General features: G+C 44.2%; 1 protein-coding gene across 7 annotated transcripts; it reads left to right on the forward strand.

Annotated features, from left to right (window-relative positions):
* The first annotated feature begins 15,236 nt into the window (after positions 1-15,236).
* On the forward strand, positions 15,237-48,840 carry cysltr1 (cysteinyl leukotriene receptor 1). 7 transcript variants are annotated; one of them, XM_055643938.1, is made up of 3 exons: positions 15,241-15,634; positions 41,090-41,218; positions 44,363-48,840. In XM_055643938.1, the coding sequence occupies exon 3, from the start codon at positions 44,384-44,386 to the stop codon at positions 45,458-45,460; it is 1,077 nt and encodes a 358-aa protein (XP_055499913.1). In that variant the 5' UTR covers positions 15,241-15,634; positions 41,090-41,218; positions 44,363-44,383; the 3' UTR covers positions 45,461-48,840. The 7 variants fall into 7 exon arrangements, with proteins under 7 accessions (XP_055499912.1, XP_055499913.1, XP_055499914.1 ...); XM_055643937.1 differs by lacking the exon at positions 41,090-41,218 and having other exon boundaries at positions 15,237-15,634; XM_055643939.1 differs by lacking the exon at positions 41,090-41,218 and having other exon boundaries at positions 15,524-15,639.
* Positions 48,841-72,089: the final 23,249 nt, after the last annotated feature.

A 72,089-nucleotide genomic window follows, 5' to 3' on the forward strand; every position in this document is an offset into this window, starting at 1 on the left:
TATGAGGTGCTGTTCCTCCAACATACGGTGGGCCTCACTCTGGCCATGGAGGAGGCCCAGGACAGAAAAGTCGGATTCGGAATGGAAGGGGGAGTTGAAGTGCTGAGCCACCGGAGATCAGGATGGTTATTGAGAACCGAGTGGAGGTATTGGGCAAAGCGATCACCAAGCCTATGCTTGGTCTCACCGATGTAGAGCAGCTTACACCTAGAGTAGCAGATGCAATAGATGAGGTTAGAGGAGGTGCACGTGAACCTCTGCCGCACCTGGAAAGATGGCTTGGGTCCTTGAATGGAGTCAAGGGGGGAGGTAAAACGACAAGTGTAGAATTTCCTGCGATTGCAAGGGAAAGTGCCAGGAGAAGGGGTGGTTTGGGTGGGAAGAGAGGAATTGACCAGGGAGTTACAAAGGGAGCGGTCTCTGCGGAAAGCCAACAGGGGAGGTGATGGGAAGATGTGGCCAGTGGTGGGATCCCATTGGTAGACATAGCTGGAGAAAATCAGCGGGTGAGGCAGCATCTATGGAGCGAAGGAATAGGTGACGTTTCGGGTCGAGACCCTTCGTCAGACTGATGTCGGGAGGGGAAAGAAATGAAGAGGCGGAGACAGTAGGCTGAGGGAGAGCTGGGAATGGGGGGGGAAGGAGGGAGAAAGCAAGGACAACCTGAAATTGGAGAAGCCAATGTTCATACCGCTGGGGTGTAAACTACCCAAGCAAAATATGATGTGCTGCTCCTCCAATTTGCGGTGGGCCTTACTCTGGCCATGGAGGAGGCCCAGTATAGAAAGGCCAGATTCGGAATGGGGGTAGTTGAAGTGCTGAGCCACCGGGAGATCAGGTTGGTTATTGCGAACTGAGAGGAGGTGTTGTGCGAAGCGATCGCCAATCCTGCACTTGATCTCACCGAGGCTGATCATACGCTGAATAATCCAACCAGAATTTTGTTTGGCAGTGGAAAGAAATAATAGAAATTCGATTCATTGCAACGTGTAAAAGGAGATGAGATACTGTATTATAATTTTGCTGCATGTCATTGTGGTATATATCATGTCTTGATTGGTGAATATGTTTAGCTTGTGACTTTATTTGAAGCAGAAATAATACGTGAATGCTTCATTGACCATAATTCTGACTGGTAACTACGCACTTTGTCCGAGCACATTATCGCCGCATAATGCAAGCCGTCTTGCATGACGCGTGCGATAATGTGCTCAGACGAAGTGCGCAGTGAAAAGGCACTGCCTGCAAATGTTTGCTTGGGGGGTTTGGGTTGAAGAAAGAAGGCCCTCCTTCCATTTATATCTCACCCTCTGACTTTATATTTCACTCCCCCTCTCTCCTTATCTGACACCCTGGGTCCCATTTTCACCTCCAGCCTTTGTTACATACGTCACCCCTCTGCAATCAACTCCTTCTTCACCTATATCCACCTATCTCTTGCCAGGCTTTTACCCAACTTTTCCACCTTTCATCCTCCTAGTCCTATCAGTCTGAAGACGAGTCCGTACCCAATATGTCCATTTCCTCCGCAGATGTTGCCTGACCTGCATTTGTGTTTTTCTCCCACATGGTTGGCCAATCCATAAAAACAAAATGCAAGGGATACACAGTAACTTGATAGATTCAATTTAAAATTGGTTTGGCCACAGAACAAATAGAGAAAAGTGGTGTAGAGCTATTTATTTGACTGAATGTCTGTGACCATTGATGTTCTAAGGGATTAGTGGCGGGATCTCTGTTGTTTGTATATATAAATAATAGGCCTGTCCCACGGTACGAGTTCATTCCAAGAGTTCCCCCGAGTTTGACCAGAATCAAACTCGGAGATTTACGGTAATGGCCACTCGTCGGTACTCGGGGCTCTCGTGGACATTTTTCAACACGTTGAAAAATCTTCACGAGTCTTCCCCTGCGTACCTGCCATTAGCGAGTCTTCCCGAGTACCTGCCGTTAGCGTTTCGAGCCGATAAGAGATGTCCCCGAGCTCCGACGTACCCGCTACGTTCATTCTCCGTGCTTACCACGAGTTTGATTTTTTTTTAAACTCGGGAGAGCTCTTGGAATGAACTCGTACCGTGGGACAGGGCTTTAAATGACTCGGCCCAAAATATAGAAGGGCTGATTAAATGTGATGTGCTGCACTTCAAAAAGTAAGAGGAAAGTAAAGGGCCTGTCCGACTATGGCGACCTTAAGGGCCTGTCTCACTGTACGAGGTAATTTAAGAGTTCTCCCGAGTTTCCCCTGATTTGAACTCGGAGTATTACAGTATTAGCCGTTCGTAGGTACTCGGGGCTCTCGTGGACATTTTTCACACTGTTGAAAAAATTTCTCGAGCTTACCGCCTTTCCCGAGTACCTGCCATTAGCATTACGAGCCGCTAAGATACGCCCCGAGCTCCGACGTACCCGCTATGTACATTCTTCGTACTTACCACGAGTTTGATTTTTTTTAAACTCGGGAGAGCTTTTGGGTAAACTCGTGTAGTGGGACAGGCCCATAATTTGTGAGTTTAGAAGAGTTTGTGCTCACCACAAACTTGTAACATGGTCGACACGTGGTCATAGGAGGTCACTGTAACTCTCCTTCATGCTCGAGAGAAGTTCCCGCATACTCACGGCCTCAGTTTGGTCGAGGATTTGGCCTGAGATTGATTGGTTTACTGGTCTCTCCAATGAACTGGAGAATTTTACAAGATGGCTTTGGTGGTTTCCTTTCAGTGCCTTATGTGTATGCTATAGATATCACAGGGCTCAAAAGCAGGCTGGGTACCTCCCACAAGTAAAATTTAACATTAACAAATGTAATAAATACAAAACTTGATAAAAGGTAATTACAGTATAGACCAGAGGACAAAAACAATCTTCAGCCAATTCAGGTGATACTACGAAACAGTTGAGAGCATTGGTTAGAGATAACATCTCAGGGGTACTACTTAAGACCTTTGTTCCAGAGATAATCACACCTCCATCGAGTTGTTTCAGTACTGGTTATGAACTGACAATGTTGGAAAATGCACAGGTATGTCTTGGCCAGGAAAAACAGGATTGCAATGAAATAATGATTTGTTACCAAAATTTCGATGTAAAAATTGCCAAACACCTACAAAATATCGGATTTCAGTTCCAGTTGTTTTATGCAGCAATGTATTGGAATTTGATCACCACAAGCAGAGTTAAGGGAGGTTTTTAAGGTATTTGAAGTATTTGTAGCATATGTACAATCTGACCTGGAACTCCAGATGAGATGGGAATAGAATCAAAATAAGTTAAAAGTGAAACATAACAAATTTGAAATTCGAGGACTTCATTAAACAAGGAAACTAGGGAAATAAATATAGAAAATCCTGTGCACATTAAATGCATTTTTGGAATGATACAATTTTTTTTTGTGCTTTTAATATTTTTTTATTTTACATCAGTAAAAGATGAAATAATTTATTTTCTATGACCTCAGTTTCTGATCTCAGGGTAAATTGATAACTGAATGGAATGTACGGGAAGTAATTCATTGCAAAACCTAAAGTGGTTGTTAAGACAACCTAGCAGTGAATATGAGGAACTGCAATGGCTGGGATTAGTTATCGTTGCTAGTGAGATAAACAGATTCAATAGTACATAGAACAGTACAGCATAAGAATAGGCCCTTCAGCTCACAATGTATGTGCTGAATATGATGCAAAGACATACTTTTAAGAAAGAACTGCGGATGCTGGAAAAAATTGTCTACTAATGATGCCAAGACCATCACTTTTGACCTGCACATTACCCATTATCCACAATTCTCTGCATTTAGTTTATTTTAGTATATTTTGGTCACATCTACCGAGATTCAGTGAAAAGCTTCTGTTTATGTATATTCGGTCAAAGAAAAGACTATACATAAACACAATCAAGCTGTCCACAGTGCACAGATAATGGATACATGTTACAACATTTAGTACAAGATATAACATTGAAATTCAATAAAGACTGATTAAAGAGTTCATTAGTCTGCAATTAGATAGATGGGATGTCTGGACCACACTCTAGCTGATGAGAGGACCATTCAGTTGCCTGAGTACAGTTGGGAAGAAACTGCCCCTGAATTTGGAGGTGTGCGTTTTCAAACTTCTGTACCTCTTGTCTGATGGAAGTGGGGAGAAGAGGGAGTGTCTGAGGTGAGACTGGTCCTTGATTATACTGGTGGCCTTGCTGTGGCTGCTATATTTATTCCTAGGAACTTGAAGCTTTTGACCATCTCTAATACCTGCCATAAATGTATCCTGGGATGTGCGTACTGCTTCGCTTCCTGAAGTCAATCAAGTTCCTTTATCTTGCTGACATTGAGGGAGAAGTTGTTGCCTTGTCACCAAGTTTCAAGGTTCTCTATCTCCTTTCTGTATCCATCTCAGATAGCCATTTGCCTATCCAAAAGTATTTTAAATGCCATTAACGTACTAATGTATCTACTTCAGCCACCACCACGGAAATGTGTTCCAGGTACTCAACACACTCTGTGTAAAATAAGACTTGTCCCGCACATCTCCTTTAAACTTTGCCCCTCTCACCATAAAGCTGTACCCCCAAATATTTGATTTTTCCATCCTGGAAAAAAAGATTTTACCCAATCTGTGTCTCTAATAATTTTATATATTTCTATCAGGTCTCATTGCAACCTCTGGTGTCTCAGAGAAAACAATCAAAGTGAGTCCAACCTCCCCCAGTAGCTAATATCCCCTAATCCAGACATCATTCTAGTAAACCTCCTCTACACTTTTTCCAAAGCCTCCACATCCTTCCTGTAATGGGGCAACCAAAACTGCAGAGAATACAGCCAAACCAAATACAGCCAAACCAAATACGGCCTAACCAAACTCCGATAAAGCTGCATGCCCCAATCTATGAAAGCTCGCACACTATATGCCTTCTATCTCACCATATCTATTCATCTTATTTCTGAGCTCCACCCATACCACTTCAGTGGACAAACCCTCCAGTCTGTCCTTTCTGAGTGCTGCCCGGACAGTCTTCCTGAACAAGAGCGGAAATACTCCATCTCATTTGCCTCCCTCTCTATCAGGTCTGAAACATCGAAACCCAGGAGCATTGAGCTGCCAGTCATGTCCCTCCCACAATCATGTTTCCACAATGGCCAAGCCACCGTAATCGCAAGCATCAATCCAGAAGAATGGTCTCTACCCAAAACATCACCTACCTATGTCCTCTAGAGATGCTGCCTGACCTGCTGAGTAACTCCAGCGCTTTGTGACCTTTTGTGAATCCAGGCTACAAGCTCATTTGCTTTCTCCACAATACTCCAAGCATTGAAATAAACATAATTCAGCCCATCAGTGTCACCACATTCCTTCACCTCTCCCGGCCTGTCCTTCCTTTGAAATACTCAGCCAGTCAGGCAGCATCTCTGGAGAACATGGATAGGTGATGGTTCTTACTAGTCCTGACATTCTCATCACACTTATGAATTTCTGACATACTACACTGAAACATAGAAGAAAGGTGCAGGAGTAGGCCATTTGGCTCTTCGACCCAGCACCACCATTCAATATGACCATGGCTGATCATCACAAATCAGTACCTTGCTCCTGCTTTTTCCCCATATCCCTTGATTCTGTTATCCCTGAGAGCTAAATCTAACTCTCTCTTGAAAACATCCAGTGAATTGGCCTCCACTGCCTTTTGTGGCAGAGAATTCCACAGATTCACAACTCTCTGGGTGAAAACGTTTTTCCTCACCTCAGTCCTAAATGACCTACCCCTTATTCTTAAACTGTGACCCCTGCTTCTGGACTACCCCAACATCGAGAAAGCTTTGCATGTACAATCTAGCCTGTCCAATCCCTTAAGAATTTTATATGTTTCTATAAGATCCCCTCTCATCCTAAATTCCAGTGAATACAAGCCCAGTTTAACACAATCATTCTTTCATCATAGGATAGTCCCGCCATCCCGGGAATTAACCTGGTGAACCTACGCTGCACTCCCTCTATAGCAAGAATATCCTTCCTCAAATTAGGAGATCAAAACTGCACACAATACTCCAGGTGTGGTCTCACCAGGGCCCTGTACAACTGTAGTAGGACCTTCTTGCTCCTAAACTCAAATTCTCTTGCAATGAAGGCCAACATGCCATTAGCTTTCTTCACTGCCTGCTATACCTGCATGATTACTTTCAGTGACTGATGTACAAGGCCACCCTCGCCCATCTCATTGCACCTCTCCTTTTCCTAATCTGACACCATTTAGATAATAAACTGCCTTCTTGTTCTTGCCACCAAATCAATCAATCAATCAATCAATCAATCAACCTTTATTGTCATCTTGCAAGCAACAGTTGTACAGTGCAAAATGAAAAGACGTTTCCCAGTGAATAGCGGAGCATCGCACATGAAATTTAAAAACATTTCACACATAATAACACTAAAAACAATCCAGTCCCTGATGGAACAGTATAAATAGTTAAAAGCAGGTAAAACACAATGTTAAAATACAATAAACCGATTATAAAAATGTCCGGGGCAGCTGATTTGAGTGGCCAGTGCCAGTTATTAAAGTGTCCGTGCCAGCTGCAGAATCAAGTGACTGTGAGTACAGAGTGACTGTTTAGCAGCCTCACAGCCTGTGATAGGAAGCTGTTTAGCAGTCTTGTAGTCCGGGCTTTGATGCTTCGATATCTCTTGCCTGATGGCAGGAGATCCAGGTGTATGTGGAGGGGGTGCAGTTTGTCCTTAGCAATTCTCTGAGCTTTTTTCAGACAGCGGCTCTGGAACAGTTCTTGTACCGAGGGTAGGGAGACGCCAATGATCCTCTCTGCTCCCCTCTCTACCCTCTGCAGAGCCTTCCTGTCCGAGCAGTTGCAGGTGGAGTACCACGTATTTATGCAGTACGTGAGTACAGACTCCATCGTGCCCCTGTAGAAAGTCCTGATAACCTCACATTTATCCACATAATGCTGCATATGCCATGCACCTGCCCACTCACCTATCCAGGTCACCTTGCAGTCTCATAGAATCCTCCTCACAGCTCACACTGCCACCAGCTTTGTGTCATCCGCATACTTGGAGATGTTCTCTCGTCTACATTGTTAATATATATTGTCAATAACTGGAGGCCCAGCACTGAGCCTTGCAGCACCCCACTAGGCCATTCTGAAAAGGACCTGTTAATTCCCACTCTTTGCTTCCTGTCTGCCAACGAGTTCTCTATCCATGTCAATACCCTACCCCCAACACCATGAGCTCTGATTTTGCACACTAATCTGTTATGTGGGGCCTTGTCAAAGGCTTTTTGAAAGTCCAGAAACACCACATCCACTGGCTCCCACTTATCCATCCTACTTGTTACATCCTCAAAAAATCCCAGAAGATTAGTCGATCATGATTTCCCCTTCTTAAATCCATGCTGACTTTGACTGATCCTGTCACTGCTTTCCAAATGCGCTGTTATTACATCTTTAATAATCGACTCAAGCATCTGGTTTATAATTCCATGTTTTCTCTCTCCCTCTTTTCTTAAAAAGTGTGGTTACATTAGTTACCCTCCAGTCCACAGGAACTGATCCAGAGTCTATAGAACATTGAAAAATTATCACCAATGCACCCAGGATTTCTAGGGCCACCTCCTTGAGTACTCTGGGATGCAGACCATCAGGACCTGGGGATTTATCTGCCTTCAGTCCCAACAGTTTACCTAACACAATTTTCTGACTAATGTGCATTCCCTTCAGTTCCTCCCTCCCACTATATCCTTGATCCCCTAGTATTTCTGGGAGATTGTTTGTGTCTTCCTTAGTGAAGACAGGACCAAAGTACTTGTTTAATTGGTCTGCCATTTCCTTGTTTCCCATTATAAATTCACCCATTTCTGACTGTGTGTTCTGGTTCCCATTCCCTGCCTTTCTAGTTTAAACAGTCCCGAGTAGTAGGACTAGCCAATATCCCTGCATGAAACTGGTCCCCTTCCAGTTCTTATCCAACCCTTCACAGGTCACCTCTGCCGTGGAAGAGACCCTAATGGTATAAAAATCTGAATCCCTGCCCCCTAAACCAATCATCCATCCTATCTTCCTGTTTCTACTCTCACTAGCACATGGCACTAGGAGTAATCCAGAGACTCCTACCCTCGGTCTTGCTTTTAATCTTCTGCCCAACTCCCTATACTCACTTCACAAGAGTTCATTCCTTTTCCAACCCATGTCTTTTGTGCCAAGGACTTCTCCCCTTGAAAATGGTCTGCAACCATCCGGAGACTTACTGGACCCAAGCACCAGGAGGGGCAACGCATCATCCTTGAGTCTCGCTTGCTGCTACAGAATCTTCCGCTGTGCCCCTAACTAATGAGTCTGTATGACGTTTTCATTCCGTGTTGTGCCTCAGAACCAGGGCCGACAAGTATACCTCTTCAAGCATTTGCTTTGACTAAAATGTTCTCAATCTGGAGGTTGTAAATACGACATGGCTCGAAGGGCTGAATAGACTACTCCTGCACCTATTGTCTATTGTCTAGTGACATTCACACACTAACAAGAAAATAAAGCTGTATGACTCAATTTTATGAATACCCAGACAGTTCGATAACACAAAAATCACCTCAAATTTATCTGCGAGAAAGGCCACAGGATGTGATAAGAGGAACAACACCACAATGTGTTTCTCATTATGCAAAGAGAGCTGAAGAAATGTCACCATTCATCTAAATTAATTGGAAATATCTCACATTGAAAATAGGCACCCGAGGTGTAAAAAATGCAGTTTTTTGAAAATAAAATTGCTCATTTATGTAGAATTCTCCAAAGTCTCAAAACACCCAAAAGCAATTTTAACCATTCTTTAGAGGAACCAATATTGAAATACAAAACACACATCTTCAAAAATCTGATCTAAGAGATTAAGCTTCTTGCCCAACATCCTCTGTCGTGACTAAAGGAAAATAGGCCAATTCCACCTAAAGATCAGTTTCTATATTAACTATATTGTTGATGATTTAAGTCTTGATATTCCAAGGGGTTTTTGTTTTAAAAGTGTGCTATCACCTGCCCTTTCTTGAGCAATTTGCAGACTACTTCATCAGGAGCAGAATGGCTACCTACTCTTCACAAGTTAATATTCTGAAACGAGGATTGTTGGATTGTAGTATGTTGTGAGTGAAGTTGCTGCAATGTGAAATATGCCTCTCAAGGAGGAACTGAAATGGTAGAAATCCACAAGGAACCGAATGAAAATAGCTGGTATTTACGAGAAACCAAGAACCATACCTGACCAATTATCCTAACTTACTTTGAGGCTGGTGCCAAATTCTTCAGCTATGTGACTCTTATATTCACCTGCCCAAATCTTACAATTCCCCAAATCCAGAAGCAGTTATAAATAAAGGAGAATCATAAGGAAGTGATCCTGACCTATTAGCCAATGGATCTCAACATTGCTGAGGACTGATTAGAACCTTCCAAAGCACTGAGAAACTGTCTCCCGAATGAACAACCTGGTCAAAAAAAGCCTTAGAATCTTCTTCAATCCAACTTGCCAATTGCATTTCATGGGCCATTTTGGTCCATTTAATTCACCGATTGAATTATTTCCTGCTAGAGATGTATTCCTTAAACTGCAGCTGAACAAGTCAATGGTGAAACAACACTTGGTGTAATGAGTGCAGCTCTGGTCACCCAGCGATAGGATGGACAGCTTTAATTTTGGAAGGGTGCAGTAAAGATTCACCAAGGTCTTCTTCTTCTTGTGAATGAAACATAAATAAATCAAAGGAATAGTTAGATCTCAAGCCGGGTGCTGAGCAGCCAGGTTGTTGTCTCTGCGTCAATGTCTGCCAGGCCCTGAGCTCCGTTTGGTGGGTGGTAGAGCGGGCACTCTGAGATAACATGGTTGGCTGTATGTTGTTTTGCTCCGCATTCACAAGCTGCACTCTGGCAGAGTCCCCATCTCCACATGTTGGCATTGAAACATGACAGGCACGTGCCGTGAGTAATTACTTAAGGTAGGCAGTCAGTCGGCCTTCAAAAAATCTTAAACCACGCATGCGCAGATTGTTCTCCTCCCCGTCAGTCGACTTTTATAAAGTAATTTGTCTTTAAAAGACATATCACTTAATAAAGTCCTGTATTTCCCGGCAATGAAGACGCACCGGCGTCGATGACGCACCTCCATTTTGAATTGTTAAATTTTGAAAAAAGGCTGGCGGGACATAGAATTTCTCACGCTTAAAAAAATAAAAAATAAAAATAAAGAAAGTAACAATTCAAATTGCCCAAGGTTTCTAAATCTCCTCCATTCTGAATTACTGAATAGATGGGGGGTGGGTTGTGATGGCAGGTGGAGAGATGGTGAGAAAAGTGGGAGCACACCAGGACAAGTTGAATCAGTTGTGATCTTATTGAATGACAATACTAGTTCAAGGGACCAATTGGGGGGAGAGTTCCCTTCACAGCCTGTGGGTAGTCTGGCCCGGGGTAAAGCTGTGGGGAGGACAGGAGCATTGATAAGGAGGAGGTCGGGGATCTCGCCAGCAACTCAGTCACTCACCCACCACATTGTGGCAGGGGAGGGAAGTAGCTTGGGAGGCTGCGAGTGCCCGCCGAGACCTCAGTGCCTTTTGCTGGCCTGCTCATCTCTGGCAGTGCTCTCCATCTGAACACCTATCCCCTGTCGTTCGCCGGCCTCACTCATGTCAGCCGCTTCCTGAAAATCCTTAAATTCCGACTGCCGCCGGGAGCAGGACATGGCCTCATTTGCTGCGCTGGGTGACACCGTGCCTTTCAATGTAGACTGGACAGTGAGGGGACCAGCTCAAGAGTGGGACAGTGTGCAATGGTAACTGGACAGCGCGCGGTGGAGCTTATCCTGTGTCAGTGCAATCAAGGGACCAATTGAGGATAGTCACGCTGACACAGGAGTAAGCTCCATCGCCCACTGACCCGCTCCGCTCTATGATCTTTGTTCTTGAGCTGGTCCCCTCACTGCCCGGTCTAAATTGAAAGACATGGACCGGCCCGGGCAGTGAATGTCGCTGTCCGGTCCTGGCAGCCTCTCGCAGCCACCCGAGCTAGTTCAAGTTCAAGTTCAAGTTCAAGTGAGTTTATTGTCATGTGTCCCTGATAGGACAATGAAATTCTTGCTTTGCTTCAGCACACAGAACATAGGAGGCATTTACTACAAAACAGATCAATGTGTCCATATACCGTAATATAAATATGTACACACATGAATAAATAAAATGATAAAGCGCAAATAACAGATAATTGGTTATTAATAATCAAAGTTTTGTCCGAGCCAGGTTTAATAGCCTGATGGCTATGGGGAAGTAGCTATTCCTGAACCTAGTTGTTGCAGTCTTCAGGCTCCTGTACCATCTCCCTGAAGGTAGCAGGGAGATGAGTGTGTGGCCAGGATGTTATGGGTCCTTGATGATACTGCCAGCCTTTTTGATGTAGCGACTGCGATAAATCCCCTCGATGGAAGGAAGGTCAGAGCCGTTGGTGGACTGGGCAGTGTTTACTACTTTGTAGTCTTTTCCTCTCCAGGGCGCTCAGGTTGCCGAACCAGGCCATGATGCAACCGGTCAGCATGCTCTCTACTGTGCACCTGTAGAAGTTAGAGAGAGTCCTCCTTGACAAACCGACTCTCCGTAATCTTCTCAGGAAGTAGAGGCACTGATGAGCTTTCTTGATAATTGCATTAGTGTTCTCGGACCAGGAAAGATCTTCAGAGATGTGCACGCCCAGGAATTTGAAGCTCTTGACCCTTTCAACCATCGACCCGTTTATATAAACAGGGCTGTGAGTCCCCCTCCTACTTTCCTCCCTGGCCACAAAGCGGTGGGTCACTCAGCGGTGAGTGAGTGAGTTGCTGGCATGATCCCCGGTCCCCTTCTTCTCAACGCTCCTGCCCTCCCCGCAACTTTACCCCTGGCCAGACTCCCCACACTCTGTGAAAAGAACTCTACCCCCCCCCCCCCCCCCCCCCCCCCCCCCCCCAGCAGTGCTGTCCTTTTACAGCCGCTTCCCACTTTACAGCCGCTTCTCATCAGTTGCCAGCAATGAGGGATAGACTTGGCTATCCCCTCAGTACAGTAACATCGTTCTTGATGTTGCTGTACTGATGGATAGCCAAGTCTATCTTTCTTGGCTAACAAACTAACCTTAGGCCTCCAAGACGCAGGTAAATTTTCGTGCCTTAACATTGGCTAAAAAATAGCATCTTCATTGCGGGGAAATATGGTATTTAAAAACATATAGCTCAAAGAAACAGTATCTTTGAGTATCTTAAGAAACAAACTCCATTCTTCTCTTTGTTTCTTAAGATACTCTTAAGATAATGACAATCCAAGTTTGAAAAACCCGCTAAGAAACTTGCGCTGCGCTTGCACAGTAGGCTGCTGCACAAGCGCAGTCCACACTGCAAAGGCAGAATTTCAGCTGCCTTCAGCTCCCCTTGTCATTGAAGGCTTGAAGCAGTGTCGATGGCACGTGAGTTGCACATACTTTTGCTTATTCCATGTATGGCGGATGAATGCCACGGGAGAATTGTGCCTACCTCAGAGATCGATCTCTTAGTTAGGCATAATTCTCCCATGCCTTTACTATTTATATTTAATAATTACCATTTTATAATTTTAGTCAAGGTAGGCAGTGCCTACCTTGCCCACCCTGACGGCACGTGCCTGAAACAAGGCAACAAGGTGTTATGTTACCTGAACTGCAGGCTTGAGTTATGTAGAGGGGTTGAAAAGACTGGGACTTCTTCCATTGGAGGATATAAGACTGGGGGGGTGGACAAGATCATGAGGTACTTGGATAAAGTGAACACTGACAATCTTTTTTCTGGAGTAAATTCTAAAATTAGAGGGCATAGCTTGATGGTGGGAAGAGAGCAATTTATGAGGGACCCCAGGCGTATCCACTGAGAGGCAGTCTGAGTTAGTTCAGTTTAGAGATATAGTGTGGAACCTGGCCTGTCGGCGCACAAAGTCCGTACCAACCAACGATTACCCGTTCACTAGTTTTATCCCACACATTAAGAGACAATTTACAGACAACAGTTAACCTACAAACCTGCAAGTGAAACCAGAACATTAAGCCAAAACCCATAGTGTCACAGGGTGAACGAAAAAATTCTGTACAGTCAGCACTCGAAATCAAGATCGAACCTGAGTCTCTGGTTCTAAGATAGCAACTCTACTGCCGTGCCACTGTGCCACCCCAAAAATATTTGGGCAGATATATGGATAGGATATGTTGAGAGGGAAATGGACCAAATGCAGGCAAATGGGATGAACATATAATGCAATTTGGTTGGCATGGGCAAGATGGGTTGAAGGACCTGCTTCTGTGCTCTATAGCTCTATGATTCTAATGGTCTCTGATGACCAAAAGAACTGCAGAGGGACAAACAGGCATCTATGATGGAGAACTTGAGTGATTGTTCTGGGCAGGAAGGAGATCAAGAGAGGGAGAGCTGGTTTAGTTATTGTATTGTATTGTATTGCATTTTAATTTAAGTCATAGAATGATACAACACGATTACATACCCTTTCAACCTACAACTCACCCATGCAACCAAGATGCCCTACCTAAGTTCATCCCATTTACCTGCATTCGTCTCTTATTCCTCTGATCATTTCCTTTGAGATACAGCATGGAAATAAGCTCTTCGGCCCACAAGTCCACACTGACCTGTTCACAATAGTTCCATGTTATTCCATTCCCACCAAACTAGGGGGGAGGGGGAGCAAATTACAATGGCCAATTAACCTACAAACCCTCATATTTTTGGGATGTGGGAGGAAACCGGAGCATCCGAAGGAAACCCACAGTCACAGGGAGAATGCACACACTCCAAACAGACTGTACCCAAGGTTAGGATCAAACCCAGATCTTTGGCGCTGTGAGGCAGCAGTTCTACCAGCTGCGCCACAGTACCATTCTTTCCTATCCATATCCCTATCTAAATGCCTTTTATATGTTCTAATTTTACCTGCCTCAACTAGTTTCTCTCGCATCTAATTTCATATACCCACCATCCTCTGTGTGAAAAAGTACATATTAAAACTATCCTCTCCCACCTTAAACCTATGCCCTCTTGTCTTTGGTTCCCTGGAAAAAACTATGCATTTACCCTTTCCATGCCCCTGATTTTATATGCCTCTTTAGTGTCACATCTCAGCCTCCAGTGCTCCAAAGAATTAAGTTCCAGCTTGTCCAATCTTTCTATCTCCGGTTCTCGAGTCCTGGCAAAATCCTCATAAATCTTCTCAGCATTCTTTCCAGCTTAATAGCATTCTTCCTACTCCAGGTTGGCCACAATGGAACATGACACTCCAAGTACATCTCCCCAGCTGGTACAAATCTTCTATGAATGTAACATTATAACCCAACTTCTATACTCAATTCCCTATATTAAAAGCCCTTTTTTCACCATCCTGTCTATCTGCAACACTACGTACATTCAGGGAACAATGTATTGGTTTGCCTGGGTATCTCTGCTCATAGAAATGCACCAGGGCCCTACCGTTCACTGTTTGACATCCCAAAATATCCAAAATAAATTTGGCACCTCATACTTACCTGATTTGAGCCCTATTTGCTATTCCACCGCACACATTCCCAGCTGATGAAGATCACACTGTAATTCTTGATAACCATCTTAACCGACTGCAATACCACCTATGTTCTTGTCATCTGCAAACTTACTCTTATGCCTTGTGCAAATTGGTGATATAGATGACAAACAGCAATGGCCCCAGTTCGAATCCCTGAGACACACCAGTCAGATTCAGATTCAATCTTTATTGTCATTGTGCAGTGTACAGTACAGAGACAACGAAATGCAGTTAGCATCTCACCTAGAAGAGTGAACATAGAAATATATATATGTACATACATTAGTGCAATTTTTCTGGGAGAAGGAGTGTCCGGGGGGGTGACTGGTAATCACCAAGGTGCAGAGTTAATTTGCGTGACAGCCGCAGGGAAGAAGCTGTTCCTGAACCTGCTGGCCCGGCAATGGAGAGACCTGTAGCATTTCCCGGATGGGAGGAGGGTAAACAGTCTATGGCTGGGGTGAGAGCAGTCCTTGACGATGCTGTGCGCCCTTATCTAATAATGATTCAAATTAAGAGAATTTGACGTGGAAGCAAAAACATCAAATGGGAGAAGCATTGGATAGAGAGGACTCGTGATTAGGTAAATTGAAATGGATACGAGTCAGGTGTAGGGGAGATGGACTGGACAGGTGAGGAAATGACAGATGAAGGGCTGGTTTGTGTAGAAGCAGCGAACCAGAAATTGATCTGTAGCCACGCTCAGCCCCCAAACAGGAAAAGATTGGATCAGTAAGGAATTAGGGGGAACCCGTCTGGATTGCACACTATAGGAATTAAAGGTGGGAAGGCCGGTTTAGCAGGAAAGGTGACTCAAATCACTTTTGAAACTCCTGACGATTGAAATTCTCGCACATTTCGCCAGTTTCATGTGCTGTTGCACAAAAAAGGAGGACGGCTCTAAAGAAACAATGCGGGAGGATTTCCTGTTATGTGTCCAGTTTTCGTTCCTTCACATGCCACAGCAGAGCCAGAAGTCTCGGGTGAAAGTATCGAAAGAAAGCTGATCGGTCGGGCCGTGCTTCTTAAGGTGAGGTGGGAAAAACTGTTTTGTGCTCCAACCATAAAAAAAAAACGCAACACTTTTATACTTAAAGATAAGCAACGCCGTTGATTTAATCTGAATGAGTAGCGTTTGGTCGCAGCTGTGTACATATTTCAAATGAATATCTTTTGCAGTGAGCAACATTAAATCAAGTATTTCTTTGCATCTGGAGTTGATAGTATTGAGATTATATTGTATAGTTACAAGAAATACGTCCCGGAAAGTAACATCAAACAAATTAATAATTGTTCCTTAAGAAAACCAGAAGACTAAACTGCGATCCAAAATTGTATGAGAAAAATCGAAAATACTGGGAATTCTAGATAGGTCAGGCAGTATTTGTGAAAGGGTTTCGGTTTATTCTTTTTATTTTTGCTTTTCAATCTAAGTGTTGATCAACTCCATATGTGTTTTTTTTTTTTAAATGACGGTCTGTGTTGCAATAGTGAGGTGATGCAAACTCTTAATTCCTGGTGGAAGGAAAAAAGTTTCCAAAAAACGAAAAGCTTCTCAACCTGGCCCCTTTCGGACACGTCGTTGTTATTGGGTGGTCTTTCTTAATCAGTAGGCGCTGGCTGTTGAGCTTGTTCCACAGATGTTTCTCTGCCGGAGAGAGCAGTGCAGTAAAATATAGAGAAAATTATCATGCAAGAGATGTGAGCTCGGTGATCTGTAGCCACGCTCAGCCCCCAACCAACAATAACTGCAGTCCGCATCTATCGTTGGTCCGCACCTCATAGCTGAGCAGCGCAGCGCTCACGCCGGCGGTCTGGCACCAGCCCCCCACCGTGAGGGGCATTCTCACCAACCGTGAGGGGCATTCTCACCAACCGTGAGGGCATTCATTGCTGGATCTGCGCAGTTTCGTGGTAAGGCAGCGCTATAACTCCATACATAATGTTTTCCCGTTATCATGCTGTTTGAATGATAGCAGGTTGAAAAATGAAATACTCCAATCAAGGGTTGGCGTACCGGTATGGGCACGAAGAGGTCAACGATTTGGCATTGAAAGGGAAGTTAACATAAAGAGGAAGATGCATTTTAAAAGTACTTCAGAACTAAAGAGGTGAACTGATAGCATTGTCACTGCTTATCCACTTTTAGTTTTAATTGTGCCTTTTTTCTTTTGGAGTTTGTTACTACATTTTGTCTGTGTATCTTCACTTCTTTGGACTCATCATTGCCAAGTCTCTTGCAGCCAGTTGCTGATGAGATCTTCAACTCTGATCAGCTGGTCTGAATGAAAGATATGCAAAAAAGTAACGATGATAAAGGAAACAGGCCATTTTAGCTGTTTGTAGGATGAAAATCCTCTGCCTAACCTGAACGGACAGAGTCGAGGGAGGAGGTATAGCGACAGGTGTTGCATCTTGTGTGGTTGCAGGGGAAGGTACCTGGGGAGGAGGTGGTTTGGGTGGGAAGGGATGAGTTAACCAGGGAGTTGCGGAGGGAACGGTCTCTGCGACGGAAAAGGGTGGAGATGGGAAAATGTGGCTAGTAGTGGGATCCTGTGTGAGGTGGCGTGAATTACGGAGGATTATGTGTTGCATGCGACGGCTGATATGGTGGAAGGTAAGGAGTAGAGGGGCTGTCTCGGTTGCGACTAGGGGGTGGGGGAGCAAAGGTGAAGCTGTGGGGTACTGAGGAAACACGAGTGAGGGCCTCATCTATGATGGGAGAGGGGAACCCCCGTTCCCTAAAGAATGAGGATATCTCGGATGTTCTAGTATGGAACACCTCATCTTGGGTGCAGATGTGGCATTGACATTGCAGGAAGTAGGGTGGGAATAAGTGAAGCAAATGGCCTACACTGATTGGGGTTGTGACCTATTCAGTCTTTTTTGGCCAGCTGCAGTTGAATGGTTTCAGTTCCAATTTATGTTGGCAATGACTTTTAATTTCAGATCTAAATAGAAAAAAACAAGTGGAATGTTATCAAGTACTTTCTAACTGTGCTTGCTGGTGTATAGTAAAATTCCAACGTATCAATAAACCTTGGTACATTAATGATACTAGCCTGACAGGTTTCTGGACTATTGCTCATTAATATTATTACTTTACTGCAATACCTATTTAATTCATCCTTTTTTATTTGTTATACAGTAGTATAATAACTTTGGTACAGTCTGAAAAAGGGTCACGACCCAAAACATCATCCATTCTCTCCAGATGCTGCCTGTCCTGCTGTGTTACTCCAGAATTCCGTGTCTATCTTCAGTACAAAGAAATTCAAGAAGACTTGTCAAGTTAAAATGCCTGGGAACCAGGTCTCTGGTGAGTTTAAAGGGACCATGGGAACAAAGCGCATGAGAATTTTAAAAGAAGCAGATGAAACAAAACCAGATGAACCAGATATGGAATTATTGGTTTTTCTGAAAGGTAGCGGACAATACATTTTCAAACTGTCATCTTTATTTTATCGCTCTCTGCTCCATTCCATGCACAGTCCTGATATCAGAAGGAGAGTCTATCACTTGCCTGGACTGTAGTTTCTGGAATTGCCTTCCTAAACCTCCCTGCTTCCCCATCTCACCGTCTCTTCCTTTGAGATGCAAATTAAAATCAATGCCTTCTGTCCTAACATCTCCAGTGACTTCATATAAAATTGTTTTACTTTACTCCAGTGATGTTAGACTATAAGGCTTTTATAGTTTCCCTTGCAGTTCATTTCTTCAGTCATTTATTTTGAGCATGTTATGCAGATTTGCCTCACAGATAATAAATTTATTACTGAAGATGGACACAAAAAGCTGGAGTAACTCAACAAAACATCACTGGAAAGAAGGAATGGGTGACGTTTCGGGTCAAGACCGTTCTTTCCATTCCATTCCATTCCAGGCTTGCAGTCTTTTATTTGCCTTCACTGAGCGTGATTGCTATTTATACCATGATTTTATTCAGTTAACTTCAGAAGCTGTTATACCATCCTTGCTTCTTGGTGAGGCATTTAATACAATCTTCCTTTTATTCTTCCATTTCTTTTCTTGTCATTAATAATAGGGCTTGATTTTTACAGGTTTTTACTTTCAGATCTGTTTGTGATATGGTAAGAGGTCTGTGCGTTTTTCCTGTGGACGTGTGGTTTACCTCTGAGTGCTCCAGTTTCTTCCCACTTCCCAAAGATGTGTGGGTTTGTAGATTAATTGCCCCCTGTAAACTGTCTCTCGTGTGTAGGGAATGGGTGCAAAAGTGGGAAGTTAGTGTGAATGGGTGATCAATGGTCAAAATGGACCAACGTGCACTTGGATGACAGAATGGCTTGTTTCCATGCTGTATCTTTCAATCAATCAATCAATGACTTGGATGTAAATATCGATGTGTTCATTGGTAAGTTTGCAGATGATATCAAGATTGCTGGAGTTGCAGACAGTGAGGAAGACAGTTAAAGTATACAGCAGGTTATAGATCAGCTAGAAGAAGATGAACAGAGAAATGGCACACGTAGTTTATTCCGAGCAAGCCTGAGGAGTTGCACTGTGGGCAGACTTAGAGCACTAGACATTGATTGAGGGGAGATCTGATAGAAGTATATATAAGTTAATGGGAGGCATAGGTACGATAGACATTTGGAACCCCAGGACAGAAATGTGAAAGACTAGGACAAAGAGGGATGGATCTTTTGTTTTTACACCGAGGGTGGTGATGCCTGGAATGCATTGTCAGGGGTGGTAGCAGTGGCAGATATGATAGTGATGTTTAAGAGGCTTTTAGATAGGCAATGGATGAGCATAGAATTGAGGGATATCAATCGTGGCTAAACTGATGAGATTAATTTATCTTCACATCATGTTTAGCATGGAAAAATGGGAACCAAAGAGTCTGTTCCTGTGCTGTACTGTTCTATGTTCTGTCAACGTCTATCCTCTACTACTATTTTCTTTTACTTAATTTATCTTCTTCCCCTCGTTGCCCATAGACATCCACAAAGTTATAACTCCGTTGGCCTATGGTACAAAATAATACATTAATAATAACAACTTAATTTTATAGGATTTTATTTTTAGTACAGTTTAATTTGTTTCATTTATCATTTTGCAAAACTACAGGTTTTTAGATTTTATGAAAACTTGTGAAATAACTAAATTAATTACATTAACGTGGTTTCCAGAAGTATCAAACTAATTACGACTTCAAAGCCCATTGCTATTCAATGAATATGCATTTGGTCAGTAATCTATGCACAGTATCCAAACTTTCAAAGTTGCTGCATAGTTGTGTATGTGTGGGTGGCCACAACATCGGAGGCATGGATCGCCACAGCGCTGAGGGAGAGCAAGGAGGGAAGAGACAAGGACTTTGGGACTTTTTGTGTGTGTTTTTGTAAATTTATTCAACGTTATGACTGCAGGCTAAACCATTTCATTGCACTGAAAAGTGCAATAACAATAACATTGAATCTAATCTAATCTAATAACAGTAATATGCTTAATATATTGCCTACATAATTGTTTATATTTTTGTCATTGGCCTTTGTTGGGTTTTTTTGTATGGTCTTTTTTTTTCAATCCCTATTTACACCATTAACATTTGTACACTTAACAGAGTACAATGTTATAATTTAATTACTCCTAATTATAGACGCAAGAACTGCAGATGCTGGAATCTTAAATAAAACACAATCAGTCTGAAGACCTGAAACATCGCCTATTGATGTCCTCCAGAGATGCTGCCTGGCCCATTAAGTTACGCCAATTATAGTTGTGAGAGTTGTTGTTAATAAGTTGCGTGAGAACTTTGCGCCAAGACCATTACTTGGCTCAAAGAAGAAAATAAGATTAACGAGGATAAGGCCTGCCATCCCGAATGTTGATCTGTTAATGTTTACATATACAATATGTAGAACCTTGATGTTGAATGCTCCAGCGTGTGACCGCATGTTTTACAGTGTTTTTCGTTCAAAATTACTCAGGAATGTTTGGAGTGTTATCTGATTTATTGCTTATTCCAGTAAACAGAGGCGACAATAAATGCATGGGAGAATCATGTCACCAGGATGTGTCACATCACTTTGTGGGCAGTATAGTACTTTCCTGCTTTGAAGATAAACAAAGTATCCATGGTTTCATAAGTTATCGAAAGGGCCTGTCCCACTTGGCAATTTTTTTTAGCGACCTCAGGCGTCATATCAGTGTCGCCAAAAGATTTTGAACACTTCGAAATCCAGTGGCGACAAAAAAAAAGTTGCGACACTTGAAAACACACCGCTCGTCATACATCATCACGCCGCAAATTTGTCGGTGACCTGATACATCAGTTAATGATGCCGGCAATCGCCAAAAAAATCGCCAAGTGGGACAGGCCCTTTAGTTACTCATTAATTTGTGCAGGACTGCAAATCCTGATTTAACTCGAAGGTAGGCACAAATTGCTGGAGCAACTCAGGCAGCATCTCTGGAGAGAAGGAATGGGTGACGTTTCAGGTCGAGACCCTTCTTCAGACTTGTGAGTCAGCTTGGTTTGTGAAAAGTATTGGTATTGATTTATAATTTCAGGGGATTATGTCTGTGCTTTGATCATGTGGATGGTTTTTCATTCCATAGTTCCTGCCACCTCTCTGTTTCCAACATTTTCAGTTTTTATTTCAGATTTCCTGTATCTGCAGTTTTGATTTTCATTTACTGCAATGAGTGGTTATGATTTGAAATATACTGCCTGGTAGGTTCAATTGCAGCTAAAAGAGAATTCATGAATATGAATACCTATCACCTGCCAGGTGCTGTCCAGCATGGAAACAGGCACTTTACCCAACTTACCCACCTCGACAAACATGCCCCATCTACACCAGTGCCACCTGCCCATGCTTGACCCATAATGCTGTAAACATGCAATATCACCCACTTCTTCCTCCCCCTTACCCCCACCCCCCACTAAAGATACAAATAAATACACAAAATGCTGGAGTAACTCAGCGGGACAGGCAGCATAACTGGGGGGGAACGAGAAATATAGACGGTGATGTACAGAAATATAGAACAAATGAATGAAAGATATGCAAAAAGGTAATGATGATAAAGGAAACGGCATTGACTCGCAGTCTGAAGAACGGTCTCGACTAGAAACATCACGCATTCCTTCTCGCTAGAAATGCTGCCTGTTCTCGCTGAGTTACTCCAGCATTTTGTGTCTGTCCATAAATTTTAAGAAGGTTTTGAATAAGAATAAGTCTGGATCTTGAGGGAAGGTACTAAATTGGGATCTGGAAGATGACAACAGTATTAGGCATTAGCTAGGGAGAATAAATCGGATGCAGCTGTTTTTGTGTTGCGTCCACATCTGGCATGTTGGAGTTGTTTAAAGACCAGCCATTGGATCAGAGTTGAAGACTGGCATGCTCCAGTTAGGAGGAGGGATAAAGATATCAAAGTCGGGGAACCTTGGGTGACCAGAGGTTATACATTTGGTCAAAAAGAAAAAGGAAGCATACATTACTCAGAGAGTGGTAGCGGTGTGGAATGAGCTTCCAGTGGAAGTGGTGGAGGCAGGTTCGTCGGTATCATTTAAAAATAAATCGGATAGGCATATGGATGAGAAGGGAATGGAGGGTTATGGTATGAGTGCAGGCAGGTGGGACTAAGGGAAAAAAAGTTGTTTGGCACGGACTTGTAGGGCCGAGATGGCCTGTTTCCGTGCTGTATTGTTATATGGTTATATAGGAGGATGAAATCAAATGGGGCCTTCGAGGAATATAAAGCAAACGGGATAGTATACAGGGAATTAGATGGGTCAAAGGGGGGAATGAAATGTCATTGGTGGGCCAGATTAAAGAAAATCCCAAAGATTATTAAACGTAGATTAAAAACAAGAGGGTATCTAGGGAGAAGATGAACTACTCAAAGATTATTCTACTTAAAGACTACTCAAAGATAACATAGGGTATGCTTGCAGGATGTTGGCGAGGTACTAAAGGAGCTGAATTACTCAAGCATTTTGTGTCTACTAAAGGAGGACTTTGCATATGTATTCACCAAGGAAAAGAACACGGAAGAACGGTCTGAAAATGAAATCGGTCTGATGAAAGGCCTCGACCGGAAATATCGCCTGTTCCTTCTCTCCATAGATGCTGCCTCACCCGCTGAGTTTCTCCAGCATTTTTGTCTACCTTGGAAGATAGCAAGATCAATTTGTATCCTCTCTAGCTACAGATGAGGTCCCAGAGGACTGTAGCTCCTGCACAACTTGGACAGAAATGTAGATTGGTTAATTGGTAAGTTTGTAGATGACACTAAACTTGATGAAGTTGTGGACAGTGAGGAAGGGTGTCAAAGTATACAGCCAGATGTAGAGTAGCTGTGAAAATGGGTGGAGAATCACACTTGCTGAGAGTTGAGAGTCTTGGGTCCATTTTGATTCATTGATTGATTGAAAGATACAGAATCCACACTAACCTTCGATCATCTTTTCGCACTAGTTCTATGTTATCCCCCATTCACGTCCACTCCCTGCACATTAACAGAAATTTACAGAAGCTAATTAAATCTATAAATCCACATATCCTTTGGATGTGTGAGGAAAATGGAGCTTACATAGAAACATAGAAAATAAGTGCTGGAGTAGGCCATTCGGCCTTTCGAGCCTGCACCGCCATTCAATATGATCATGGCTGATCATCCAACTCAGTATCCTGTACCTGCCTTCTCTCCATACCCCCTGATCCCTTTAGCCACAAGGGCCACATCTAACTCCCTCTTGCATATAGCCAATGAACTGGCCTCAACTACCTTCTGTGGCAGAGAATTCCAGAGATTCACCACTCTCAGCTTCTGAAGGAAACCCACATTGTCACAGGGAGAACGTGAAAACTCCAGTCAATATCCAAGGTCAAGACTGAACCTGGCTTCTGGCGCTGAGGAAGCAGATCTATCAGCTGTGCCACCCGGTGAATTATGTTGTAATATCTTAGATCAAACAAGAATTATTAAGGAGCTTATATTGGCGGTTAAAGTGCTTTAAATTGGATAAATACCCAGACCTAGTATACCCTCAGATGTGTGCGATGCCTGATAGGATATTGTGGAGGCCCTTGTAGAGACATTTGCACCATCCTTAGCCACAGATCTGGAAAACTGGATGGCGGCGAATGTTGCACAATTATTTGAGAAGGACAGGAAGAATAAGCCATGGAACTACACTACATGCAGATGATCCTGACATCAGTGGCGGGAAACTTGTTGGAGGGGATTCTTAAGGACAGGATGTGCCAGCATTCAGCATTAGACATAATCGCCATGGGTTTGTGCATGAGGAAAATGTGTCTCATGAATCTGATAAGAGTGTCTTGAAGAGGATACTGTGGATTACTGAGGCAAGCCAGTGGACATTGCCTTTGAAAAGCACCTCATGGTCTGGAAGGTTAGATTGCATGGAGTAGTCCGAGATGAGCTAGCCAATTGGATTAAAAATGGGCTAGGAAAGAAATCCAAGAGTTCTTGCTAGCGGTTCTTTTTGGATTGGAGGCTTATAACCAGTGGAGTGCTGCAGGAGTCTGTGCTGGGTCCACTGTTTATTTATATACTGTAGATGCAAAAATGAAAAAGCTACGTGTAGTTCGTGTTCGAAGTAACGGGCGATTTATTAAACTGGTGCTTGCGCATCAGAAGGCCAGCCAAAGCTGACCTGTCATGTGTGGCTCTGGTACATTTTTAAATTCTCAGATGGCAAGATTACTCAGAAACTTGATTAACAAAACACAGTCTTAATTACAGAATGGAACTCGGAAAGACTTACTGTATTTCCCAGCAATGAAGACGCACCTGCGTCAAAGACGCACCCCCATTTTGAGTGGCGAAATTTTGAAAAATAAAAAACAGACATTCGCCATGGTGGCGGTCATTTCCATTCGCCGCGGTGGCGGTCATTTCCATTTGCGGCCATTTCCAGTGCAAAACACAAATAATGTATACACCGTTGCGGTAATACAAAAAATAGTGTTCGGAATAAAATAACATTTAATTGTGCACGGAACAAAGGTTCCAGAGATTACAAAAACGAAAAGCATTCTAATCTTCAAATCGGAAAAATTCACTATTTTCATCCGAATCTTCAAAGCATTATACCGGTAATTCATCAGGGTCATCACTACTGTTGTCTTAAACAACTTAAACAGAATTTACCCAGGTCCTATCAAGACCAGGTGTTTGAAATGGCGAAAAACCCCTGCGCGAATGCATGTCGGTTTTGATTGGATTGCCGTTTTGTACTGAAACGCTTCCTATAGGCCAGGGGTGTCAAACTCGCAGGCCACATCCGATCCGACCCGCGGGGTGATTTCGCCAATGCCAGAGCGGGCATGAAGTCGCAATTTGCCTGTGACCTAAAATGAGGTAAAATGAGTTTGACACACCTGCTATAGGCCTATGAACAGCCTAGCCTCCTGCCTCCAAGACGCAGGTAATTTTTCGGGCCTTATTTTAGGGTAAAAAATAGCTTCTTCATTGCCGGGAAATACTGTAATTAGGTCACAAACAGAATGAGATGATTATCCACAAGTCTAAATTCATTAACAGTAGATCCAAATGTCTGTTACATTGCTAGGTACACGCATTATTAATGACATTCCTTTCCTGTTAGACTTTTTTACAGTTTCTTGCAGTCCAAATTCCTGTTACAATGATAGGTACATGCATAATTACTGACACACCCTGTGTTAACTTTGTCTGCGGTTTCTTGCCACCACAGCAGCACAATCCACATCCCTATTCACTAATTCTAGTCCTCATACATTAATGTATACATTAATAATTACATCTAGTCCTTACAACATATACAGTAATGAGTTGGATAAAGAGGTACTGTTTGCAGCTGATACAAAATTAGGTGGCATAGTAGACAATAAGGAAGGCTATCTATATTTAAAACAAGATCAGTTGGCAAGGTGGGTCAAGTAATGACAAATGGAATTTAACACTGACAAAGGCGAGGTGTTCCACTTTGGTATATCAAACCAGGCCAGGATTTATACAGTAAATGCGAGAGCCCTAGTGAGTTTTACAGAACAGGGAGTCAGATGTACAGTGTGGTGCGGAAGGCATTTGGCAGACTTGTCTTCATCAGGAAGGGTATGTTGAGTCATCAAAGTTGGGACATTAAGATGCAGTTGTACAAGTCATTGGTGAGATCACTTATTTTTTAAAGTAAGTTTATTTACAGGTACAAAATGACAGTGGAAACACTACTTTAAGGAGACTTTCTAAAATGAGGAACATACATATAAGTATCAAACCAAAATGTTGTTACTTCCACCTAACAAGCACTCAGGCCCGATAGCACCCAGCCCCGGAATGTGGTCAATGTTTTGTGCGCACCGTGTTTCCTTTCTGGGGACACCCAAGCACGGCTGAAAGTCCTAAAGAGGGGCAGGCAGTTGACCTGGGTGGAGCTCACGAATTGACAGCTTGGCCAGGCCAGGCCCAGCAGCAAATTGACTAACAGATCCCTTGACCAGCCCCCCTTGCATCGGTTGCCCGAAGATCAGGAGGATGGGACTGAAGTGTAACCAGAATTTTATGAGCAGCCACTTTAAATATTCAAAGAATAGCTGCAACCTCACGCATGCCATGTACAGGTGAGACACTGACTCCTCCTGGCCGCAGAAGCAGCAGGTGGCTGAGGAATCCGTGAACCAATTCAAATAGTGGTTGCACTGTACGGTTCCAGGCAACACTCTCCACCCCAGATCCCCGATGCAACGGGAGAGTACTTTCGCGCACAGAGACAATTACTGGGGACCTCACTTGCTGCCAGAGCCAGCCACGATGTGTCGGGACATCAGATTAGGGCAAGCAAGAGCAGTTGGCACAAAAACATGTCCCTACATTACAAAAGGATACAGATGACAATGCCAAGAGGTGGCTGATGCTGCTTGGGACAGGCAGTTCTGACCGAGTGGGGGTAAGCCTGGTAGGAATCGTTTTACACTCGCAAGGCCCTCGACACCCACCATGACTGGTTGGGGACAAGCGTCCCATAGCCACAACACCGCCCTTTCTCTGAGGTTCAGCACACTGGCTAAAGATGATCAAATTCCGGACTCTCTGTAGCTCCGGGTAAGAGCCAGGCAAATCCCGCAAAGTAACGAGGCCGATGCACAATGCTGGGTGTTGCGTGGCCTCCGTGGATGCTCTCGTGAAGGTACTTCACCAGAGCATCCCCATGATGAGGATTCTCTGAGTATAGGTATCTCTACTGAGACCTGATGCAGATAGTGGCCACTTGGGTGCGTATGCACACCAGTGACTGACTGTCCTCTGTAATCAGAAGATACAGGACTGCAGCAGAGACCCAGTGTTTCCCATCACCCCAGAAGAAGTGCACCAACATCCACTGGCATCAAAGGCAGAGGGCGGGACCAAAGTGACTAACTGGTACTACAAAATGGAGGCCACCAGTTGGCTCTGCTCTGTTGGAAAGTATTCCACCCAGACCTGACCATCGTGTGTCGTGGCTATGAGATTCAGAGTTGGATAAGATGACACAGACACGGAGAATTCTTCAAAATGTTGAAAAGCCTTTATTTGCAAACATCGACTGGAATACTCAGGGAGGACAACCGCCTGCCCGCCCGCTCTCTGACTGCTCCCAGATCACAGCGGCAGGCTCCTTTTTATTACAGTTTTACAGTCTTATCTCTTCTACCTTATCTTGCATACTCATACTCTTCTCGCATCTATCCATCTTCTATTCTGACACTCTCTGTCCCAATAGACAATAAACAATAGGTGCAGGAGTAGGCCATTCAGCCAGCAATGTGATCATGGCTGATCATCCCCAATCAGAACCCCGTTCCTGCCTTCTCCCCATATCCCCTGACTCCACTATTTTTAAGAGCCCTATCTAGCTATCTCTTGAAAACATCCAGAGAACTGGCCTCCACTGCCTTCTGAGGTGGAGAATTCCACAGACTCACCACTCTCTGTGAGAAAAAATGTACCACCACCATTAACATCTATTCTCGGTTCAGTCTTATCTAAATTCTTTTATCTCTCCCCATATTTCTTCTTCTTTTACTACCCTTATATTCCAGCTGTCACTCTAATCTCCCAGCTGTCACTCTAATCTCCCAGCTGTCACTCTAACACTTATCACCTTCTATTTCGTTATCCTTATTTTCCAGCTACAGTTTGCTTGTTACAAAGGTTACATACCATGTTACAAGGTTATATACCAGTTTATAGGTTGAGTACAAAGATACTAATGTATTTATTATGAGTACAAAGATGCAAAAGTAGATATAAGTAACTTATTTACAGGATAAATGATTTAATTAAGTGTTGCTAAACAACTAATAATCACGTGAGTATTAAGTAAAATAGCTGACGTCTGATTACGTAAAATAGTTGACGTCTGCTGCTATGTGTATATTTCCATATGGGCTAGACAGGCAACAACTTTTATTTACCCAAGTCCCATTAGTTTATTGGGCAGGTCTCCTCGATGGGGCTCAGTTGGACCTCCAGGTAGAGGAGGTGAATGGTACTCCATGCAAACGATTTCATCTCTGACAGGGAGTCCACCTGCTGAGGACCACCTGTTAAAAGCCAGAAAATGTTGTCCCAACTGATCCTGGCTGAGGACACAGGCAAGAAAACCTGCTGGCACTCAAACATCCTCCACAGGCCAACGGGGTCGGTGACCATGAAGAGTACGTCAGCAGGGTAGGCTGAGGGGACCACCTTTACACACGGCCTGCCGAGAGCCACACCCATCAACCACTTCTGAAGAAGACACAGGAATGGGCCGGCCAGCCCCATCTCCAATCAGATCCCACCCCCAGGACTGCTTGTGGAGGATTCTTTCCCAGTCACAGCTGAGGAACGGACCCACTGCCAGCAGAAGACCTGAGGCCCTCTCCAACTCGGGACTCTAACCAAAGGATTGCCCAAATCATCCCAGCACCAAGTAATCAGCCGGAGCTGGGTCCTGGTGCATAGCAATAGACAATAGGTGCAGGAGTAGGCTATTCGGCCCTTCGAGCCAGCACCGCCATTCAATGTGATCATGGCTGATCATCCCCAATCAGTACCCCGTTCCTGCCTCTCCCCATATCCCCTGACCGCTATTTTTAAGAGCCCTATCTAGCTCTCTCTTGAAAATAGCGAGCCAGGACCTGAACAGCACCACTGCTCACTATCTCCGGACTTGGAGAAACAAGGTCCGATAGAACTTGTCTCCAAGGTGGACTGCTCACTGGCTCTGAACGGAGGATATGACCCTCATGGGCCGCCCCCACCACAATGTTTCTGGTGCAATGCAGGGCCACCCATCAACCCAGAAGACTTGTGACTCGGGACCCCACAGAAGCTTGCTGTACTTCAGGGCAGCCTTGTGCTTCAGAGGATGTTTGCCTCTTTCTTTCTGCAAGCCTTCGGGGGCACTTTACCTTCCTACACACAGTACGAACCTCCCCCCTTGCCCGTGACACAGTTTACCCCAATGTGCACCACTCCTGGCATCGGGTGGAGAGGAGGGTTAGTGCTGCTATCCTGAGCTGCCGAGATGGAAGTTGTGGCACTTTTCAAAAGTGCCCCACTCCTTTGCACAAATGTCACCATGTATGGTCAGAGGTCCAGAAGACTGGATGAATGACCCCTTCAAACTGGACACCAAAATGGCTCTCATTGTCCCCCTCATGCACCAGGTCATGACGGAGGCTGTTCTCTTGAAGATCGATTGAGATCAGATTAATATCTGACCAGCAGGAAAATCCCACTCACTGTGATTCCCTTACTCAGTGCCAGGAAGACTTCCTGTTCAGTCCTCAAAAAAGTCACAGCCTTTCCTGACATCTTTGAAGCTGCAACAACGGCTGAAGAGCCAACAACCCCAGCCATTGATTTTACACCACCATCAATATTCATGTCAGGCTGCACACAACTTTTCACACTACTTCTAAAGGTTAACATTCTGAATGGCGACCGGTGTACAGGAGCAGATGAAGTAGCAGCTACACTAGCGTAGCTTGTCTGAGCACCCGCATGAGCTTGATTAGCCATTTTATAGTCAACGCAGAGAAAACAGTACCAAGCACTTTTCTGCAGTTCAGAGCCCAGGAGAGACAGTAAAAAGTGGGTGTAGACCAGGAATGTGGCTTGTCGATGGTGTATCCTCGTCAATCCACACAGCTCGGGAGAGACCTGCATAGCAAGATTTTAGCAAGTGCCCCACGAACGTCTGAGATGCCACCGAACATTCCAGCACCCAGTTAACTGAGGCAAGACGAAACAAGATAGGGAGGGACTTCGCCAAATGTAACAATGAAAATAAATTCCATCAGCTCCCTTCTGACTCGTAGTCTCACCCCTGCGGTCTTGCAGCTGCTGCTGCTGTCTCCATCAAACCTTCCCAAGACTCCTCCAGAAAAACAGTCACAATTTTCGCAATACAAATCTCCCGAAGAGACAGGCACTACAATCCACTACCCACTCACAAAAGTTGTCACTTTGCAATAAATCTCTCCTGTCTGCAGCTCCAACTTTCAATGGCCTGTCCCAATTTCCTGCGTTATTCACGAATTCTCCCGAGTTTTCAAACTCGCAGAATGTTCATAACAAGTCTGTAGGAGTTTGTGGATATATTGTAGCGGCTCCTTATGCCAGCCGTAGGTACTTGGGGCATCAGGTAAGTCGGAACGTTTTTTCCAGCCTGATGAAAAATGTCCATGAGTAAAAAAATAGCCCCAAGTACCTACGGCTGGTATAACGAGCCACTACAATATATCCACGGACTCCTCTGGCCTTCTATGAACTCATTATGAACATTCTGGGAGTTTGAAAACACGGGAGAATTCGTGAATAACTCAGGAGAATTCATGAATAACTCGGGAAAGTGGGACAGGCCCTTCAGGTTTTCCAGTGCAGTGAGAGATCTCTCTGAGCAGTCTGCAAGGAAACCAGAGCAACTGGAGAAAACCCACACGGTCAAAGGTAGAACATACAGACTCCATACAGACAGCACCCATAGTCAGGATGGAACAGGCGTCTCTGGCGCTCTTAGGCAGCAACGCTACTGCTGTGCCACTGTACAGCCCAAGCGGCACTGTGTGCAGTTCTGGTCACAATTGGAGCACTGTTTGCAGTCCTGGTCACCCTTCTTATCATTAAATTGGAAAGATTGCATAAGGTGTTCACCAGGATGTTACCTGGACTTGTGGGCTTGGGTTGTTGGAGGACTTTCGATAGGCTGGAACATTTTTCTTTGGAATGTAGGGGTGTAAGCGCTGATCTTATTGAAGAGCAGAAGATCGTGAGAGGCATGGATAACGTGAATGCACAAAGTCTTTTTCCCAGGGTAGAGGATTCTAAAACCAGAAGGCATAGATGAGAGGGGAGAGATTTAAGAGGGAACTCCGCAGCAACGGTTTCATTGGTCTGTATCTGGATCTGCCAGAGGAAGCTATAGAAGTGGATACATTTATGACTGACAAAAGACATTTGGACAGATATGTGGATTGCAATGGCTTGGAGGGTTATGTGCCAAATGCCATCACATGGGACTAGCTCGGTATGCCTTTGGTTGGTATGGGCAAGGTGGGCTGCAGGGCTACTTCTGTGCTGTATATCTCTGACTCTCTGACAAAATGTATCATCTTGTACTTGTTGAATCAAATTCCATCTGCCAGTATTCTGCCTGACCTCAACTGATTTATATCCTGCTATAGACACAAAATTCTGGAGTAACTCAGCGGGACAGTGAGAATCTCTGGAGAGAAGGAATGTGGGGCGTTTCTGGTTGAGAGCCTTCTTCAATCTGAGAGTCAGGAGAGAGGGACACTAAAGATATGGAAGGGTAAGTGTGAAAGTGACAGATCACAGTAGACGTTGAACAAAGCTTTGATCTGTCATTTTCATACCTTACCCTTCCATATCTCTATTCCAGAACATTAAGGTGCTAGTTGTAGATCAGTGCATGCTCCTTTAACATGGTGACCTCACCACTACTAACCTCTCCCCATTATCTTCAGTATAATTGTAGCCTCCCCACCTCTATCTCTCTCTCTAGCTCCAGTGACAGACCACGGACAGCTAGGGCACAGTGTGTGTATTATAACAATGTTTGAAATAAACTAGTAGTGAAGGCATCGTGTGTTTGACAAGTCTTTACATGGTGTCAGCAAGTTGAACTTTGCGCCTCCCGTCTATCGGGTTTTTTTATTTCTCTTGTTTGCTTTTCTCCCAGTTCTATTTTTTCCGCTGTTGTTCACCTTTTATTTACCATGGCGAACTCGTGTCGTAAACCTGACATGCTGGTGTTTGACCCAGACATCGTGCACCGGTGGACTGTCTACAAGCGCGACTTCGAGCACTACATCGCGATCGCTCATCCTAATGCCACCCCTGCGGTGGAGGCACATCTGCTCCTCAACCTGGCTGGCCCAGAGGCCATGGAACGTTATGAATCGTTCAGGTATGGCGATGGGGAGGACGCTCGGGACCCGGTATGTCTTATGGCCAAATTCACCGCGCTCTGTGACATTCCCACTAATTGCATCATTGAGCGGTATAAGTTTTTCACCAGGCGCCAGAACCCCGGGGAGCACATCGACTCCTTCATTGCCTCGTTGCGTCAATTGGCTCGGCGTTGCCGCCTGGACGCGGTGACCCCCGACCAAATGATCAGGGATGTCCTAGTTCACGGTCTCCAGTACGATAAGCTACGGGCTGAGCTCTTGAGGAAGCTAGATCTGACTTTAAACGAGGCTTTGCATTCCTGTCGCATGGCTGCTGTTGTCGCCTCTGTATCTCCACCTGCGGCTCAGGACATTCACTATGCCAGTGCTGCTGGACGCCGGCGGAACGATGGCCCGCCACGCCAGCGTAGCGCTCCCGCACCCGCGAGGGACAGCCCGCGTCGTTGCCCCAACTGCAACTTCTCCAATCATCAGTTTAATGTTTGCCCAGCACTGGGGAAAACTTGCAATTTCTGCAGAAAGCTCAATCACTTCTCTGTAGCTTGTTGATCCCGTGGCAGGCCTGTCCCTGCTCGACACGGGGGCATTTGCCAATGTTATGTCAGTGAGCCTCTTCAAGCAGATAAGATCTGGTGAGAAGGTTACTCCCGACGACTCCCGTCTTCATGCCTATGGGGGGGGAGTGCTCGTACCTGTCGGGAAGGCAACCCTTATCTGTACGGTTCTGAAGCCCTCTCGGCCCCTCACTTTTCTCCTGCTAAACTCTGAGAATGTTACTCTGTTGGGCGCTCGTGCGTGCCAGGACCTCGGTTTGGTTTCCTTCCACCGCGATATCCACCTGGTGCAGGCCCCCATGGACCCCATGAGCGAGTACCCTGATCGTTTTGATGATGTGTTGGGCAAACTACCCTGCAATTACAAAATCGTTGTGGACCCGGGGGTCGAACCTGTGGTCCGCCCGGCTCACCGCGTCTCCTTTGCCATGAAGGACAGGGTGGAGTCGACTCTGCGCCACATGGTGACCATGGGCATCCTCACCGAGGTGAGTGATCCCACCCGGTGGGTCTCCACCATGGTTGTTGCTGCAAAGAAGGACAAGAGTGAGATTCGAATCTGTATAAACCCCAAGGACCTGAACCTTGCCATCAAGCGCCCGCACTACCCCATGCGAACGGTGGAGGATGTCGCTGCACAGGTTGGCCCAGGCACTGTCTTCTCTGTCCTCGATGCCAAGAGCTCTTTCTGGCAGATACCGCTGGATGAACGTTCCTCCTTCCTGACCACCTTCAGCACACCCTTCGGCCGGTTCCGTTTCCTCCGCATGCCTTTCGGGATCAATTCTGCCAGCGAGGTTTTCCAGCTCACCATGGAGCAGCTGTTTGCTGAAGCCAGACCCACAGAAGACAGCTGCGGTCTCGGGGATGCCCGCTCCGACCGACGTGCCCAGCCTGCAGCGCTTTCTGGGCATGGTGAACTACCTGGGGAAATTCATTCCCGACCTCAGCGAGCTGAGTGCACCCCTGCGGGAACTGTTCAAAAAGGACACTGCCTGGGTTTGGTTTCCGCACCATCAGACGGCTTTCAAAGCCCTGAAGTCCCAGCTGGTTCGCGCCCCTACTCTCAAGTTCTTCGACTTGAAGCGCCCTATCGTCCTCTCCTGCGATGCCTCGAAGTTCAGTCTCGGTGCCGCCTGCCTGCAGCTCTACGATGGCCTGCAACTGCCTGTCTCATACGCTTCCCGCACCATGACCCCTGCTGAGCAGCGTTACGCTCAGATTGAGAAGGAGCTCCTTGCCGTGGTGTTTGCCTGCTCGAAGTTCATGGATACAATAGCGGCCAGTTCTCGAGTGCGGAGTTCTGCGCCATCGCTGCCTCCTGGAACTTTTGCCACCTCACCGGCAGCCCCGAGTACCCGCAGAGCAACGGCCTTGCTGAGCGCGCCGTCAGCAGTGCCAAGGAGCTGCTGGAGCATTGCAGACTTTCACGGTCTGATTTTTACCTGGCTCTACTTAACCTCCGCAATATTTCCCGTGACCCTGCCCTGGGCTCACCTGCACAGCGGCTCATGTCCCGCACCACACGCCCTCCGATCCCTGTCTCCCAGCGATCCCTAAAGCCCACGGTCCTCAGCCCTGCTGCTGTCCAAGAGCGCATTGCCCAGAAACAGGCTATCCAGAAGCGCTCCCATGACAGGTCCTGCCGTCCCCTTCCGCGTCTTTTCCTGAACCAGGTGGACCGGATGCAGTCCCCCTCCGGACACTACAGGCTGGCTGTTGTCGTCGGCTCTGCGGGCTCTCCGCGGTCGTACCTAGTTGACTACGAGGGTACCATATACCGCCGGTCCCGCCAGCATTTGCTGCTGGTCGACGAGCCCGCTCCGCCTCCTGCAGCCCCTTTTGCCCCTCCGGTTGCTTCCTCTCAGCCCACCACTCCTCGCTTGCCCCGGACTCTGCCTTCTCAGCTCTTTGTGCTCCGTTCTCCCCCTGCCACTCCTGATCCCCCCTCGCCTGCCTCGTCCGCTCGCGTGCCCGCGGCGGTGCCCGTTTCTCCTCCCCGGTCTCCTTGTCATCCCTCTCCCATGCGTTCTGCTGCCCGTTCCCCTGTCACCGCTCCTGCTCTCGTTCCTGCCATTCCTTCGGAGGAGGGGGAGTGTGGGCTGCATACCCGCTCCGGATGGTTGGTCAACCTGCCTGTACATTACGGGGAGTTTGCTTGAATGTTTAACTGTTTCCTGCCGGTGTACGCGCGGGTTTGTTTCTAGCGTATGATCGTGGTCGCGCTGTCACTATTGTAATGCTTTGTTTTCCATGGGGAAGGATGTAGATCAGTGCATGCTCCTTTAACATAGTGACCTCACCACTACTAACCACTCCCCATTATCTTCAGTATAATTGTAGCCTCCCCACCTCTATCTCTCTCTCTAGCTCCAGTGACAGACCACGGACAGCTAGGGCACAGTGTGTGTATTATAACAATGTTTGAAATAAACTAGTAGTGAAGACATCGTGTGTTTGACAAGTCTTTACACTAGTCCTGCTCTTCATACAACCATGTTTCTGTGATTTTAGTCATCTTAATACCGGGTGCCGAAATGTGATCTGAATTGCCCTCCATAAATTATTTAAACATGGAAAGTGTCACAGTCTGCCCTCTCCTCATTCTCATCCACTTCACCTCCCAGTACTTTTCCACCGGTCCCTCCTTCTCCTCACCTGCCTGCCTGCCACTCCCCTCTCATCACCCTAACTCTCCTCGCCTGTTGCACTCAGTTGCCTCTGATCACCTATTAACCGGGTATATGGACTCTCCTCACCGTTCACACAGCGCCAGATTGTTCTCAGCATTCATGCAAGACTCTCCAGTGATTTCCCGGCTGCCTACATGGATTCGAACCTGCCTGCCCCTGACCATTCCGTCCTGTCGTCTTCCCGGATAGCACCTCAGCCTTCTGTCCCTGACTTCCTGGTTTCTGTATGCCTCTCTCCTGGGCTGTTTGGTGTATCCCTGCAACGGCTCCTCAACTTCATGCCTGGTTTCGACTCTCCTTTCGTCTGTCCCTCGCTGGTTTGTTTGCATCGTGTGTTGGATCTCCTGGTTACCGGACCTTCCGCTACCCCGACTACGTCTCCTGCCTGCCCCTCTTCGGAACCCTCGCCCTGAGCCTCTGTGTGAGTACGGTGTACCCATTCCTGTGTTACTACTCTGTGTAACAGTATCGTAATGAGGTTCATTACCAATTATACCTGCCTGATGCTGTGCTGCTATTGGGTCCGAGCTATACCCGTTACAGAAATAAATATTAAATAAAAGATGGTTTTAATAGCTTCATGATAGTATCAACCAGGGGCGCCAGGGAGATGGCAGCCCCGCTGGCAGTCTGTTCGTTTATTCATCTTTTTGTTATATTTAGCGTTTGTTAAAAGTTTGTTTTAATGTACTTCGGTTTGTTTTATGTGGGGGGAGGGAGGAGGGGATTGGGGGAAACTTTTTTTCAAGTTCCTACCTTCCCGGAGGTGTGATCAATTTTCGGATCACATTCTCTGGGCTCTGCAGCCTACTGGAGCTGGAGGCCTCCTTGAACTGTCATGAGCCCCACCACGGGACGCGGACTTAACATCGGAGCGGATCCCTTGCCTGGGATCACTCCCACCGCGGCCTGCGGACTTACCATCAAGGGCTCGCAGTCTCGGGAGAGGCTAGTCGGGAGCTCCAACACTGCAGAAGGTTAGACCAGACCCGACGCGAGGTTCGATAGCCCGGCGCGGGGGAGCTGAAAAACCCCCCCGATGCTGGAGCTGAACGCCTCGACGCGGAGGGCATGAACGCCGCTGGCTATGGTAGTCAAGACCGTCCCATCAACGGAGGGTTTGTGGCCCCCGACTGAGGAAGAACAAAAGGAAGGGCTTGAACTTTATTTCGCCTTCCATCACAGTGAGTAATGTGTAGGAGTTACTGTGGTGGATGTTCATGTTAAAATGTGTTTTTGAGTCTGTTGCTTTTAATTGTATGACTGACCTGGCCAGTGAAATTCCTCATATATTGCAAAACATACTTGGCGAATAAAATCTGATTGTGAAATAAAAGGTTCAGCAGCATTACAAACCTATTTCGTGAACTCATTAATTACAGGTCAGGAAATAATTTGAACATTTGGAAGTCAAGTGTAGATTAACTGATCATTAAGGGCCTGGCTTCCACATGTGGTTGAGGAATCAAGGATATGTTGTAGGGGATATTTTGAAATTATTAACTCTTAACTTGCCTGAGCACCCCCAAGGAGGAGGGAAAGGATACTATTACTGGTGCCCTCCCCTCATCTGCCTTTATATTACTGCAGATTTACAGGAGGTCCATCTGAACTTCATGTGGAGAGACACGTAGCAGTCGAATAAAGTAGCTAGGCTCGGGGAACAAGTATAGTCAGAGTACTAATTTCACTAAGGTTGAGATCACATGCCAGTTCTACCTTGGAGGATCTAGAGGTGCATATAAAGGCGCTTGGAATCTGCACCTACAATACCAGGCAGAAACAGCCCCTTCGACCCACTGAGTCCGCGCCGACCAGCGATCTCCATACACAAGCAATATCCTACACACTAGGGACAATTTACAACCAAAGCCAATTAATCTTTGGAAAGAGGGAGGAAACTGGAGCACCTGGGGAAAACCCACACAGTCACAGGGAGAATGTACAAACTCCATATAGACAGCACCAGTAGTCGGGATTGAACCCGGGTCTCTGGCAGGAACTTTACTGCTGCGCCTCCATGCCATCCCCAAAGCAGAATAGAGTCCTGTCTCTGGAGCAGAACGGGCATGTAACTTCAGCATTGGGGAAATTAACACTGATTATTTTTAATCCACTAACCTCGCTGCTGTGCACCACAGAACATTGAAAAATACAGCACAGAATAGTCTGTGTGGAAATATGATGCCAAGCTAAACTAATCTCAACTACCTACACAGGATCAAATTTCCCTCTATGCCTTGTACATATATGTGCTATTGTAAACGCCCCTTAAATGCCACTATCATATTTGCTTTCACCACTGTCTGCTGCAGCACATTCCAGGCATCCACCACTCACTATGTGAGTGTAAAAAAATCAGCTTGTCCTGCACATCTTCTTTAAACTTTGCCCATTTCACCTTAAAAGTTATGCCGTCTTGTCTTTGACATTTCCACCCTGGGGCAAATAGCTTCTGATTCCCTACCCTATTTATACCTCTCATAATTTTATATACTTTGGACTTTAGAGATACAGTGCAGAAACAGGCCCTTCGACCCACCGAGTCCACGCTGACCAATGATCACCCCGTACACTAACATTATCCTACATACTAGGGACAAATTACAATTTTACTGTAGCCAGTTAACCTGCAAACCTGTATGTTTTTGGAGTGTGGGAGGAACCCAGTGCACCCAGAGAAAGCCCATGTGGTCACAGGGAGAACATACTAACAGCACCTGGAGTCAGGATTGAACCCAGGTCTATGGCACTGTAAGGCAGCAGCTCTACCGCTTGCCATCTACCTACTTTTATCAGTTATCCCCTCAGCCTCCAACGCCTCGGAGAAAACAATCCAAGTTTGTCCAACCTCTCCTTATAGGTAACACACTTTAATCCAGGCAGCATTCTGGTAAACCTATCTACACCATCTCCAATGCCATCACATCCTTCCTGTAAAGAGGCAACTAGACTTGTACACAACACTCCAAATGCGGTCTCATCAAAGGCCAATAAAGTTGCATCAAGACTTCCTGACTCTTATACTCATGCCCCGAACCATAAAGGCAAGCATACCACAGGCCTTCTTTACCACTCTATTTGTCGTGCCACTTTCAAGAAGCTGTGAACTTTAACCGCTGTATGTTAAGGGTCTTTCCATTAACTGTATAAGTTCCCACTACATTCGACCTTCAAAAGTGAAGGTCTGTTTACCTGAAATTTATCATGTCATCCTGCAAATCTGCATGAGGGATATAGATAAGGGCCATGGATAGGTAGTCCATGCTATCACTTGCAATGATGTTAAACCCTTCACAGTGTACTGGCTCCATGGGACTGAGGCCATGGTTAACAAGAATAGTCTTTCCAAATAATTGAAGGGTGCTCCTCCAGTTTCAAGAATAATTTTCTGTACGAGGGTGGGAAAGTGTATTGGTGTATGTAATACATCAGCCATGGTGTACAGTCCAGATACTTCATTTATCAGGACTAAATAAATTAGTTTATCGACTTGTTTTCACATTTATACTATAAGCAATGGAGTCTCGCATTTATTTTGCCATTTCTCCCATTAGCACTTAATCTCAGAATGCAGTAGCCTCCTAGCCCTGGGCAACTGCATGTAGCTTCCCAACTTTTAGGCCAGGAGACGAGGTGCTTGGAAAGCTGGTACTATTTCAATAAGTAATCATATCCCCTCAATAGCTGAACTTTGAACACATGAAACACTTGCTAGGTATCGCAGCTAAAAGTTCTTCAGAAATGGCAAGCAATTTACAGATAGCGATGAAGAACGTAATGCAGTGTTTTCTAGCATCAGATAAGATCTGTGGTTGAAAATTACATTTCAGTGATAAAGTTGCAGCACCATTTTAGCACATGTTTGTAAGGGGGAAAGAGTTTCATGACTTGAGTCTCTTTTTTAAAATATCTAAGCTGCATGACATTCATTAACAGATGGTATCTATAAATATATTTAGTTAAAGTTGAAGGAAATTAACATTTTGATTACAATTTTGAACCTGTGAGTTATCAGTTGCAAAAACACAAGGTATAGAGAAAATACTTTGGTTAAGTCAATACGTTTGTATATTTATCATTAAAACAATTCCAATTGTGTGTCTTGACTACATAATTTATAAAGGCTGTTATAGATTTACAGGAGTAAATTAGTGTTTAATCACTGGATACTGTCAGATCGCAATCACCTTGCAACTATGTCATCCATAAATGGTACATTATTTAGTGCAGTTTACACTACCCTAATTGTTCAATGATATTTGATGATCTAATTTGCATGCAAATTGCCTTGGGTTAGTGCCATACTGATATCCAATAACCTAGCAATGCAGTACTGTGCAGCGGAAATGCTTAACAAATCTTCTTAAGATATAATGCTAGTTCTACGTTGATGTGCAGTAGAAACTGTGGATGTATACACACAATATGATTATATGAATGTCTAATTACAACCAGAACAGGTCAATTTGAACTTGATTTATTGGTCTTTCTGTTTCAGAAATTTGATAAATTCGTAGGTTAGCAGTCTGCTTGCATTGGTGTTTGTAAATAGTGGGAGTTCAGGTGATATTGGCCACGTAATTTGTTTAAATTTCAATTAATGAATCATCCTTGCTATTCAAGGTACTTTTGAGTCCATATCTGTATACTTCAGAATGCCAGACAAATCAATGATTCAGAGAGTCACAGTGGTATAGTGTGGCAATAAGCACTTTGGCCCAACTTGCCAACATGAACCAACATGCTCCATCTACACTAGTCCCACCTGCTGCGTCTGGCCCATATCCCTCTAAACCTGTCCTATCCATGTACCCGTCCAAATGTATCTTCTAACGGCTGCGATAGTACCTGCCTCAACTACCACCTCCGGCAGCTTGTTCCATACAGCCACCACGCTTTGTGTAAAAAAAAAAAAAAGTTGCCCCTCAGGTACTTATTATATCTTTGCCCTCTCACCTTAAACCTATGTCCTCTGGTTCTCAATACCCTGGTGTAGGTGTAGGGCTCCAGCTTATTGTAAGTTTTTCTGAAAAAAATTTGGGCACTTTTGTGACACTGGATACTAATATCCCTAACCAAGGATTCTCTTCCATTCTTGCAACAATTACATTTCCAGAAAAAGTTGCATCGGCAAGGCCACAAATCAAAGTTTGTTCGATTATCGTCAATTTTCAGCTGACTGCTGGAAAGTACTTTATAAAATGCAGTTTACTGGTAAATGTTATCTTAAACAATCTATTACAATCACATAGTTTGATACAGTCAGAATGTGATGCATGCCCAGAGACACCAGCTTATACACAGAACATAGAAAGTGGAGCATAAATTATAAATATAGAATAGTACAGCACAGGAACATTACCTATGGCGCATAATGTCTAAGCCAAGCCTAATGTCAAATTAAACTAATCCCTTCTGACTGCATGTGATGCATATCCCACCATTCCCTGCATATTAATGTGCCCATCTAAAAGCCTCTTAAATGCCACTATCATATCTGAACCCCACCCCACCCCCCACTCCTGGCAGTACGATCCAGACATGGACAACTCTCTCTGTAAAAAAAAAATGCTCTGCACTTTCTTTAAACGTTCCCACTCACTTTAAAGCTTTGACCTCTAGTTTTTAACAATTCAACCCTGGGAAAAAGGATTTGACCAACCATCCTATCAATGGCTTTCATAATAATCTAAACCTCTATAAGGTCTGCCCCCAGCCTCCAGTGCTCCAGAGAAAAAATCCAAGTTTATCCAACCTCTATATATACTATCTTCTGTGCCCTCTCCAGTGCCTTCATATCCTTCTTATAATGGTCAACCTGAATTACACACATCGATCCTAACGTGGCCAGAGCAACATTTTATAAAGCTGAAACAAGACTTCCAGACAATTATACTCGATATCCTGACCAACAAAGGTAAACACAATATATGTCTTCTTCACCACTCTATCTACCTGTATTGTTACTTTCTGGTAGCTATAGACTAGGACACCAAGATCTCCCTGTACGTCAATGCTGTTAAGTGCCCTGCCCTGCCTTTAAGTGTAAAATTTTACCTTAGTTTCATCATCCCAAAGTGCAACACCTATCACTTGACCAGATTAATCTCCATCTGCCATTTCTCTGTGACATCTGTAATATCTTGTTGTATCCTTTGACAGCCTTCCTCATTGTCTGCAGCTCCATCATTTTTTTTGGTCATCTATAAACTTAATAATCAACCCATCTACATATTCACCTAAGTCTTTTGCCTTAAATTACAGAGGTCACAGCATTGATCCCTGCAGAACACCACTGGTCGCAAATCACCACTGGTCGCAGATCCAAACCAGGATAATACTCCTCCACCACTACCCTTGCTTTGCTGCATGCCGTCAAGTGAGCAATGCCAGAGAGTGCAGTGTCAACAGGACATGAGCTTTGGTGAAATAAGTCCAAATATGTAGTTTTATACTTTAATAACTAAATAAATCATCTATAGTTGGCAATGTAAGAATGCAAAGATAATCATGCTATTGTTGGGAAACATCCTGACTGACCAATTTGACTAAATTGTTCAAAGAATTAATAAAAAAGTGCCCATTGATGCTTGGGGTTTATAGTGACATGGCCGTATGCATTCGGAACTGCCTTATTGATAGAAGACAAATGTTTTGAATTGAATTGAATCCTTTATTTGTCATTCAGACCTTTCAGTCTGAACGAAATGTCGTTGCCTGCAGCCATACATGTAATAATAAACAACACACAATAAACACAAATTAACATCCACCACAGTGAGTTCACCAAGCACCTCCTCACTGTGATGGAGGCAAAAGTCTTAGGGTTGCTGTCTCTTCCCTCCTCTTCTCCCTCTGCCTCCGGAGCCTCGAGGTCAGTCGCAGGTTGGAGGACGCCAGCTCCGCCATTAGGCCTCAGCTCAGACAGGGAAGAGAAGGGGGAAATGACAAGAAAGTTCCATTCCCCCGAAGGGAGAGACAGAAAGCCCTGTTTCACCCCCACCCCCACACATAACACAACCTAATAACCAAAAGTTTAACTGAACAAGACAAAAAAAAAAACACAAAAAAGTAAAAACAGACAGACTGCAGGCGAGACGCAGCCGTTTCACTGCACCGCCACTTCCGGAATGTTTGTGATGAAAGTACAATATTCAGACTGGAGATCTGTGACAAGTGGCATTCTGCAGGAATCTGTGCTGGGACTGTTTCTATTTGTGATATACATAAATGACTTTGACGAAAACATTGACTGATAGGTTAATATGGCTGCAGATGACACCAAGATTGCTGTGATGGTGGACTGTGAGGAAGGCTGTCAAGGTTAACTGTAAATATAGATCAGCTACAGAAATGGGCGCATAAATGGCAGAAGGAGTTTAATCCAAGCAAATGTGAGGTGTCACACTATGGAAGGTAAAAGGGGGAAAATAGGTGGGATGACCCTTAACAGCAATGATGTACAGAGGGATCTAGACGTCCAAGTCCATAACTCCCTGAAAGTGACAACACATAGGTAGAGTGGTAAAGAAGGCAGTATGCTTGCTTTCAAAGGCCGGGGCATTTAGTGTAAGGGTCAGGAAGTCATGCTGCAGCTTTATAAAACATTGGTTAAGCTGTATTTGGCCTATTGTGTATAGTTCTGGTCGCCCCATTATAGGGAGGATGTGTAGACTCTGGAAAGGGGGCAGAGGAGGTTTTAGAAGAATGATACCTGGTTTAGAGAGATTAGCTATGTGGAAATATTGGACAGTTTTGAATTGTTTTCTCTGGAATGCCAGAGGTTGAAGTGAGACCTAATAGAAGTATATAAAATTATGACAGGCATAAATCAGTAGATAGTTGGTATCTTTCTCCCAGGATAGAAAAATCAAATGCTAGAGGGCATAGTTTTAAAGTGAGAGTGGCAAAGTTTAAAGGAGATTTGCGGGGCAAATCATCTCCATATGATCAGTGCCTAGAACACGCTGCCGGGGTGGTGGATGAAGCATATACATTAGTGGCATTTAGAAGACCTTTGGATCAGCATATGGATTTGCAGGGAGTGGGTTATGTGCAGGTAGATAAGTGATTGTCTTGGCATCATGTTCGGCACAAACATTATGGGCCAGAAGGTCTGTTGTTGTGCTGAACTGTTCTGTGTTCTGTCAGTTTTCCATTTGCCTGAATGTTTGCAGTTCAACAACACTAAGTTAAACAATATCCTGAACAAATCAGGCACCCAATTGATTGGCACCCAGTTTTTTATCATAAGCATTCAATTCCTCCATTTTCACCAACATTTCACAGTCTCTGCAATGTTTACCATCTACAAGCCACAGTTCAGCCACTAAACAAGGGTACAGAGACGTGGGGAGTAAACCTATTGCGATGTACAAGGTAATGAGGGACATGGATAAAATGAATGCTCACAACCTTTTTCCCCAGGGTAGAGGATTTGAAAACCAGAAGCCATCAGTTTATGGTGTGAAGGAAGAGGTTTAAGAGGGACGTCAGTGGCAATGTTTTCTCTCAGTGGGTAGTCTATATCTGAAATGAGCTGCCAATTATGACAAATATATTTGAACAGATATATGAACAGAAAGGGTTTTAGAGGGTTGTGGGCCAAATGCAGGCCAATGGGATGAGCCCAATATGCCACCTTGGTTGGCTTAGACAGGGTAGGCTGAATGGCCTGTTCCCATCCTGTATGACTCCATTAATTGCTATGACTATATGTAAGTAAGCACTTGATAATACCAGAACCTCCAGGCTCCCAAAATCATACGCCATCCTAACTAGAAAAAATATTTACATTCCTTCATTGTTACTGGATCAAAATCCTAGAATCGGCCACATGGCAGCATTGCCGAATACCTTTGACAGACTCCAGCAGTTCACGAAAGCGTCGGATCATCAATTCCAGGAAGCAATTATGGCTGAGCCATAAACATAGTGACACATTTATGCTAGTATTGAGTAAAATGTACACATTCGAAAGTTTCATTAACCTCAGAGATAAGTGTTTTGCATGTTAATTTCCAAAGTATTGATTGCCTTTCGTTTGTGCTTTACCACATAGGTTCTGAGGACATTCAGCAAAATGGTTGAAATGATGTGGAACAAATCTAGCAATGTGTCCAGCTGCCCAATGATTGATGATTTTCGAAATCAAGTCTATTCTTCAGTATACTCCATAATTTTTGTGGTGGGTTTGTCAGGAAATGCCTTTGCTGTATATGTGCTAGTGAAGACTTTTAAGCAAAGAACAGCTTTCAACATTTACATGCTCAACCTGGCGGTGTCAGATTTGATGTGTGTATGCACCTTACCCTTGCGAGTGATTTATTACACTTACAAAGGCAAATGGATCTTTGGGGACTTCTTGTGCAGAATCAGTTCTTACGCTCTCTATGTCAATCTGTACTGCAGCATTTACTTCATGACTGCCATGAGTTTCACCCGATTCCTGGCCATTGTGTTCCCTGTTAAGAATCTGAAAATAGTGAATGTTAAGAAGGCCAAGATAGTTTGTATTGTGATATGGGTTTTTGTGACATTGACAAGTGCTCCTTTCCTGTTGTCAGGCTCTTACACTGATGGAAACAAAACAAAGTGCTTTGAACCTCCAACTACTGACCGAAAAGGGCGCCTAAGTAGCCTTTTGATAATGAATTACATATCTCTAGTTTTAGGCTTCATCCTACCCTTCCTTATCATTCTTATTTGTTACGCATTTATCGTAAGGACCTTAATGAAAAGCACAGCAGCCATTCATAAGAAGAAAACATCACGTCGAAGAGCAGTGCATTTAATTATAATTGTGCTAGCTGCCTTTCTGATCAGTTTCATGCCATATCACGTCCAGCGCTCAATACATTTGCATTCCCTGAATCAGAAAATGCACAGCTGTGACGACATTATTTACATGCAGAAGTCAGTGGTAGTCACACTTTGTCTGGCTGCTGCAAACACCTGCTTTGATCCACTCTTGTACTTCTTCTCAGGGGAGAATTTTAGACGAAGGCTCACAATTTCTCTCAGTAGAAAATCATCTGTGTCAAGCAATCGTATGTCAACCAAAAGGAAACGCTCAATGATGCAAATTGAAAATGACAAATTTGATGAAGATCCTTGCACTGCTACAGGAACAAGTGGAAGCAACAGCAACAAAAACTAAACTTGCAGAGAAGCATCAGAACAACCTTTCAAAGTGCAAAATACGTTTTGTTGAAATCCTGTTTCCATTACAGAAAACAAATACAAATCAAATGTTGCTGTTAAGTCTTTAAATTCAATCATTGGAACAGTCTAATGCCTCCTCATTAGATGTCATTGTCAAGAATTACTGGATTACTGAGTCTTGATTTTATAAAAAAGACACGGTCACCATGAAAAAAAACTTTGTTTTCAGGCACCGTTGCAGAATGAACTTTACATGCAGAAGCAGAATTTTGTTTTGGACACACACGAGTCTGAAGAATCCCATGTGATACATTGCCTATCCATTTCCCTCCACAGATGTTGGCTGAGTTAATCTTGCAGTGTGTATTTTGCTGAAGTAGATTTTTCTTGCCAGATTTCCTATCATTCTGATGTGTCTCTTCAATCTGATTGATATTGGGGTAATGATTGCTTCAAAACCACTGTTGTTGCTGATTCTGCGACTTGGGGCTTCACAGAATCCATAACACCACGGAATTCAAGCATTCATCCATTGAACAGAAATTTTAAAAAAAAGAGATGCAATCCAATTAAAGAAGAAATATGAAGGGATATGATCTCATTTAAAACTGTGAGCAATCCTAAACATGGACTTTTAACAGATTGCTTGAACAGCGTGTTGAGCCTGAACTACAGGGCAATGGTTGAAGAATAACAAGCATAAAAAAATAGATCTGAGCAGTGTGTGCTGGAAGGGCATCTGACTCAGTTGTCACTGATCTTATGCTGTGATCTTACACCACAGTTAAAATGTTTGCTGATATCAATACAGGTAGTTCTGCCATAACTTTGGTTTCCATTACGTGAATTAGGTATAACACGATTGATGAATTAGGGAACACCAATTTTATTACATGTGCTAATTAGTTATAATGCAATTTTAATTGGTGACTAACCAATAGTAATGAGATACCATCGTTTCATAAGAGCACAGGCTACCAGTTTCACTGCGATTTAAATATGTTTACAGCCTTTAGTATTTTTAGCTTGTAGTAAAAAATAAAAAAATAGAAGCACTTTTTGGAAATTCTCTAGAAAAATAAGTTTGTTATTGTGAATCTGAAACTCTCTAGCCCCTAACCTCCTTTCTCTCGCTGTTGTTTTTAATAGTTTAATGCTCTACAAAACAAAGTTTGTTGGGAACACAAACCACATTATTGATTTATGTTCTTCTAAATGAGAGTGGGTGAACATGTGATCTGTGGGAAGTGATAGGGCAAAGGTGAAGAATAAGAGAAAACTCAATCACATTAACCTTGATAGAAACTGACTCGTTCCTTCAATGTTTTCACTGCATTTAAAAAAATGCCTAGATTTTGTGGTTTAAATTTAAATATGTATACAAATTTGTCACTATTTTCATATTGTACTATTTTCCACAAGCTGATTTCCTTCTGTTCCTAAACACAAATATAATAGTTTATCAGCATGGACTCATTGCAAAAGTTAAATGAAAAAAAGGTGTGCTGGGTAAATTCCAGTGACCTTACTATGTACAATATTTAACCAAGATTAAAGTTTTTCAGGGCAATGAAGTAAAATTGTCCAAAACAAAAACATGTGAGGGAAGAAGAATGTGGGTAACCTCACCAAAGCATACAAAATGTTATAAACAATTTGAAAGGATAGATATGGAGTCAATGTTACCACTGACAGAGGCATGAAGAATGTGGGATTAGTGTCTCAAAGTAAGACTTTGATCTGTCAGCAAGAGATTTTATTTTTATTTTTGCCTAGAGAATCACGATTTTTACAAACTTATATGTAAAGAGGATTATGAAGTTTCAGTTATTGAATAGATTCAAGGTGGAGAATTTTGAACATGGCATTACTGTGGGAGAGTGTCACTGAATTAAGACATTGCCCATGATACTGAATTGCAGAAAACAGATAAATGGTCTACTCTCCGTTGCGGCAGAGAGTGTTGATTGCTGCATTAATTTTCTTTCAATTTATCATAGCTTATTGCTACGATATCCAAACTATGACTCATAAACATGTGCAGTCTAGCCTATCCAGCCAGGCAATTTAGTCTATTTTGATTTGCAAACCAAAGGGAACTTCATCAATTTGATAAAGTAAATCGGGATATTTTAACATAATTATTCCCATTGATGTAACATCACTGGCGAATAACTGCTAAATAAAACATCAGCCTCAAGCTCACCTTGTTATTTAAGCAATGTTGATTCAGACTTTATAGATGGCACCTAAAGGTATGAAATTCTCTCTCATAAAGTTTTGGAAGTTTTGCTTCAGTGTAATGCACTTAGAAATAAATATGTATAAAAATGTTAATAGTATTCACAATGAAAATGCACTGACTTCCAAAACCAAAGCAGTTAGGTTGCGACACTTCGATAATGGTGAGGTTATTAGTGTTTATAGTTCAATTTATCTCTTTGCCCCGAGTAGATTCAGAGCATTGGCAGCATAAATGAAATAACTGGAGAACATCAAGATTTATACTCCACCCAATAACATTCCCTCTGCAACATTTATGCAACCATTGCCAATAAACTGCAACCATTGCCAATAAACTGCAACCATTGCCAATAAAGTTAAAATTAAGCTGAATATTTCTGGGAAATGATTGCAGACCAGAACTATGTTGGGCAAGTCCAGAACCAGGGGTCTTAGAATAAAGGGGAGGCCATTTAAGGTGAGAACAAACTTTTTCACCCAGAGAGGTGTGAATTTGTGGAATTCCCTGCCACAGAGAGCAATGGAGGCCAAATCACTGGATGGATTTAAGAGAGACTTAGATAGAGCTGTAGGGGCTAGTGGAATCAAGGAATATGGGGAGAAGGCAGGCACAGGTTATTGATTGGGGACGATCAGCCATGATCACAATGAATGACAGTGCTGGCTCGAAGGGCCGAATCGCCTCATCCTGCACCCATTTTCTATGTTTCTAACTAGAATTCTCAATGGGTAAAACTTCACACCTAATGACCCACTGCCATTCAACGTTTTATTTCCATTTTTTTGCATGGTATTGTGATTCATTTAAAATGAGGCAGTTAATTAAAACAAGGGTAATTTAGTTAAGGAGAAAAAAGATAGTAACCTTTCCTTAATTTCACATGTGATATTGTATACTTTAATAGTAAATTCAGCACATTTATGTTAGAAAATTTGCCATCAAATGTATTTTGAAATATTAACATTGAAGGAATAGATGCTGTAATGTTGTTATACTGTAGTTTAAAATATCTTGAATGTTATTACAAGTGCACAATTTTAATATCATGTAACAGAAAGCAATGTTTGGTCAGTAATCTATTTTTATATTGTTTTTCAGCAAGGAAAATAATACATTTATTTTAATTTCCACATTTGTTTCATCTCACTTTGGAATAAGGATACTTGGGAGATTAATTGTCTCCTCCATGAGACCAAGCTTTATTTATTCATCTCAACTCTAGGCATGATGAGATTTGTTTACTAAGGATAAGCAGTAAGCAAATGGACTGCACACATCTTATTAATAATACAATTTTTCTGTTTTTAAAGAGTCGAAAAGAATAGTTTCTTTATTGTCATTGTAACATGAACCATGTAAAACAAAATTTAAAAATGTCAGCCAGTCAGTGCAAAATTCAAACATTTCTAAAAGCTAACGATACATACAAGGTAAAATATTTAAAAAAGATAAACAACTAAAATAAATATCATGAAAATAGCACGCATAAACACCCAGCCCTACATCCTTCTGTCGATTTCACAGTGTACCACAGTCCCTTAGTATGTATCGCCCCCGCGTTCCTTGGCGGCTACATTTAGTGCTTTTATAGCAGTGGGGTAAAAATTGTTTTTAAGTCTGTTTGTCCTTGTCCTTGTAGATCTGTACCATCTGCCTGACGGCAACAGTTCAAACGGGGTGTCCGGGGTGGGAAATGTCCTTTATAATACTCTGGGATTTTTTGATGCAGCGGGAACTATGTAAGTCCTCCAAGGTAAGGAGAGGGCAGCCGACAATCCTCTGGGCGTTGTCAATGGCCCTCTGGAGCGCTTTCCTCTGAGCCGCTGTGCAGCTGGTGTACCACACGCATACACAGTATGTTAGTATGCTCTCAATGGAGCACCGATAAAAGGACAGCAGCAGTCTCCGAGTGATGTTATTCTTCCTGAGCACCCTCAGGAAGTGCAGTCTCTGCTGGACCTTTTTCAGCAGCGCAGAGTTGTTCACGCTCCACGTCAGGTCCTCCTCAATATGGATTCCCAGCAAGCGGAAATCCGCCACCCTCTCCACACAGTCCCCTCTGATAATTAATGGTACCATGTCCGTTTTATTCTTCCTGAAGTTTATTATTATTTCCTTTGTCTTTAAGGTGTTGAGGAGCAGGTTATTTTCTCCACACCACACTGTCAGCTGCTCCGACTCATCCCGGTAGTCCGTACCCGTCCGCCCCCGGAGATGAGTCCCACCACCGTAGTGCCATCCGCAAATTTGACAATGGTGTTGCTGTGGTGGGCGGGGGTGCAGTAATGTGTATAGATGGTGTAGAGCAGGGGGCTCAGCATGCAGCCCTGTGGAGAGCCGGTACTGAGGCTGAGGGCCGTGGATGTGTGATGGCCCACTCCAATTCTCTGGCTGCGACCCGACGGGAAGCTATTTATCCACATGCAGGTGGAGTGTGGAAGTCCCAAGTCCCCCAGTTTGTCCACCAGTTTGTGGGAAAGATGGTATCAAAAGCAGAGCTGTAGTCCACAAAGAGCATCCGCACGTAGCTCCCCCACTGCTCCAGGTGAGACAGTGCAGCATGGAGAGCTGTGGCTACTGCGTCCTCTGTAGATCTATTTGCTCTGTACGCAAACTGGTGGGGGTCAAAGCTTCGGGGCAGGAGTGATGTGATATGACCCCGGACCAGTTTTTCAAAACACTTCATCACCACTGGTGTGAGTGCGACTGGCTGGTAGTCGTTGAGGCTGGAGATGTGGGTTTTTATGGGCAAGGGGACTATGGTTGCGGACTTCAGACAGGGTGGAACAGTGGACTGGGCCAGAGACTGGTTGTAAATCCTCGTACAGACTCCAGCCAGCGGGTCTGCGCAGTCCTTCAGCACGCGTCCAGAGACGCCGTTGGGTCCAGTAGCCTTCCTTGGATTGATGGCCCACAGCGTGCGCCTCACCTCATGCTCCTCTATTTTGAGGGTTAGGCTGCTGTGGACTATGTGGTGTGATGTGGCTGTCTCGGGTGGCTCCACTTCAAAGCGAGCAAAGAAGAGGTTCAGCTCCTCTGCCATTTCAGTTCTTGCATTTTGAAATAATAGCACAACTCCTGACAATGCATTGATGAGGATTTGAAGGAACTGGAGATTCAATCAGAATGCAAAGAGGTTTGTGTTTGCCCATATTCTATGAAGACAAAACTTCACAATATGCAGAGTGTTAAAACCAGATTCCTTTCCTAGAAATCAGTCTGATTCAGAGGCCAGACATCCAGGTGGCCATGTAGCACTTCTTAGAGAAATTGCCAATATTGGACTAATTAACCTGCGAAGGTCGAGGCAAGGAATGCTTCCTATGTACTTCTGGACTTGGAATCCAAAGATTTCATCCACTCCTCATGTTCCAATATAGTGTTGGTCATATAGATGTAAATAAACCCTATGGCTCAACTCATTAATGCCCACCAAGATGCTCCATCTAAGCTAGTCCTATTTGCTTGTTTGGCCCATATCCCTCTGAACCTTACCTACCCACATAGCTGTCCAAGTGTCTTTTAAATGCTGTTGTAGTACCTGCCTCAACTACTTTCTCTGGAAACTCCACCACCCTTTGAGTAAAAATTTTGCCCCTTAGGTTCCTATCAAATCTTGCCTATCTCAGCTTCAAGCTATATCCATTGGTTCTTGATTTCCTTACTCTGTGTAAAATACTTTGTACATTCAGCCTATCTATTCCCCCTCATGATGTTGTACACATCTATAAGATCACCCCTCAGCCTCCTGCGCTCCAATGAATAAAGCCCTGCCCAACATTTCCATATAGCTCGAGGCTCTCGAACCCTGGCACAGCCTCATAAAACTTCTCTGCACTATATACAGCTTAATGACATCTTCCTATAGCAGGGTGACCAAAATTGACCACATTACTCCACATTTGGCCTGGCCAATGTTGTTGATAACTGTAACAGTGTCCCAACTTCTATACGCAATAGAATAGATGAAGGCCACTGTAACAAAAGCCTTAATTACCATGTTTTCTACATGTGATGCCACTTTCATGGGACTATGTACATGCTCCAAAATCCCTCTGCGTTACAACATTCTCTGTGAGGGGCCTATCCTGGTTTGATATCTTTTTTAATCAACGAACATATCAGGGCCTCTTGTTCCAATGCCCTTGGGTCGCCTCCTAGGTTTTGCTCTTTGCAAATATAATTTAAACCAGACGAATACCAGAAGGCACGATTCATTCTCAATCATTTGCAAGCCACTATGGGTAACCAGGTTATCAGCAGAAAAGCAAAGCTGCAGATTTTGTGTGGTTGTCAGTCTCTTCAGTTCCTGCACAATGATGTCAGCTTTTTCAATTCTTCACATACATATGCGAAAAGGTAAATCACAACATTGCTGCTTGTGGTTTGACACTGTATAAGGCTGGTCCAGAAACTTAAGTTCACATACCATTCAGAATGGGTGAGGAAAATTTGCTTAATGCTGTTTTATCCGCTGAAGAATTCTGCATTAAGTTTGAAGGGTATTTTCTGATTTAAGTGAAAAGGAATGGTGGCAGGTGTCTAAGATAATAGTTTGATAACCTAAAGGGTACTTTAAATATTTTTATTTTATTTTATTTTGGCCCAACATGTCCATGTTCAGTGAAAATGTTGCCCCTCAGGTTTCTATTATATCTTCCCCCTGTCCTAAGGTCATAAGTAATGGGAGTAGAATTAGGCCATTCACCCCAACAAGTGTACTCCACCATTCAATCATGGCTGATCTATCTCCTTCCTAACCCCTTTCTCCTGCCTTCTCCCCATAAACCCTGACACCCGTACTAATTAAGAATCTATCTATCGCTACCTTAAAAATATCCATTGCTTTCTGTGGCAAAGAATTCCACAGATTCACTACCCTCTGACTAAAGAAATTCCTCTTCAAATAAACGTCCTTTAATTCTGAGGCTGTGACCTCTAGTCCTAGACACTCTCACAAGTGGAAACATCCTCTCCACATCCATTCTATCCATGCCTTTCACTATTCGGTAAGTTAGGGGATGATCAACCATGATCACATTGAATGGCGGTGCTGGCTCAAAGGGCTGAATGGCCTCCTGCACCTATTGTCTATTGTCAATGAGGTCCCCCCCTTATCCTTCTAAACTCCAGCGGGTACAGACCCAGTACAATAAAACACTCACTCATTCCTGGGATAATTCTTGTAAACCTCTGCTGGACCTTCTCCAGAGCCAGTACATCCTCAGAAATTGTGCCCAAAATTGCTCACTTTAATCCGATGCCCTCTTGTTCTTGATTCCCTATTTTATGACAAAGATTATGTGAATTCACACTATTTATGCCCCTCTTGGTTTGATATACCTCAAGAAGGTCACCCTTCAATCTCTTGAACTCCATGGATTTCCTCACATTTCTGACTAATGCGCCGACCAATGTACCACACATTTTCCTTAGCATTACAACGACTTGTTTTGCCACTTTATGGACTTGGACCCCAAGATTCCACTATACATCTGCCATTTCTCTACCCATTTTTGTAGTATATCTTTATCCTGCTGTATGCTTTGCTCGTGGCACAGTGGCAACTCAACCAATCTTGGTGAATATAGATATCACAAACAATAGAAGTCCCAGCACAAATCCCTACAGAACTTTACTGGTCACAGACATCCAGCCTGAATAACGCACATTAACCACAACCACCGTCTTCTATCAGTAAACCAGTTATGAATCTGTACATCCAAGTCACTGTTAATCCCGTGCATCTTAACTTTTTGGATGAGCCTATCTTGGGGGACTTTATTAAATGCCTTACAAGTATTCATGTAGGCAACATCCACCACCCTACCCTCATTGATCACTTTTGTCACCCACTCAAAAGGACAATTTTACATTTACACCAAGCCAATTAAGAAACAAATCTGTATGTCTTTGGAGTATGGGAGGAAACCGAAGATCTCTGAGAAAACCCACACAGGTCACGGGGAAAATGTATTAACTTCGTACAGACAAGCACACGTAGTCAGGATTGAACCTGGGTTTTTGGCGCTGTAAAGGGCCTGTCCCACATGTCCGTCATTCGCGCGCCATTTACGATACCTGCTACCGTGTGGGTAGCGCGGGATGGGCGCATGGAGGAGTGTGGATTTTGTCCTGCACAAAATCTTCGCGGGCCACCGGCCTGTTGCGTAACTAACGGCCAAAGTGGGACAGGCCCAAGACCCTGGTGCGGCGCAACGTCTCACCTCCAGCGTCTCAATAGAAGCAGAAGCAGGCAAACGATCGCCGTGCTCAGCCTGGGGCTCATGGCCGTTGCAGATCCGGATCCGCCCCCACTCCTACTCCCAGAGCGGGGCCAAGACGATTGGAGATAGACACAGCGGGACCGGCAGCATCTCTGCAGAGAAGCAATAGGTGACGTTTCGGGTCAAGACCCTTCTTCAGACTGGAGAAGTCTCGACCCGAAACATCATCCATTCCTTCCCTCCAGAGATGCTGCCGGTCCTGCTGAGTTACTCCTACATTTTGTGTCCATCTTCAAATGACGTCACGTGCTCCAGACGGCTGTGCGGACGCATGATGACGCACCCCACCGTCGCACGTCAGTCACTACCGGCCTGTTGTGTAAATGACGACCAAGTGGGACAGGCCCTTAAGGCAGTAACTCTACTGCTACGCCAATGTACTTTGTGTTTTTTAAGCTCTAATCCAGTCAAGTTATGAGAGTTTAATTATCATTTGTATCAATGACCGAACAAAGTCTAGCTTGCAGCAAATTAAAAGGTCTAGATATGCAATCCACAAAAATAGTTCAGAGATACAGCATGGAAACAGCCGCTTTGATCCACTGAGTCCATGCCGATCAATGATCACCCAAATGGTAGTTCTATATTATCCCAGTTCCACATCCTACATGCTAGGAGCAACTTATAGAAGCCAAATAACCCACAAACCTGCATGTTTTCGGAATGTGGGAGAAAACCAGAATACCCGGAGAAAACCCACATGGTCACATGGAGAATGCACAAACTTCATACAGACAGCAACTGGGGCCATGAGGGAAGAGCTGGCCAAAGTTGACTGGAAAGATACCCTAGCAGGGATGACAGTGGAACAACAATGGCAAGCATTTCTAGGAATAATACAGAAGGTGCAGGATAGAATAGAATAGAATAGAATAGAATCTTTATTTGCCATGCAACCATGGTTGGTGGTATTTGGGTTTGGTACATGATGGTACACTGCTTTAGTCACATTAACACATATAACAACACAGATCATAATAATAAAGTGCATCCATACCAAATCACAAATCTCACCAATAGAACAGTGCAAAAGAACAGACAAAGACCATAGACAAGACACTATATACATCAAGAGTCCTTAGTGTTGTCTGTTATTGGAGGGAATTGAGTGTTCTTATTGCTGAGGGGAAGAAGCTGTTTTTAAAACGGGTGGATTTTGTGGCAAGTGACCTGAGGCGCCTCCCTGAAGGGAGAGACTGGAAAAGGTGCTTTGCTGGATGGGAGGGGTCCGAGATGATCTTTATTGCCCGTTTTGAGGTACGTTGGAGGTAAATGGAATGGATTGAGGGGAGGAGGGAGTAGATGGTCCTGGAGGCCTTGGAGACAATACGCTGTAATCTGTGTAGTGAGTGACTGTCAGTGTTTCCGTACCAGATTGTGATTGAGGAGGTGATGATGCTTTCGATAATGGATTGATAGAAATGGACCAGGAGGTGTTTGTGGACTCTGAACTTTTTGAGCTGTCTGAGGAAGTATAGGCGTTGTTGTCCTTTCTTAATGATGTGGTCTGCGTTGATGTGCCATTTTAGATTATTGCAGATATAGGTGCCCAGAAACTTGAATGAGTTCGTGGAGGTTATGGGATGGGAGTTGACATGGACCAGGAGTTTGGGGTTTTGTTTGCGTCTGAAGTCTATGGTGATTTCCAAGGTTTTTGATGTATTAAGCTGGAGGTTGTTATCTGCACACCATTTCCCTGCGCTGTCGACTGTTTGATGGTATTGTGATTCGTTGTTGTCCGAGATGAGGCCAATTATTGTTGTGTCATCTGCATATTTGAAAATTTTGACTGAGCTGCATTGGGATATGAGGTTGTTGGTGTATAGGTGAGAAGAGCTGAGGTGGGAGGCTCCTGTGTTGCGAGTCAGAGAGCTGGAGAGTTTTTCACCCACTTTGACTCTTTGCTGTCTGTTTGTCAAAAAGTGCAGGATCCAATGGCACATGGCTGGGTAAATGCTCATGTCCAACAGTTTATTATAGAGTTTAATTGGGTGTATGGTGTTAGAGGCCGAGCTAAAGTCCATAAACAGGATGCGTACATAAGTGTTCGGTGATTCCAGATGATGTAGGGAATAGTGAAGAGCTAAGTTAATAGCATCCTCAACAGACGGTTGGCGCTGTATGCAAATTGGAAAGGGTCCATGATGGGGGCAGTGTGTGTTTTCAGATGGGTGAGGACTATGTGCTCAAAGGCCTTCATGGCAACCGATGTTAGTGCAACAGGTCTAAAATCATTCAGACAGCTCACCTTGGAGGACTTGGGCACAGGGATGATGATGGATGATTTGAAACACTGCGGGACTCTACATTGGCTGAGGGAGGTGTTAAAGATGGAGGTGAACACAGGAGCCAGCTGAGCTGCACAGTAGTTGAGAGCAGCAGGGCTGAGGTCGTCTGGCCCTGCCGCTTTTCTTTTATTAAGATTTTTAAAGGCCGCTCTAACTTCCTCCTCAGAGATGGTGAATGCTGCTGAGATTGGTGGAGGGGGAGGCATAGATAGCGGGGTGGCATGATCAAAGTGTGCATAAAAAGTGTTCAGTTTTTCCGGTAAATCCGGATCCTCACCAGGGATGGGAACAGAACGTTTTTTGTAGTTCGTCATCTTCTGTAGATTTTTCCAGACTTCTCTTGAATTATGAGTTTTGAATTGTTGTTCCAATTTCTTTGAATAAGCTGACTTTGCCTCCCGTATTGCAGACCTGAGTTCATATTTTGCTGTTTTGTGCTGATCAGTTTCCATTTGTGTAGGCTGCATTCTTCTTTTTTCGAAGAAGTTGTATATCCTTGTTGAACCAGGGTTTACCATTACTGGGTATTGTGACAATTTTGTAGGGGACGCACAGTTCTTCACAGTGGCGGACGTATGACGTCACCACGTCAGTGTACACGTCGATGTTGTTGCCGGATCAGTTCATTCCTAGGAGGAAGAAAGATTCCAAGGGGAGAACGGGACGACCATGGCTGACAAGGGACGTCAGGGACAGTATAAAAATAAAAGAGAAGTACCATGTAGCAAAGATGAGTGGGAAACAAGAGGATTGGGTAATGTTTAAAGCGCAACAGAAGATAACTAAAAAGACAATACGGAGAGAAAAGATGAAGTACAAAGGTAAGCTAGCCAGGAGGATAGTAAAAGCCTCTTTAGGTCTTTATTCTGTGGAGCGCAGAAAGTTAAGGGGGGACTTGATAGAGGTCTTTAAAATGATGAGAGGGATAGACAGAGTTGATGTGGATCAGCTTTTCCCTTTGAGAATAGGGAAGATTCAAACAAGAGGATATGACTTCAGAATTAAGGGACAGAAGTTTAGGGGTAACATGAGGGGGAACTTCTTTACTCAGAGAGTGGTAGCGATGTGGAATGAGCTTCCAGTGGAAGTGGTGGAGGCAGGTTCGTTGGTATAATTTAAAAATAAATTGGATAGGCATATGGATGAGAAGGGAATGGAGGGTTATGGTATGAGTGCAGGCAGGTGGGACTAAGGGAAAAAAGTTGGTCGGCACGGACTTGTAGGGCCGAGATGGCCTGTTTCCGTGCTGTAATTGTTATTAAATGGTTATGTGAAGAGGAAAAAAATAGTTAAGACCAAAGTTGAACCCTTGAAGACGGAAAAAGGTGAATTTATTATGGGGAACAGGAAATGGCAGAGGTGTTGAACAGGTACTTTGGATTCGTCTTCACTACGGAGGACACAAACAATCCTCCTGATATAGTAGTGGCCAGAGGATGTGGGGTGACGGAGGAACTGAAGGAAATCCACATTAGGCAGGAAATGGTGTTGGGTAGACTGATGGGACTGAAGGCTGATAAATCTCCAGGGTCTGATGGTCTGCATCCTAGGGTACTTAAAGAAGTGGCTCTAGAAATCGTGGTGATAATTTGGTGATAATTTTCAAATGTTCTATAGACTCAGGATCAGTTCCTGTGGATTGGAGAGTAGTTAATGTTATCCCACTTTTTAAGAAAGCGGGAGAGAGAAAACATGGAATTATAGACCAGTTAGCCTGACATCGGTGGTGGGGAAGATGCAGGTCAATTATAAAAGATGAAATAGCCGCACATTTGGAATGCAGTAACATGATCAGTCCGAGTCAACATGGATTTACGAAGGGGAAATCATGCTTGACTAATCTTCTGGAATTTTTAGAGGATGTAACTAGGAAAATGGATAAGGGAGAGCCAGTGGATGTAATGTACTTGGACTTTCAGAAAGCATTTGATAAGGTCCCACATAGGAGATTAGTGGGTAAAATTAGGGCACATGGTATTGGGGGTGGAATGCTGACATGGATAGAAAATTGGTTGGCAGACATGAAACAAAAGAGTATGGATTAAAGGGTCCCTTTCAGAATGGCAGGCAGTGACTAGTGGGGTACCGCAAGGCTCGGTGCTGGGACCACAGCTATTTACAATATACATCAATGATTTGGATGAAGGGATTCAAAGTAATATTAGCAAATTTGCAGATGACACAAAGAGGGTGGCAGTGTGAACTATGAGGAGGATGCTATGAGAATGCAGGGTGACTTGTGGACAGGTTGGGGGAGTGGGCAGATGCATGGCAGGTGAAGATAAATGTGAAGTTATCCACTTTGGTATCAAAAACAGGAAGACAGATTACTATCCAAATGGCATAAAGTTGGGAAAAGGGGAAGTACAACGAGATCTGGGAGTCCTTGTTCATCAGTCTATGAAACTAAGCATGCAGATACAACAGGCAGTGAAGAAAGCGAATGGCATGTTGTCCTTTATAACAATAGGAGTTGAGTATAGGAACAAAGAGGTCCTTCTGCAGTTGTACAAGGCCCCAGTGAGACCACTCCTGGAGTGTTGTGTGCAGTTTTCGTCCCCTAATTTGAGGAAGGACATTCTTGCTATTGAGGGAGTGCAGCGTAGGTTTACAAGGTTAATTCCCGGGATGGCGGGACTGACATATGCTGAGAGAATGGAACGGCTGGGCTTGTACACTCTGGAGTTTAGAAGGATGAGAGGATATCTTATTGAAACATACAAGATTGTTACGGGTTTGTTAAGGCTAGAGGCAGGAAACATGTTCCTGATGTTGGGGGAGTCCAGAATCAGGGGCCACAGTTTAAGAATAAGGGGTAAGCCATTTAGAACAGAGACAAGGAAACACTATTTCTCACAGAGATGCGAGTTGTGGAATTCTCAGCCTCAGAGGGCGGTGGAGGCCGGTTCTCTGGATACTTTCAAGATAGAGCTAGATAGGGCTCTTAAAGATAGCAGAGTCAGGGGATATGGGGAGAAGGCAGGAACGGAGTACTGATTGGGGATGATCAGCCATGAACACATTGAATTGCGGTGCTGGCTCGAAGGGCCGAATGGCCTACTCGTGCACCTATTGTCTATTGTCTAACTGTAGTTAAGATTGAACTCGTGTCTGGTGCTGTAGGGCAGCAACGCTACTGCTGCACCACTGTGCCGCCCTATAATGTAATCAGAAAATTCAATAAATTAATAACCATAAAACTAGGTAAGCATAATAGTGCATAAACCATAGCCCATAGAATAAAGAAGGACATGGTCAATTGAGTTTCACAATTGCTAAAGTTAGCGTTGTGTCATGTTCAAGAACCTGATGGTTGTTGGGAAGTAGCTATCTTGAACCTGGTTGTCACAGTTTTCAAATGACTATACCTTCTTCCCCACAATAGAGGCAAAATGAGAGCATGGCCAGGGTGGTGGGGGTCTTTGGTGTTATTGGAGCCTTTTTGAGGCAGTAAGCTTCCATAGATCCCTTCGATGTAGGGTGGTCATACCTGTAATGGACCAGGCACAATATACCACTCGCTTCACACTTGGGTATTCGAGTTGCTGAACCAGTGACTGATGCAATCAGTCAGTGTGCTCAATACCATACACATGTCGAAGTTTAACATTCTATTCAATGACATACCAAATCTCCTCAATGTTGTAAGGAAGTGGAGGCATTGATGAACTTTCATTTTGAATGTAGCAATGTCCTGGGCCCAGGCCATATCATCAGAGATGTGCACGCCCATGAAGTTTAAGCCATTTACTCTTTCCACCACGGTCACATCGATGAGGAAAGATTTGTGGGTCTTTGCTTACCACTCACCAGTCACCAATCAGCTCTGACGTTGAGCAAGATTGTTATTGTGCATTATTCACTTCGATTTTCAATCTTCCTCTTATACTCTGAATCAATATTACTCAGCGGCACAACGGTGTAGCAATAGAGTTGCTGCCTTACAGCATCAGAGAACCAGGTTCAATCCCGACCACAGGTGTTGCATGTACAAAGTTTGTCCATTCTCCCTGTGACCACATAGGTTTGCTCTGGGTGCTGGGTTCCTAGTGTGTAGGATAGAACTAGTGTACAAGTGATCGCTGGTCAGCGTGGACCAAACAGCCTGTTTCCACACTGTATCTCTTTACACTTTAGATATACAGTACAGAAACAGACCTTCCCAATTGTTATCAGGCAACTGAACCATCCTGCCCACAACCACAGAGCTGTCCTGAGCTACTATCTACCTCATTGGAGACCTGTGGACTATCTTTGATGAACTTTACTGGACTTTATCTTGCACAAAATGTTATTCTCATTATTTCCAATCTACCTCATCTGTGTTTCATAATTTTACATACGTCTATCAGATCTACCCTCAGCTTGACACTCCAGATGAAACTATCCAAGTTTGTCCAATCTCTCCTTGTACCTAATACCTCTCTCATTTAGGTAGCATTCCAGTAAATCTGCACTCTCTTCAGAACCTCTATCTGCCATTTTTCCATCCATATCTGCAACTAATCTATATCCTGCTGTATCATTTCACAGCCATTTTTACGGCATGCTACCCCACCGATCTCGGTGTCATCTGCAAACCGACAAGTCAACCCATCTACTTTTGCGTTCAGTCTTTGAATATTTTGAAGACAGAGATAGATAGATAACTATTTTTTACCTCAGAATGAGGCCGTTCATCCTATTGGGTCGATGCAAGTTCCCAGTAAAGGGACTCCATCAGCCTGATCTCCCCTTAATTGTATTGACTGCAACTTATTTTCTCACACATGCTCACCAGTTAAACTGTATTTCGCAACATCCAGCTGATTGGCAAAGAAGTTTAGGATCCCGGCAGGTGAACTAGAATGCAGAAGTTTAACTAATATTCAGTGCAGCCATGATTTCATTAAGTGGTAGTTTAGTTTAGAAATAAAGCATGTTAAACAACAAATAAAACAGGCCCTTCAGCCCACTGAGTCTACGCCAGCCAACAATCACCCCATACACTAGTTCTATCCTACATTCTTTGGACAACTTAAGGAAGCCCATTAATCTGCGTATCTTCAGAAAGTGGGAGGAAACCAGAGTATCTGGACAAAAACCATGCGGTCACAGGAAGATCGTGCAAACTCCATGCAAAGAGCTCTCGTAGTCAGGATTCAACCTGAGTCTGGCGTAGTAAGCCAGCAGCTCTACGACTGCCCAACTGTGCTGCCCCAAGAAGCTTCATGGGGCAAATAGCTTGTCCGTTTTCCAAATTCACATGCTCATATTCCACAGGCACAAGATAGTATCACTATTTTAGTTGGGGAATAACTTTTGCAAAAAGATTACTTTCGGTGAAATGGTTTTATTGCATGATTAATTCTCTGCATTGGCACTTGAACTGTGAATTAATAGCAGAACGACAAACTCACTGAGTTGCAGTGACAGTTCCAGTTAATAATACATGGTGAAATACTGATTGTTGATTTCAAAAGAATTTCCAGCAATTATTCAGTTCTCATCTTGAAAGGCTAATATTAGCTTAACTCTGACACAGTAGTCACACTCACATGTCATCCCTTTTTTAAAATAATTCCCATTTTATTTGCTATGCACCCAGCATTTTGCTGAATAATATTTCAGTATTAAAACAAAGGTATTCCAATTATATTCATCTTTCTTTAGATATTTTTCTACAACATTCTGCTATTGAGGTGGGGGGTGGGAGGTGATATCATAGTGAGAAGATAAGCTTTATCGTGCTATTCTGAATCTACGACTTATGGGTGCATGACAAAGCGTGACCTTTTTCATTTGAGGAAGTGGTTTTCTTTTGCACCATGCCTTTCTTAATTACATCTGACAAATACTGACACAGCATGTAAGAAATGAGTAGAAGGAAACCTCATTCTAACTTCCTGTGCCATTATGCACTGTTTGGACTACTAGTCAATTGTAGAATATATACTTTTGTCCTATGGAAGAAGCAATATATTTTCTTGAGTGGCCATATCTATTATTTCACATTGCGCTCCAAAATGATGTGTACATTAAAAAACAAAAAACAAATGATGTCTAGAAAATGACCACTGAAATTCCAGATCCTGCACTTGTCCTCACTCACATGATACTGTTTGATGAATAAAACAATCATAGAAACATAGAAATTAGGTGCAGGAGTAGGCCATTCGGCCCTGCACCGCCATTCAATATGATCATGGCTGATCATCCAACTCAGTATCCCGTACCTGCCTTCTCTCCATACCCTCTGATCCCCTTAGCCACAAGGGCCACATCTAACCCTCTTACATATAGCCAAAGAACTGGCCTTGACTACCCTCTGCGGCAGAGAGTTCCAGAGACTCACCACTCTCTGTGTGAAAAAAGTTCTTCTCATCTCGGTTTTAAAGGATTTCCCCCTTATCCTTAAGCTGTGACCCCTTGTCCTGGACTTCCCCAACATCGGGAACAATCTTCCTGCATCTAGCCTGTCCAACCCCTTAAGAATTTTGTAAGTTTCTGTAAGATCCCCTCTCAATCTCCTAAATTCTAGAGAGTATAAACCAAGTCTATCCAGTCTTTCTTCATAAGACAGTCCTGACATCCCAAGAATCAGTCTGGTGAACCTTCTCTGCACTCCCTCTATGGCAATAATGTCCTTCCTCAGATTTGGAGACCAAAACTGTACGCAATACTCCAGGTGTGGTCTCACCAAGACCCTGTACAACTGCAGTAGAACCTCCCTGCTCCTATACTCAAATCCTTTTGCTATGAAAGCTAACATACCATTCGCTTTCTTCACTGCCTGCTGCACCTGCATGCCTACTTTCAATGACTGGTGTACCATGACACCCAGGTCTCGCTGCATCTCCCCTTTTCCTAGTCGGACACCATTTAGATAAGTCTGCTTTCCTGTTTTTGCCACCAAAATGGATAACCTCACATTTATCCACATTATACTGCATCTGCCAAACATTTGCCCACTCACCCAGCCTATCCAAGTCACCTTGCAGTCTCCTAGCATCCTCCTCACAGCTAACACTGCCCCCCAGCTTAGAATCATCCGCAAACTTGGAGATATTGCCTTCAATTCCCTCATCCAGATCATTAATATATATTGTAAATAGCTGGGGTCCCAGCACTGAGCCTTGCGGTACCCCACTAGTCACTGCCTGCCATTGTGAAAAGGACCCGTTTACTCCTACTCTTTGCTTCCTGTTTGCCAGCCAGTTCTCTATCCAGATCAATACTGAACCCCCAATGCCGTGTACTTTAAGTTTGTATACTAATCTCTTATGTGGGACCTTGTCGAAAGCCTTCTGGAAGTCCAGATACACCACATCCACTGGTTCTCCCCTATCCACGCTACTAGTTACATCCTCGAAAAATCCTCAGAAGATACCTTTGAATGGTTATGATAAATTATGCTTTTCTGCTGAAACATTCCCTCATAATCTTTGAGCTCCATGTTGACTTGTGTGCCACAGGTAGAAAATGTGTAGTGGGCGAGGTGGTTTGCTTCGTCCCACATTTTTTGCTGGGGCTCCATGGGATAATATAGCAGATTGCATGAACTTGGGGTTCACAGTGCCATCCCATATACTTCTCCATCACTTTGGGTCAAGAATTACCAAGAGATAGTGAGAATATTTCTCTCCTTTTGAGAAGGCAACGTCCTTGAAACATTTCCTTTATCTGCTTGGTAATCAGCTGCAGTGATGTAATAGAGTATCCATTTTGTGTTGAATGGGGGAAGACTGATTTCAACGACATCTGACCTGTGGTGAAGAAGGCCTATGGCAAGTTTGCCTTCATTGGAGTTTGCATTGAGTCCAAGAGTGGGGTGTCATTTTATAGTTGTACAGAATGTTGGTTACACCATGAGTATTATATTGTTTCAGTGGTCATGTTACAGAAAGGATATGATTATGCTAAAGAGAATGCAGAAAAGATTCACAAGGATGTTGCCTGGACAATTCATGCTAAAAAGTGTGATTAAATAGAATGGGGCTGTTTTCCCTGGTGAAAATGAGACAAAAATGAATGATGTAGATACATAAAATTATGAAAGGCATAGACAGATAAAACAACCACAATATGTTCCCATTGTAAGAAAATCTAAAACCACAGCATACAGGTATAAGGTAAGAAGATGGATATTTCACAAGTTCACGTTAAAGGAGGACAATAAGGCCATTCGGCCCATCGAGTTGACTCCGCCATGCAAACATGACTGATCTCTGACTCCCAATCCCATTTTACTGCCTTCTCCCATAACTCTTGACACCCTTTCTAATTAAGAATTTGTCTATCTCTGCCTTAAAAATATCTACTGACTTGGCCTACACAGCCCTCTGTGGCAATGAGTTCCACAGATTAAGTACCCTCTGACATAAGCAGTTCCTCCTCGCCTCATTTGTAAAAGAGCGCCCTTTCATTCTGGGGCTGTGACCTCTGGTCCTAGATTCTCCCACCAGTGGGAACATTCTTTCCACATCCACTTCTATGCCTTTCATTATTCTATAAATTTCAATGAGGTCCACTCTTCAGCCTTCTAAACTTTTGCGAGTAGAGGCCCAGTGCTGTCAAGCGCTCATCATATGCTAAACAACTCACTCCTGGAATCATTCTTGTAAACCTCCTCTGGACCCTTTCCAGAGCCAGCACATCCTTCCTCAGATATGGGGCCCAAATTTGCTCACACTACTCTAAATGCAGCCTGACCAGCGCCTTATAGAGCCTCAGCATTATATCTCTGTTTTTATTTATACCAGTCCTCTTGATATAAATGCTAGCATTGAATTTGCCTTCCTTACTATTAATTCGACTTGTAAATTAACTTTTTGGGAGTCCTGCACCAACACTCCCAAGTCCCTTTGCACCTCCAATTTCTAGATTCTCTCTCCATTTAGAAAATATTCTACGCCTATTACCAAATTGCATGACTCCGCACTTTGCTATACTGAATTTCATCTGCTACTTCTTTGCCCACTCTCCTAACCTGTCCAAGTACTTCTGCAGTGTCCTTGCTTCCTCCACACTGCCTGTCCCTCCACCAATTTTAGCATCATCTGCAAACTTGACCACAGAGTCTTCAATCCCCTTATCCAAATCATTAATATACAACACGAAGCGCAGCGGCCCCAGCACCGACCCTTGCAGAACTCCACTGGTCACTGGCCACCATCCTGAAAAAGCACCTTTTATTACAACTCGTTGCCTTCTGCTATCCAACCAACCAGCTATTTAACATATTCTGAGGGGTAGATTTTTCACATGCAATGGCAGGGTTGGATAAAATAATCTGATAAGGCTAATTAGCCAGATGAGGCCTATTAGCCTAATTTTAACTCAATAATTAGTGCTTCCCACTAGCCACTGGAAACAACAGATGCAGTATAATGTGGATAAATGTGAGGTTATCCACTTTGGTGGCAAAAACAGGAAAGTAGACTATTATCTGAATGGTGGCCGATTAGGAAAAGGGGAGGCAATGAGACCTGGGTGTCATGGTACACCAGTCATTGAAAGTAGGAATGCAGGTGCAGCAGGCAGTGAAGAAAGCAAATGGTATGTTAGCATTCATAGCAAAACGATTTGAGTATAAGAGCAGGAAGGTTCTACTGCAGTTGTACAGGGTCTTGGTGAGACCACACCTGGAGTATAGCGTACAGTTTTGGTCTCCTAATCTGAGGAAATACATTCTTGCCATAGAGGGAGTACAGAGAAGGTTTACCAGACTGATTCCTGGGATGGCAGGACTTTCATCTGAGGAAAGACTGGATAGACTCAGCTTGTACACTGAGGGGGGATCTTATAGAAACTTACAAAATGCTTAAGGGATTGGACAGGCTAGATGCAGGAAGATTATTCCCGATGTTGGGGAAGTCCAGAACTAGGGGTCACAGTTTAATGATAAGAGGGAAGACTTTTAGGACCGAGATGAGGAAACAATTTTTTACACAGAGAGTGGTGAATCTGTGGAATTCTCTGCCACAGAAGGTAGTTGAGGCCAGTTCATTGGCTATATTTAAGAGGGAGATAGATGTGGCCCTTGTGGCTAGAGGGATCAGGGGGTATGGAGAGAAGGGAGGGATGGGATACTGAGTTGGATGATCAGCCATGATCATATCAAATGGCGGTGCAGGCTCGAAGGGCCGAATGGCCAACTTCTGCACCTATTTTCTATGTTTCTATATTGATGACAAAAGGTGTTAGGACCACAATTCTCAGAAAGATAGCCTGCCAACAATCACAGATTATAGCAACTATTCCAAATCTAATTCATAATAGCAAGCGAGAAATTCTGAGTAACATTGTCTGTGAATAATAATTATTGCCTTAAAGCTTTAAGGATTGTACCATTATGATTAAATGCTCTCTGCAATGCAACAACAAATATAAATTTTTCTAGAGACAATATGTGAAGAGCCCTCGAGGAAACCACGCACAATTTGTTGAGGGCTTTGTGCCACATGTAACAGCTACACTAATTTACCAGGCCAATATATAGAGTAAATACATCACCAAAAATATTCCTGGTGAACATAGATAAGAGGCTGCAGAAGCTTCAATATTATTTGTGTAATCAGGATGCGTCCTAATTACAGCAGAGGCAAAAACAAAAATTCTTTAGATTTTTGGAGAATTATTCTCAAGATGTCCTCTGGTTCTTGATCGTCTACTCTGGGCAAGAGACTGTGCATTCTCCAATCTATTCCTCGCATGATTTAGTACACCTCTATAACATCACCCCTCATCCTCCCGTGCTCCATGGAATAGAGTTTTAGCCTGCTCAACATCTCCCTATACAGTTGTTCAGGCCAAGTCGAGGCAACATTTTTGTCAGCAGGTGAGAGGGGAAAGAGCCCCATGCTGACCGAGGGGGCACACTGAAGAGCAACAACCTGAGCTGCAACAACAGCCGTGATGAAGAAGCGCTCGCTGGTGCAGACCAGCGACATCGGTGCCTAGTTTTAAAGTGAAATTACACAGAGTGCTGGAATATCTCGGCAGACCGAATCAGGTTGAGGAAGGGTCCCGGTATCACCTATCCGTATTATCCAAAAATCCTGACCCGCTGAATTACTCCAACACTTTGTGGCCTTTCGGAGGGTGAAGAAATGCTCGCTGGTGCACATTGCAAGTCGGGAGTGGCATGGGAAACCAGGACTCTATACGGCTGTGGAGACAGTGGGTCGGCAGGTCATTCCATTCACATTCAGTTTACATTTTATATTTGTTTTACATAGGTTTCTGGCACTCTACGATGCTTTAGAGACACTGTGGGGGGGTGAAGGTGTCAATAGCGGGACAGTGGAGTATTGTCATTTTAGTATCATGTCACCTCTGTTGATCCAGAAAAATGGATTATCCAGAAAGCTTCTCTGGAACCGAGGGTGCTGGAAAATCGGTGTTCAACCTGTAACACCCCTCCACCACTTACCTGTTCTATGGCCAGGCCAATTTTGAGTTCAACCAAGTCACTGTGGATTGCATGTGCCTTAATCTGCTAGAGTCATAACACACAAAAACAGGTCATTGGCCACAAATGAAAATGAAGTTGAGGAGAAGGCTGTTTTATCAAAGAATGATGAAGAAATGTTGTGTGTTCTATTTCAGAGAAATGGCTCACTCTCTGTCCTCGACCCAGCACTATGATGCAATCATAAAAAAAGCTCATCAATGTCTCAACTTCCTTAGAAAATTGCAGAGATTTGGGATGTCAACAAATACTTTCTTGAACTTCTACAAGTATGGGAGAGAGCACATTGACTGGTTGCGTTATGGGCTGGTACGGAAACTTGAATGCCTGGGAACACAGGAGATTACAAAAAGAGATGGACACTGACCTCCCTACCATAGAAGGGATCTATAGAAGGCGCTGCCCCAAAAATGCATCATCAGGGACACGCATAAACCTGACCACGCTCTCACTTCACTCCTGGCATTGAGAAGAAAATATAGGAGTCAGAAAACAGACGTCCAGGTTCTGAAATAGCTTCTTCCCAACAATCTTCAGGCTATTGAACATAACATAAACTACTAAACTGAACTGCCACCTGTCTTGGTTGCACTGACGACTTTGATTTTAGTTTTGCACTGCAGCGGCACCTAGTGGTTAAATTGTGTATGCAGAGCCCTTGTCATAGGACGGGTCTGTGCAGTGATGGAAATGGGTTTTAGGAACTAGGGGTACTCTAAGGTCCGAGAAGCTGAGGTTGGGAAGGGGGGGGGGGGATACCCATGTAAGAGTACAAGAATGCATAACTTGTTTATTGTGTATTTTTAATGTAGTTTATTGCGTATTATATGTCATAGCTACTTTCTTGCATCTCTCTCTCTCTCTCTCTCTCTCTGTTGGCTGCAGCCATCGTCTGCTTCGGTGAGGGAAGCAGGTCGATGATTGATCAAAAGGCCCCTAGGAAACTGTGTCTGTTTGGCTGCCCTTGGAGATGGCCGCAAGACCAATTTGTTGATTGGATGGGAATTTTAGGGGAATCTGGTCGGTGATTGGACGCAACCCCTTTAGAGACAGCAGTTGATTTACCAAAGCCGTAGTACGTCATGGGTAAATCTTCGCGCCATTTTAATGGGCTCGCAATTAACGTCATGGCGTCCACATCTACATCTCCAGCTCACTGACTGAATGATACAGACGTCCTGACTGAAAATCACACCCTTCCGGGAAGCTACTGGAATTGGGGCTCAACACCTCCCTGTGTGTCTGGGTCCCGGACTTTCTCACCGCCAGGCCCCAGGTAGTCAAGATGGGAGGGAATACATCGAAGTCCCTCACCCTGAGCACAGGATCGCCCCAGGGTTGCGTCCTCAGCCCCCTATTGTACTCCCTGTACACACATGACTGTGTGGCTAGGTTCAGCTCCAATTCAATAATTAAGTTTGCTGATGACACTGTGGTGGTGGGCCTGATCTCAGACAATGATGAGAAGGCCTACCAGGAGGAGGTGGCTGATCTAGCACTCTGGTGCCAGGAGAACAGCCTCCTCTTGAACATCAAAAAAACGAAGGAGCTGATCATGGACTTTAGGAGGGCACATCATCCGAGGACGTACACTCCATTGAGTATAAATGGGGATCCTGTGGATAGGGTGAACTGTTTTAAATATCTGGGAGTCCACATCTCTGAGGATATGACATGGTCATCACACGCCTCAGCACTGGTGAGTAAGGCAAGGCAGCGTCTTTACCACCTCAGGCAATTGAGGAAATTCAGAGTGTCTCCGAGGATCCTCCAGTGCTTCTACGCAGCGGCGGTGGAAAGCATCTTGTCCGGGAACATTACCATCTGGTTCGGGAATTGCTCTGCCAAGGACAAGAAGGCTATGCAGAGAGTAGTGCGTTCGGCCGAACGCACTATGGGAACTTCACTCACCCCCCTGCAGGAACTATACAAGAGGAGGTGCAACTCCAGAGCAAACAAAATCATGAGAGACCTCTTCCACCCCTGCAACGGACTGTTCCAGCCACTACGGTCAGGCAAACGCCTCCGTTGCCATGCAGTGAGAACGGAGAGGTTGAGAAGGAGTTTCTTCCCAGAGGCAATTCGGACTGTAAACGCCTTTCTCACCAGGGACTAACTCTACAGAACGTTTTTCCTTCTATTATTTATTATGTAAAAGAATATGTGTGTTATGATTGTGTTTATAATTTGTTTGGTTGTTTTGTTGTTTGTCTTTTGCACAAAAGTCCGCGAGCATTGCCACTTTCATTTCACTGCACATCTCGTATGTGTATGTGACAAATAAACTTGACTTGACTTGACTTGAATTATTTTAGTATAAGCCTTTCTAGAGAACATGCTACTTTTTGCTACGCCCAGTTTCAAAATATAGAATTTTGAATTTGGTGTTTGAGATGACAAAGCTCATAATATCTTTTTTTTTTTTACACACTGTAACTTTCTACATTTCTAGTTTTGGGTATGTATGTGGACAATAATGGCTCATGGCATTTTCTCCCACATTATATTTGAAACAACATATTTAAATACGTGAAATTTAAGAAGGGACCCGACCCTAAACGTCACCCAGCCATTCCCTCCATAGATAGACACAATATGCTGGAGAAACTCAGCGGGTCAGGCAGCATTTCTGGAGAGAAGGAATAGGTCGAGACCATTCTTCGGCCCCTGATCCAGCTGCTAACAAAGATCCAGCCTGACCTGCTGAGTTCTCCAGCACTTTATGTTTTGCTCTTAAAATAAATTTGTGGTTCGCTGACGAAACAACACGATAGACCACTCTGGAAGTGCAGGTTTTGCTGTACACTTCATACAATAGAGCACATCATAATACAATGATCTTTGGTGTTCAGTAGAAAGTGCTCTTCACGACGACAAGAGGTAAAAGCGTTTTCTCTCGACTAAGTGCTCGTGTAGTTCAAGTGTTGTTTAGCCAATAAAAACCATTTTGCTCTACCCGCTTGGTCTCGCTTCAATTGGTGACCCCGTTGATCCAAATGTTTTTCGGATCCACTATTATGGACGCAGCCGCTACCCTCGACGCCAACCCAGCCCAGCAAAACGCAGTTAAACTAAAGCTGCCCATTTTCTGGACGGCACAACCTCACGTATGGTTTCAGCACATTGAGGCCCAATTGCAGGTTCGACACATTGTCGCCGATTCAACTAAATAGTTCTACGTAGTCGGCGCGGTTACCAAGAAACAGCTGGTCGTTTGATTCCTTACCTTCAACAAACACCAGCCGACGGCAAGTAGAGGGCCTCAAGGCACTGCTGCTGCGTACTTTTGGGCTCAGCCACCGCAATCGGGCCTCCAGGATCCTGCACATGGACAAGCCATCAGTACTGATGAGCGAATTGCTCTCACTGATGGACGGTCACAGGCCTTGTTTTCTCTTAGAGCAGGCGTTCCTTGGACAGATGCCGGACGACATCGGCCTGCTCCTCGCCGGTAACAACTTCACCAACCGCCTGCAACTAGCCGAAAGAGCAGGCGAGCTGCAGCAAGCCAAACAGCATGATGGTGCTTCCATCAGCCACTCAAACACGGCGTTGTATACCACCGGCCCACCGCTCCACGCACGGGCACGTAGGCTCCCACCTGGCAAGCTGCAGCATGCCAAGAAGGAATTCCAGCAAATGGAAGAGATGGGTATTGTGCGGTGCTCTGACAACCCATGGGCTTCCCACTCCATATGGTCCCCAAAGCTTCCGGCGGCTGGAGACCATGCGGGGACTACCGAAACCACAACAATGCCACGACAGCCGACCGCTACCTCATCCCTCACATACAGCCTTACACGGCCCATTTGGACGGGGCAAAATACTTTTCCAATGTTGACCTGGTGCGCAGTTACCACCAGATACCTGTCCACCACGATGACGTGCCCAAGACTGCAATTATCACCCCTTTCAGACTATTCGAATGGCTGAGAACGTCTTTTGGCCTCAAAAATGCCGTCCAAGCCTTTCAGCGGCTTATGGACATGGTCGGCCGGGGGTTGGATTTTTTATTCATTTACCCTGATGACATTCTGGTCGCCTGCTGCTCTCGTCAAGAGCACTGCGCACACCTCTGGTTGCTGTGCCAGCATCTCAGTGACCATGTCCTCGCCATTAATCCAAACAAGTGCCAGTTTGGCCTCGACTCAATTACCTTTCTCGACCATCATGTCAACCCCGCTCCCCGCCAAGGTGGAGGCTATTCGACCGCTTCTCCAGCCAGCCACAGTGAAAGGTCTCCAGGAGTTTGTTGGTGTGATAAACTTTTACCATCGTTTCATACCAGTGGTGACCCGGAATATGCGGCCTTTGTTTCAGTGTCTGGCAGGAAAACAGCGGACCGGGTGTGG

Source organism: Leucoraja erinacea, chromosome 12 (genome assembly GCF_028641065.1).
Source record: "Leucoraja erinacea ecotype New England chromosome 12, Leri_hhj_1, whole genome shotgun sequence".
Lineage (NCBI taxonomy): Eukaryota > Metazoa > Chordata > Chondrichthyes > Rajiformes > Rajidae > Leucoraja > Leucoraja erinaceus.

Excerpts from the sequence above, each read along its gene's own strand:
- cysltr1 (XM_055643936.1), top strand. The coding sequence starts at position 17,819 with ATGCTGCCTGTCCTGCTGTGTTACTCCAGAATTCCGTGTCTATCTTCA. Across the intron at positions 17,924-44,362 it reads GCCTGGGAACCAGGTCTCTG|GTTCTGAGGACATTCAGCAA; the intron begins GTGAGTTTAAAG and ends TTTACCACATAG.